We start from the raw sequence: 71,886 nt of genomic DNA on the forward strand, positions 1-71,886 counted from the left end.
TAAACAAAAGATGTTCCTGACTTTGATCTCACTACTAAATAGATACACATCTTTGTTTCTCAAGTTTGTTTACACTTCTCTAATTATACTCAGTCTGGAAGAAAGAGATACTTCAGGAAGTAAATCTTTTACATATGATAAGTTCAAACACCAGTTTTAACTGTTACTTAGGCCATGGAATAGCTACAAATTCAGATCAAGATGGCAAGGTCTCTTGTGCTTATATATAGCTCATTATATTAATTTTGTAATAAATTATCTTGAAAATTAATCCTGATATTAAGAGGAAGAAAATCAGTTGGACAGCTCTAAAATGATATATGTCTCCTCCTTAAAGAAAAAATAAACCTTTAAACATTAGGATTCATTCACAGATTCCCAAGTGCCAAAAGGTGTTTACCTTGGGAAGGAAATTCAGTTGTGGATTTGTTTTCTCCTAAGGTAAGAACATACCCAATTAAACTGGCCTTACCATAATAACAAAGTTTACCAGGGCTTTAAAAACTTACTCCATAGGAATTCCACTACACAGAAACTTTTACATAGGGTTGATAAGAATTTATAAGCAGATGGTTCCAAAAATCCTTGTTTTAGTTAACAACCTCAATTCTTAATTAAGTACAATTCTTAATCTAACAACATCTAGATTATAAGAGGAATTGTTTTTCTAACAACATAGGTAATACAACGTTAACCAAATTGCACAACAGAAGAAAATTTAGAACTATAACCACACCACAAGCAATTATTATGCATTAAAAACTTGAAACAGAACCAATTAATTACCAATCAGGTGAATGTAACTTAGTTGGATGAGCAAATCAAATCTGGATTCATAATCACTAGTGGTAACATTTTAATTTCTAAGGCCCAATACTCTTAAGATTATTTTCCACAAATTCACTTTTTTAAATAGTTTATAATTTATCCTGAATTGACAGAAATTACAAGAGGAGATCCCAAATAAGGCCTTTGTATGAATATTTGATTTATAGCCAAAACAATTTTAACTGAAACTTCCTTTTAAATAAAGACAAAACTTGGAAGTTTATAATTTCTTAAGTTACAACAATGGTCCAGCTTCTTAACCCATTCATCATTTTCCTCAGACAATACAATTCTAACAACATTTAGCCCATAAAAATGTAATAATGCCCTAAACGTTATTATGTATGTAAAATTTGAAAGTACCCATTATCAAATTAGTTGAATGCATTTTTAAATCTCCTTGCATAGAGCATCATTTATCTCATCATTAATATGTTGAAGCTATAACTTTAAACTACCATACATATTCTCATAATTTCAAAAGAAACTTACCATAGTAAATGTCAGCAGTATTATTACTACTTGTTTGTAACCAAAATCACATCCTTTTAAAAACCCAATTCATGTATATCAAACATCAGACTGAAATTGCTGTAATACTATTTCTATCACACAATGGTCTTCTCAAATTTCACAGTCTAAGAGACTTTTAGAAATATAATACAATTTTAGAATACAGAAACAATAAACTTCAGCTGACATCAATTGCATTTCCAGATCATCACATATAGAAATTATTCAACTTATTTCTTTTGGTATTTAAAAACCACTTCAAAGTTAACAATTACATTAAATTTGAGAGAGTTAATAATAATGTTGTGTCTAACATATACCAGTCATTATTTTAAGCATTTTATTATCATTCTATCATTTTGATCCCATAACAACAAGCATTATTATTTTCCCATTACAAATCAGGAAACGGATCAAACGAAGATAAAATACATTTTTGCAACTAGAACACAGAATGTGTGAAGTTTACCAGGAGCAGAAGCTGGCATCCCAGTGGTGATAATTCCTGGAGGCTGGGCTTGGGGAATGCTAGCCACAGGCCCAATCCATCTACCTCTTCCTTCTCCCACAACTGCAGAATTTACTGAGCCTGGGGTGGTTTGCAGGTGCTGGGACAGGGTGGGCAGAATGTATAGGACCTGGGTGACATTTCCAAACTTTGCCTAGAAGGATGGGTTACAAGGTGCCCAGGGGCACAGAGCTACTGCCAGTCTGTGAATTGCTGCCCCTCCCCTCCTTTTGCCCGGTGGGGAAGGGTGATTTAAGTTTTCCCTACAATTCTCCAGCACTCTCTTTTTTTAATTTGATCAGGGGATGAGAGGAGTTAACAAGAACCCTTATGGCTATTAAAAATCCCCATACTGAGATACTCTCTTAACTCTGGGGAGGGAATGGGGAATGTTAAGTGATCAGGATTGGGGGGAGGTGTTTAAGCAAGAATGAGTTCCTGGAGTTACCTACAGTCTCAGGAGTTTTCTCTAGTAATTCCACCTAATCGGTTTCCAAACCTTTTAATGATTAATCTCAGAATCTGCTAAAATATTTTTAGCTTATCTGTTTCCACTGTAATTCCAGGTTGGCCAAACCAAAATTACAAGGAAAAGAGTCTGACAGTCTTGTTTGTTTCCCTAGCTGCAGTACTTGGAAATCTCTGGCCGCCTGCATTTTAAGTTTTATTCACTCACAAGATGGACGCAGAGGCATACATACTGACAGACAAAATTTGACAGAACAAATACAAACTGACCTCAGAATTAATCAACAGAGAGAGGGAATTAGAGGCTTGCTAGAAATGCCCATCATGAATTGGTTATTATTATTCTGAGGAAAGGGGGTTGGGGAATGTGCAAGGGTCTAAGATCTGACAGCGTAGGGGACTGGATCCTGCAGCCTTTGCTTGGAGCACCTCTGTGGTCATTGGAGGAAGCCTTGGTGTCCCTGATGTTTCTGACTTTCCATAACCTGCATCCAGAGTGTAGCTGTCTATCTCAAAAACAGAGCCCTTAAGGGAAGAGGGGAACGGGAGGGGAGGAGGCAACAGCAGCAGAATAAAGTTATCCTCCTTAGGGCTGGGGCAGGTAAGGGAAGGCAAAGAGGGAGGGAATAATGACAAAGTGCTGTTATCCTCCCCAGAATCACAGCCTTTAAGGGAAGGGAGAGAGGCAGGAGGCAAGACATAGGGCAGAAAGGGTAGAGGAACAGCTATGGCTGGGGTTATTGGACAATAGGGGAGAGTGAGGTGGAGGGAATTAACCAATACTGGGGGTGATGCTGAAGCAGCTTTGCAAGCCTTAAGGGAGGAGGCTTCTGCCTTTTGTTCTCACTCAGCCATCTCAGCAAACCCATGGTGAAAACATTCCCACCCCAGCTAGTTGTGTTTTGTTGGCCTTTTAAACTTAATTTGGTTTTAAAATAAAGTAACTTTGACTGGTCCAAAAGAGCCCTATTGTGGCCAACATAATTTAGGCTATCTTTAGTTAAATGACACTAGCACTGACAATTCTTGTACAAATTTCCAAAGATCGATCTGCAAAGGGGACCTAATTAGTCCAAAACGATTTACCTCTAATTGGTCCCTGCCCCCAGAGCTAGCCCGAAGGGAATTTTGGACTTCAACCAAACTAATGGGGGTCCTTTGGAAGCTGGGAATAGAGAGAACTTACCTGACCTCATCAAGGTTAAGACTCCAGGAAAAAATGAATCCCGAGGTGCCTGAGTCTAGCATTGGCGAGGTTGGGGTACTGTTCTGCCACTCCATCAGTTCCGTCCAAGTCATGGCACCATAACTGTTGACCTTAAAGTTTGGTTAAAGGAGGCAAACAGGCTAGGTGATATATAAATTCATATAGTTTATTCCCTTAAAGCTAGCAAATATGGAATCAGAAGCAAACTTCGGATTGACTGAAAGAAGAAAGACAAGGTTGAAGTAACAATCCCAACTCCAGTTTATGGTTTCCATATCATAAGGAAGGAATTTCTTAGTTGAATGAGTCAATTGACAAGGTAGTGTCACTTAGAGATGATCCCAAGATGCAAATATTCCTGGAATATCAAGATAAGAGAAATCCCATTGTTCTGGTTGCAGACATCCTGTCACCACAGAAAAGGTACCATTTGTCAATCTTTGAAGTTGCTGAGACAGGAAAGGGCATTTTTAGAGTAGAGCAAAGCAGTTTGGATGATTGATTAATTGAAGCTTTGAATATTACTGGGGTTCAAACAATCTGAAAGGATTTTCAGGGGTTATAACAGACGTAGAAAATTAGTGGTTTTTATAGAGTTGTCAAATACACAGAATTTGAGTTAGAAGGACCTCGGCAGCCATCTCATAGAACAAAGAGAGGAGTCTGCCTTTTAGATATGCTAATTTTCAAGCTGCCAAACTCCTCAACTTCCTCAAAAAGCAGTTTGGGATTTCCTATAATTAACCACCAATATGGCTTCAAATCATATTTTCATATAATCTCTGTGGAAACAAAATTCAATCATACCTTACAATTTCTCCCCTTTTTGTATCAAAAATGTTTTGTTTCCACACTTTTCTCAAATTCCTTCCTCACCTTTTTTCCCATATGAATTCTTTCCCTATCTCCCCTTTTGTAGGCATAATAAACATAGGAAAGGGAAGGAGGAGAGGTTGATCCACGCATTGACAAATTAAAAGGGGGCAGTCCCCATTATAAATACAGACACAGAGGCCCAAAAGAAAATACTAATGCACAATTAATTGTCCCTTTAAGATTCAGAAGTCTTATCTCATACAGTTGTCTGGTAGGGATCATCTGATGAAGTCCTCTGGTCTGGGCACCTGTTCTGCCATCTACAACACAACATCTCAGCATCTTCTTCTTGTCTTCCTGTAGAATCTTGATTTTTTTTTCCGACTCTCCTACAAAAGTGACCTTAGCACAATTTTAAATTACCACTCTTACAAAACCAAAATTGGAACCTTGGTCAATTGTCATGTTTAAGAAAATCACATCAGAACCTACTTTCTTATACTTTATATTAATCCATTACTAATTCCCCCACCAGGAAGATGAGATTTCACTAAGGAAGTAATGACAGGATCCAGTACCTGCATAAATACATCAAGTAATTAAGTAAATTAAGTAAAAACACATTAAGTACTAAGTAATCAATTTTAACACAGTACATATAAAGTTATGAAACAATTCTGACTCCTAGTCATGCCATGTTTCTTTTAAGGCATTTACAAGATAAACTACAAGCCATTCTTCTTTTAACATTAATTAATTGTAACAAAACTTGAGACAAGCATGATATTAACTAAGTAACAAAATAATATCCTCACAAGCCCTTGATGTAATTGTCCCCATACTATTACAAAGAATTAAAGGACCCTAACTTATACAGGAATACATATACTAGGAACAGATATGAAGTCTAACTAGCTAGTTGTCGTTTGGGCTAAAATCCTAAGCCTGATAGCTCAATCTTATAATAACCTAAGATGTTGCAGAATCAATTAATAGATTTGTTATTGTGCTTAAAAAACTTTTTGATTATAGAAATTTGCCAGTTAGAGATTAGGGACATAACCTGTAGTAAGGGAACAATATTTCCCTAACTTCATGTCAACTCCAGGCAGAAGATGTGTCCAACTGCAAACTGCATTGAACCAGGCTTAAAGTCTGCCAGGTTTTAGTTAAACGATCAAGTCAAGAGAGTCCCACCTCAGCACATGTGGAGCAGTTGCCCTCTCAACTTTCCCATGAGATCACACCTGCAGTTCATACTTGCCCCTTGGGGTTGCAGGAATCATGGATCAGTGGCTCAGACGGCCTTTCTTGATAGATATCCACACCTGGAATTAGACACAGAAAAACAGTCAGTTAGCAGTCCCATTAGGTCTTTGAGTAGCAAGTACCAATAATCAGTTGACTATATGACTACAATCTCCAACTGGTTAAGGAACATCTTCAAAGTGAGCCTGAAGTAGCTTGCATGTACTCTCTTAGTTCATAAAATCAAATTTTCCCAGTAAGATCATAAGTTATTGCTCTAACAAATTTGCATCTGTTTCCCAATCTTCTCTATTCTCTTCTTTCTATGCCCAATCAGAAAGAATGAAATGTACTTCAAGAATTGAACCCTATAAATATGATAGGTTCAAACACTAACTTTATCTTATTTTTAGGTATGTGATGAATTCAAATCAAAACAGAAACATTTAACTTTCTCATCAATGTAAAAGTATGCCACAAGTTATCTCCCTCTAAGAAACTTACACTGAAATTCTTTTCCCCAAACTGAAGATGTCTCTAATTTAGTTCCAGTAATTAATTATATCATTTGTATTAAGACCCCAATTGCTCTTAAATAATTTTGAAACATGTAAGGACCTTATTCCATATAGATACACAGTAACTTTAAATCCCAACCTTAGTCTATGGGATAATGATTCACCATTGCATTTGTATCTTTATTTTCTTTTTCCCTTTATCTAATTGTCTTCATATCACTTAGAAAGAACGTTATCTTTCACGTGACTATACAAGAGTACCAATTTACCCGATTATTTCAATGAAAACAGCAAGATTTCACATCTTTGCATTAATCGAATTTTCCATTTTCCCCCATAAAACCTTGTAGGCCTTTGGGTACCACCACTTCACAATAGTAACAGAGTCTGACAAATACTTTTCTTTTCATCACTGCTTGTTTTGATTATCAGAGACCTGCCACCAAAAGGAAAAGAAAGCATCTCAGCCTTCCACACGCAGCATCACATCCACTTGTTCTCTCTTGCGCACGAATAATTAATGGCATCTCCCCCAGAGGCTGGGTTCTTTTACATCAGATGGCAAGTCTCATTAATCAAAACTTTAGCAGGACCCACATCTCAAATTCTAATTTTAAAACCTGTCCTAAGTCAGTTACTAGAGCTCATTTGCAAATTCTCAGCTGATCCAGTTCCTTTGTTGTTTTTTTAAAAAAGTTTACAATTTATCTTGAATTGACAGAAATTACAAGAGGAGATCCCAAACAAGGCCTTTGCATAATTACCAAGTTTCCTTTCAGAAACATACTTTTGCAAATGCTTGATTTATAGCAGAACACTTTTAACTAAAACTTCCTTTAAAATAAAGACAAAACTTGGAAGTTTATAATTTCTTAAGCTATAGCAGTGGTCCAGCTTCTCAACCCATTCATCATTTTTCTCTGACAGCATTTAGACCACAGATCACCATAAACCACTGCACCCATTTTCATAAGTAGCCAAGATTTCAAATGGAAAATCTGCTATATAATATTATTATTATTACTTGTTTATAACCAAATATAAGTTTCAAATTATCATCCTCTTAAAAAAACCCAAATCATGTATAACAAAATCCATTAAAATTGCTTTAACACCATTCCTACCTAAAAATGGTCTCTCAAATTTTACAACCTAAGAGAACTTTAAAAAATACAATTTAGAAATAAGATGACATCAATTATATTTCCAGATTATTATATGGATAGAAATTAGTGATCCAATTACTTGTGGTATTTTAAAAACCACATTCCAAGTTATCAGGTATGGCCAGTCATTGCCAAATAGCAATAAGCAAACACTTCAATTATATACAAGTGTGTATAAATATATATATATGTATGTATGTATTATATATATATATGTACAATATATATAGACATACTTTAAGTTCAATACTTCTGGCCTCTTAAAAGGAAATATTATCCACAAATTTATATATTCCCTTAAATATGTTTTTATTTAGCTGTATATTCCCAGCATGGAATAACTCTTCTTCTGAGCTAACTATTGCCTCTGGCCCAGGCAAAGCTTAATAATTCATTGTACAAATCAATATCTTTACCATAGTCAGTACCCAGATTCAACAAAACCTTTCATAACTTTTGTCTATTGATTTTCCAATCAGGCTACAAGTTTTTAGTTTCATCCCCTGATACTTCAGACAACGTCAAAATTTCCTTGTACTCTTTAACATACCCAGCCGCCTGAATGAAGAAGAATGGGGAAGGGAGCAAGTTTGCTGCTCCCGCATCCCATCTAAACTATTATATTTCAAATAAATAAAAAAAATTATACTCACCAATTCATCCAGTTTTCTGTACCTTAAAAACTAGAAGCTAAAAGTCTAACAATTTAATCACATTTTAAACAGGCCACTGAATCCCTAAAGTGATCATCCCATTATCATACACAAGACACCTATTTCTGCAGCTTTAAAACACTTGGCTTGATGTCAGATACATTAAGTAAATGCAAACATACAGATTTTTAACCTTTAGGATCTAATTAAACCTTAATTCAGAACCCTCAGCTTCTTCTGCCTATCAGTCCTTGCTTCCTCTGGGCTGTCTTGGCTCTGATTCCTTATCGGTTCTAAAAGCTACTGGCTTTTTATAATTTAATTTTTAGTCTAGTATTCCAACTTGGCCAGTGTTGGAACCAAAAAGAATCTTAATTTCCCACTGACAGCCTAAAAATGGGAGTTCTCTCCCAATGTTCTCTTTCCCTAATTAGAAATTTCTCACCCCAAACCATGAAACATTTCTCAAGCACACAGACATTAGACAAGACATGTGACAAGACAGTGTGCAAAAAAAAGCAATTTAGAAACCAATTTAGAATTTTAATTCAGGCCGATCAAAGGAAAACTCAACATTGTAATTTACTCTGACTTTTTAGCCAATTTCAAAAGGATATTCTTCCCAGAGACCCCTTCCAGATCTCGTTCCAGTCCCAGCACCTCTAACATGCTGGGATATTTCAAATCTCCTTCCTGGGTCCTGAGTGGGGGATAATTCTTGTGAAGCCTTCACAGAGAGAGAAAATATAAAAATTACCTTTTTTAATTTCTGGAATAAGCAGGAGTAGGAGAGGCTTGGAATTTAACCTTGTAGTGACTTACCTAACTTCGAGAAAGTCAGGGCCTGAAGCTGTAGGTGCCCCTCCCTTCTCCCTCTCTCAGTGCTAGCACAAGAATTTTACCAAATAAGGAGATAATGGACTACCTGTGAGCTGTTTATTCTCTGCTCCAGGAAGGTCCCCCACTCCTTCTTCATTCCTTCTCTTTTACCTTAGCCATATCATCGCCACATCAGTAGCTAAGTAAGGAGATATGTCTGGATTGGCTGTGCTTGATTTCCTGGTCCTTTATCTAGTTTTTCCATGCCAAGATTATAAATCCGCCTCTCAGCCAATGGAGAGGAGGGATAGTTGTGGGCGGGATTCTTTCACATTAGGGTGTATATCCCTTGGTGCCTTGCCTTCTGTAGTCTGTCTCCCTCCACTAGTTCATCCTACTGGAGGTGACACCCAAATCTCGGGAAATTTGTAAAATAAAAGTAATTCCTTTTCTGTCCCTACCTGAGAAGCCTCTGTGAATTATTGGGGTACTTGGGTGGTCTCGCCACCCCACACAGCCCCACACCCTAATGTTCACTTGAGGTTCCAAGAGGGGCCTAATATAAGCCTCAAAATTCATCAGAGAAATAGCCCTTTCCTTTCCTCTTCAGCTCGGGACACTCTTTTTTGAAATGCCCTGGCTCTCTACGATGCAAACATCCAGGCTGCAGGACAGGGCAAAAAGCCCTTCATCTGCCCCTTCCTTTTCCAAAACTCCCTTGTTTCTCAGGCTCCCCATTTCTACCTTTACATTTATATCCTCCTGTTCAGGCTTTTCCCCCATTACCTCATTAATAGTTTTTACTATAATCCTTGTCTTTCATCTCCTTCTTCCTCTCTGTTCACAAGAACTCTTTGTGCTTCTCTCACCAGCTCCTCCAAAGACTTAGAACTCCAGTTTTCTGTCTTTAGCACTTTCTTTCTTATATCAGGCCATGCCTTAGTCACAGAGTCACAAACCCTAACCCTAAATGTGCACTTTTAAGAATTTTTCTGCCACTGGGGACTCAATGTCCATCCCCAAGTGTTTAGTCATCTGATCCCTCAGTCTCTGCAAAAAGGCTGAAGGCATTTCCTCCTTAGTCTCCTCTGTCTCAAAGGCCTTAGAGCTAACTTCCTGTGTTTTGGTCTCTGGGGTGGTATTCCAGTATTTTAACATTTTTCCTAAGGGATTATCTGGAGTTATGCTCACCAGAAAATCACTTCTTTTTTCCTTAGGGAAAATCTAACCTGTTTTCTTTTCTAGGGGAATCTGCCCCTTCCGGTGACTTACTTACTTTATTCCCCATCCTGCTAATCTGTCCAAGACTCCTCTTGGTCTTGTCTCTCAGCAGGATTCCCCAGTCACTAATCCTGGCACCTTTGCCCTGTTCCTACCTTAGTCTGTTCAATTTGCCTGACTGCCCCAGTTACCGACTTACTTACTTTTTTCTTTTCCTTCCTGTCCCAAGTAGCTGCTTCCTCCTCCCCTCACTTTTTTTCTTTCCTTCATGGCAACCTCTTTAATTCTTATGGTCCTGGGATTCTGCAGTCTGCCAGTGAGACTACAGAAGCACGAGAACCATTAAAATTAATTGGATCCCTCTTTGTCATCCTTCAGAACTTTTCGCTCCAGATGTCCTTTTTTTTTTAAGATCCTGGACCAAGCCCCCAATTTGTTAGAAAAACCAAGAATTTTACCTGGCTATGGGTGAATTTAGGAAAAAAAAAAGATTTTATTTTACGTCATTATTTGACAGAGTGACTTGGCCTCTTGACTGCCCCAAGCAAACTTAAGCTGGATACAAAGAACTCTTTATAATTCATCCAGATTCAAATTTTGCACCTTGAACCTCATTGGTCAGCTAGTGTGTCAAGTGTCTGAGGCCACATTTGAACTCACATCCTCCTGACTCCAGGGCCGGTGCCCTACTCATTGTGCCACATAGCCGCCCCCCCCCCCAGACTGATACTTTTGTGATGGTAAACCAGACCATCTTGTGTCTCAGTTCTAACCTAGCCCTTAGTCATTTAATGGATGTTGCCTCAAACAGACTGAGACATAGGAAGGACCTTAATTTAAAAAGGCCAAGACCACCCACTGTATCCTGGGCCATCACCTTGACTCTTTTCAGCTAGTTCCACTTTTGGACAGCCCTAATTGTGAAATTTTTTCCTGACATTAAGCTTACATTTACCTCTTTGAAATTTCTGTTGTAAATTTTTGTTGATTTACAAAAATTTTTTTAACATTACCAATCATCTTCCCAGTATCCTTCCCCCTTTTTCTCCTGAGAGCCATCTCATATAATAAAGAGTAATTGCTAAAACCAAAAAGGGAAAATGCCCAAACCGGTCAAGACAGACATTTCTCACTTTATGTAAATTTGCATTACTTATATTCAACTTTACATAAAGAATTCTGAAATTTCAGCCAACCATCAAAAATAAAAGCTAGGTGCAGCAGGTGGAGAAGGGGCAACAGGATGCACATTTGTTAGTTTTACAGTACTGTGTATTACCTTTCATTTGATAATTGTTTATTATCATGGTACCATATTTAAAGCCTGCATTTTAGTACATTTTATAACATCTGTAAAGGTATTGTTTTGTGTATGCCTTTGATATATAGGCTAAGTGAAGTGAGTAGGTAGGGGCAAACTCTAACCTAACCTTACATCCACCTCCAACTCTAACCCTAGATTCACTTTACTTGTGTTACATAAAAATTGCTTTATGGACAGGTCTAAAGAATGGCTCACCGAGGTAAAGTGAGAAAGGTCTATATGTCACAAAAGTCTGAGAATATGCACTCTGCTTCGCATTCTCGGACCTCTCACAGAAGCATCTTCCACCTCTTCTTTGGAGCCATGCTTGTTCTTGTCATTTTGATTCATTCATTTTTTGGGGGGTGGGGGGTGGGAAGGGAGGTTATTCTTTCTCGTTTCAATATTGGTAGTCATTATATATAGTGTTCTTGGCTCTGCTGAATTTGACTATGAATCACTTCATTTACATCATTCCGGGCTCTTCTGTATTCATTACAGTCATCATTTCTTACAGCACAGTAATATTCCATTACATTTGAGTACTACAGTCTGTTTAGCCATTCCCTAATTGATACACAGGCAGCTGGGTGGTGCAGTGGATAGAGCACTAAGCTTGGAACCAGGAAGATCTGAATTCAAATCCAGCCTCAGACACTAGCTGCGTGAGTCATTTAACCCTGTTTGCCTTGGTTTCCTCATCTATAAAATGATCTGGAGAAGGAAATGGCAAACCACTCCAGTATATCAGCCAAGCAAACTCCAGATGGGTCACAGAGTCAAACATGACTGAAATGACTGAACAACAAACAACAATTGATAAACATCTACTTTTGTTTCCGGTTCTTTACTAATTCAAAGTGTTGCTATACTTCAGTGTACATGGAGACTTTCTTCTAATCAATGGCCTCCTTTCAGTATAACCCCAGTAGTGGAGTCTCTGAGTCAAACGGTAAAGACATTTTAGCCAATTTATTTGCATAATTCTAGTGTTCCCCAAAAGGATTGTATGCTACAACAATGTGCTATAGTGCCTAACTTCCCATAACTATTCCAACATTGACTATTAACATCTTTTGGCATTTCTGCCAATTTGCAAGGTGTTAGGTGAAACTTCAGGTTATTTTGATTTGCATTTTTCTTAGTGATTTGGAGCACTCTTTCATATGGCCTTTGACATATCCTTTGGCTTTGGGTTGTACACACACATATATGAATATGTATGTGTATTTTTGTTCGTACATCTTGGATACCAAACTCTTACCAGAAAAATCTGATACAAAGATTTATTCCCATTTAACTGTTTCCCTTATTATCCTGGATGCATTTTGTTTGTGCTGAAACTTTTCAATTCCATATAATCAAAGTTATGTATTTTAGCTTTTCTAATTGCTTCTGTCCCTTATTTGGACAATGCATATCCTACCCATAGCTAGGAGAGGCATATGATCTATTTCCCTTCTAATGATTTCATGGTATTTATTTTTAATATTAAGATCAAATATCCATTTAGAAGGTACTGTGGAATGTGCTGTAAGATGCTGGTCTAAACCTAATTTCTGCCAGATTGCTTTCCAGTTTTCCTCATTTTAATCAAATAAGGGGTCTTTCTTAAGCACATAATTAGTTTTAAAGTTTATCAAACATGGGGTTACTGAGTTCAATTGTTTCTTACTCTCTCTTGTTTAATTGATTTCAATGATCTATTTGAAAATTTTTAAACTTATTTTTCCAATTACATGTAAAAACAACTTTTAACATTCATTTTTTTAAATCTTGAGTTCCAAATTCTATCCCTCCCCCCCCTTCCTTGAGAAGGCAAGCAATTTGATATAGATTATACATGTGCAGTCATGCAAAATATATTTCCATAATAGCCATGTTGCAAAAGAAAACACAGATTACCCCCCCCCAAAACAAGAAAGATAATTGTTTTTTTTTAAGAAGTATTCAAACTCCACCAGTTCTTTTTCTGGAAGTGGATAGCATTTTTCATCATAAGTCCTTCAGAATTGTCTTAGATTACTGTGTTGCTGAAACTATAACTAAGTCATTCACAAGTCTTCATTCCACAATGCTGCTGTTACTGTGTACAATGTTCTCCTGGTTCTGCTCAATTCACTTTGCATTAGTTCATGTAAGTCTTTCTCTCTCCTGTTCATTTCTTATAGTATGAATTTTCCATCACAATTATATACAACAACTTGTCCAGTCATTCCCCAATTGATGAGCATCCCCTCAATTTCCAATTTTTTTGCCACCACAAAAAGAGTTGCTATAAATACTTTTGTACACATAGGTCCTTTTCCTTTTATCTCTTTGGGACACAAACCTAGTAGTGGTAGTACTAGGTCAAAGGGCATGCAGTTTTATAGCCCATTGGGCAGAGTTCCAAATTGCTCTTCAGAATGATTGGATCAGTTCACAACTCCAACAATGCATTAGTGTACCCATTTTTACCACATTCCCTTCAGCACATCATTTTCATGTCATATTAACCATTTGATATATGTGAGGTGGCACTTCAGAGTTGTTTTAATTTGCATTTTTCTAATCAACAGTGATTTAGAGCATTTTTTGTTCATGTGACTATAGATAGCTTTGATTTCTTCTGGTAACTGCCTGTTCATATTTTTTGACCATTTCTCAATCAGAGCAGACAAACTGAGACCTGGGAAAGACTTTAATTTTAAAAAGCCAGTCACCCACTGCATCTTGGGCCCTCACCAGTCATCTCAACTCTTGTCTTTTCACTGGATAAGAGTGAGGCTGATGACTTTGTGCAGCTCTGCTACACTTAAATCCAATTCATGAGCAAGTCAGGACATCACCCTCATGATGTCATTGGTCCTCTTCAAGAATGAAAGACAAACAACAACAAGAAATTGGGCAATAACTTGTAGTCTTATAGATTTGACTCTGCTCTCCATATACTTAAGAAATACAGCCTTTATCAGAGAAACTTAGTATAAAAATTATTTTCCCAGTATGGCTGCATTAGATTTGCTTATGCAAAACCTTTTTAATGTAATCAAAATTATCCATTTTACTTCCTATAATGCTCTTTTTTCATCACAAATTCTTCCCTTATCCATGGATCTTTTCTCTTTTTTTAGCCACTACAAGATAGTTTTGATGACTGGTACATTTATAATATAGTTTGAGGTGTGAGGTGCTCTGTTCTTCCTTGTCCCTATCTCTTTTCATGAAATCTTTTGATATTCTAGATCTTGCCTGTTTGCAGTTTTCACTGGTTTTTCCCAGTTCTGCACCTTTGGAGATAAGCAGAGCAAATGTAATCCCTTTTCCACATAGCTAACATGCCACAAGTCTTCTCTTCTCCATGCTAACCATTCTCAGACCCTTCTACTGAGCCTCATTCAAGTACTAGCTGCTGTATTTCAAATGTTTTCCACCTTCTCAATGTCCTTCTTAAACTCTAATGCCCCAAGCAGAGCCCAATACTCCAGATACGGTCCAACAAAGGCACAATGTAAAGGCATTGTTACCTTCTCATTCTTGGAAGCTGAAAGATTACATGATTGTTCAAATCCTAAAGTTGTATTGTGGCTGAAAGACTTTTTCATATTCATTATTCATGTGATTTTTCTCATAAGTATGAAGAGACTGATAAGATGGATGCTCTGAAAGCTATTTTTCCCTCAATTATTGCCAATCTCTACACCATTACTTTGATGATTAAATTGTGTGTTCCAAAGGAAGGTATAATCCCACATTCATCACAATTACAAGGTTTATCTCCAGGACAAATAATCTGATGTCCAGTAAACATCATGCTTCAAAAAAAGGTGTATGTATGATTATTACTCTTCTAAGCTTCTGATGAAATATGGTTCTCTGATGATCAGTAAGTCAACTTTTTAGATGGAAAGGCTTCCTACATTTATTACATTTCTACATATCATCTGATGCTGTCAAGTTTGTGCTGATAAAAGCCTTTCATTTAATTTTTAGTTTGTTCATTATAAATTCTTTGATGTATAATAAGATGGGATCCCCAGTGGAAGGACTTTTCACATTCATTACAATCTTAAGGTTTCTCTCTAGTATGAATTATTTGATGATCACAAGGCCCAGAGCTCATACAAATGCTCTTCCACATTATATTCATAAGTTTTCTCTCCAATATGGATTCTCTGATCAGCTATAGTCCTAGACTACATCAAAAGGCCTTTCCCATCCATCACATTCATAAAGTTTCTCTCTACTATGGTATCTCTTATGTCCAATAAGATGGGATCTCCTGCAAAAGGTCTTCCCACATTCATTACATTCATAAGGATTCTTTCCAGTATGAACTTTCTGGTGTGAAGTAAGCTGTCCACTGAGGCGGAAGGCTTTCCCACATTCGTTACATTTAAAAGGTTTCTCTCCTGTATGAATTCTCTGATGGACTGCAAGCAAAGACCTCCACTGAAAGTCCTTCCCACATTCATTACATTCATATGGTTTCTCTCCAGTATGGATTCTCTGGTGTGATGTAAGCTGTGACTGCAAGCGGAAGGCTTTCCCACATTCATTACATTCAAAAGGTTTCTCTCCAGTATGAATTCTCTGATGTACTATAATTAGAGACCTCCACTGAAAGGACTTCCCACATTCATTACATTCAAAAGGTTTCTCCCCAGTATGGATTCTCTGGTGTACAGTAAGCTGTGATTGCAGGCGGAAGGCCTTCCCACATTCTTTACATTCACAAGGTTTCTCTCCAGTATGAATTCTCTGGTGTAAAGTAAGCTGTCCACTCTGGTAAAAGGCCTTTCCACATTCATTACACTCATAACGTTTCTCTCCAGTATGAATTCTCTGGTGCACAGTTAGTTTTGTCCTGTGGCCAAAGGCTTTCCCACATTCATCACATTTATAAGGTTTTTCTCCAGTATGAAGTATCTGGTGTAAGGTAAGCTCTAAGTTCCGGCGGAATGCCCTCCCACATACATTACATTCATAAGGTTTCTCCCCAGTATGGATTCTCTGGTGTACAGTAAGCTGTGACTGTAGGCGGAAGGCCTTCCCACATTCTTTACATTCACACGGTTTCTCTCCAGTATGAATTCTCTGGTGTACTGTAAGTTGTCCACTCAGGCGGAAGACCTTCCCACATTCATTACATTCATAAGGTTTCTCTCCAGTGTGAATTCTCTGGTGTGCAATAAGCTGTGACCTCATAAGGAAGGCCTTCCCGCATTCATTACATCCATAAGGTTTCTCTCCAGTATGAATTCTCTGGTGTACAGTAAGCCGTCCACTTAGGTGAAAAGCCTTCCCACATTCTTTACATTTAAAAGGCTTTTCTCCAGTATGAATTCTCTGGTGTAGAGTAAGTTGTGAGCTCAGCCTGTATGCTTTCCCACATTTGTTGCATACAAAAGGTTTCTCTCCAGTATGGATTCGCTGGTGTAAAGTAAGCTGTGACCTCAGGCGAAAGGCTTTTCCACACTCTTCACATTCAAAAGGTTTCTCTCCACTGTGGATTCCCTCATGTAGAATAAGCTGTGAATTCCAGCGGAAGGCCTTCCCACAGCCCTTACATTCAAAAGGTTTCTCTTCTGTATGAATTCTCTGGTGGTGGGTAAGTTCTGTTGACCAAAGGAAAGTTTTTCCACATTCATTACATTCATAAGGTTTCTCATCAGTGTTTAGTCTATGATTTTTAATAAGGTCTGAATGATTACCAAATGGTTTCCCATTCTCGTTATCCTTAGGAATGATCAATTCTGAAGGGACTGGTTCTACACCAAAGCTTCTGCCATTCTTATTATATTCGTGGTTTTTTACTTTACTGCGCCGTTTCCTCCGGGTGATTTTTATTTTGCTAGATTGTTTCTCTTCACGATTCTGTAGACTCTTTAAGTTGGTATCACATTCCCAGGCTTCTCTCAGCTTTAAAACCCGAGGACTGCCCATTCTGAGTTTTTCCCTGGAAGATTCTTCTATAAATATGCTCAGTGTTGGACTTAACTCTTTGTTTTCAAGTCTAGTTTCCCAATCTGAAAGAAATAAAACAAGTAAGTATTCCATGATACTCCTGACACATATGGCCTGTCTTCTGTGTCTTCTATTGAGAAATAAGACTGTAATACTGTAAAAAGTAGGACAAATTACACTATAATCTTAAGTTTGGAGCCTTGAGAGAAATGTCCTTTGGAAACTATGAACCTGGATGGGAAAAAATACATCTTTATTTCAATATAATCGGTCTCCCTTGTAATTCTATGTAGCTTTATTTCATTCATTTAAAAAAAGGAGTATGTCAACGATCATTATAATTATTGTCAGGTACACTATATGAAACCTTTCCCATGGATAAAAGAACCTGGTGAGGTAGGCAGAGCAGTTACAACATGCTACAAAATAGGAGACTAAGACTCATATAGACTGCTGTGACTCCCCTGGAGCATGATGCTAAGATGTCAAAGAATCACAGAATGAAAGAGAGAGAAGAAGGACCTGAGCAGCCATCTAGTCTGAACTACACACAAGAGGAATCTCATCAGAATAAGTTGTGCAACAATTGTCCATGGCATTTTGCAGAAGTAGGAGACACTGGGGGCGGAGCCAAGATGGCAGCTGAAAAGCAGGGACTAGCGTGAGCTCCCCACCGAGTCCCTCCAAAAACCTATAACAAATGGCTCTGAACCAATTCTAGAACTGCAGAACCCACAAAAGAGCAGAGGGAAGCAGGGCTCCAGCCCAGGACAGCCTGGATGGTCTCTGGGTGAGGTCTATCCTGCATGGAGCTGGGAACAGAGCAGAGTGGACCAGAGCCCAGCGTGAGCGGCGCGGACCAACCAGACCAGGAGCCGGGCGGAGCGTGCCCTAGCACCCTGAATCAGTGAGCTGCAGCAGTTACCAGACTTCTCAACCCACAAACACCAAAGACAACAGAGAAGGTTAGTGGGAAAAGCTGCGGGAGTGGAAGGAGTTTGCAGTTTGGCTACCGCCCCAGGGGCAGCAGAGGTGGGGCAGCTACAGAAGTACAGCTGCAGTTGCTTCTGGCCCCAGGCCCACCTGGTGGGAGGAATTAAGTGGCGGATCAGAGCAGGAGTGCACAGCCTGCTAAAGAGCTAAGTCCAGTCCGGGTTGGGGGTTCTTGGGGAAGGAGGAGTGCTGGTGTGGCAGAGCTGGCGCATCCCCCCAAGCGTGAAACATAGAACTCTTTAGTCTACAAGCAGTCATATCCCGCTGAAAAACTCAAGGGTCAAGTTAGTTCTTTGGGAACATGGCCAAGCAGCAAAAACACACCCATATTCAGTCTCAGACTTTGGAATCCTTCTTTGGTGACAAAGAAGACCAAAACATTGTATTGGCAACCAAAAATGGGCTCCTTAGCACTTAGTCAACAAGTGCCCTTGACTAGTTTGGCTTTTTCCCCTGAACTGAATGCTGTTTGTATGTTGGACTGGAGTAAGCTTGTCGGCCCCTTCACCTTGCTTCCCTTGCTTAAGCTGATGGAAAGAACCTGTGCTTTCCCAGTCAACCCCTTCACCTTGCTTAAGCAGATTGAAAGAACCTGTGTTTTCCCCGGCGTACCTTACACCCCCGCAGAAGCTGGATGGTTAAAAGCAGCTCCCGTTGGAGCCAGAGGCTGCTACAGCCACAGCCACAGCTGAAGCAGGAGCTGCCAGTAGCAGAGCTGACCTACGGGAGGAAGCTGAACAAAGACTTCAGGCCAGTGGGTAATCTTTTTACCATAGAGGGGGAAGCATGATTTTGCTTTATGCAATCATGCTTCTCTGTAGCCTCCTGGTTACTCTTTCAAGGCGTACTTATTGGGCCTGGAAGCTTTTGATCAATATATCAAAATGGGGTTGCTGGTTCATGGGTTGGTTACTGTGGAGCCTAAATATATGTTTTGATTCTTCTGCCTTCTACTTTGAGAGTTTCTTATATCCGGCGGTTCCGAACCTTTCAGACATGTTTATGATCCTCTTTGAGATTATAAACTCTGCCCTCCTAATACAAACATACAGCCAGAAGAAGTCAACAAAGTCAAAGAGCCTACAACAAAAGCCTCCAAGAAAAACATGAACTGGTCTCAGGCCATGGAAGAGCTCAAAAAGGATTTGGAAAAGCAAGTTAGAGAAGTAGAGGAAAAATTGGGAAGAGAAATGAGAAGGATGGGAGAAAACCATGATAAACAAGTCAATGACTTGCTAAAGGAGACCCAAAAAAACGCTGAAAAATATACTGAAGAAAACAACACCTTAAAAAATAGACTAACTCAAATGGCAAAAGAGCTCCAAAACGCCAATGAGGAGAAGAATGCCTTGAAAGGCAGAATTACCCAAATGGAAAAGGAGGTCCAAAAGACCACTGAAGAAAATACTACCTTAAAAATTAGATTGGAGCAAGTGGAAGCTAGTGACTTGATGAGAAATCAAGATATTATAAAACAGAACCAAAGGAATGAAAAAAATGGAAGACAACGTAAAATATCTCATTGGAAAAACCACTGACCTGGAAAAGAGATCCAGGAGAGATAATTTAAAAATTATTGGGCTGCCTGAAAGCCATGATCAAAAAAGAGCCTAGATATCATCTTTCAAGAAATTATCAAGGAGAATTGCCCTGATATTCTAGAGCCACAGGGCAAAATAGAAATTGAAAGAATCCATCGATTGCCTCCTCAAACAGATCCCAAAAAGAAATCTCCTAGGAATATTGTCGCCAAATTCCAGAGCTCCCAGATCAAGGAGAAAATACTGCAAGCAGCCAGAAAGAAACCATTTGAGTATTGTGGAAACCCAAGATCTGGCAGCTTCTACATTAAGAGATCGAAGGGCTTGGAATACCATATTCCGGAGGTCAATGGAGCTAGGATTAAAACCAAAAATCACCTACCCAGCAAAACTGAGTATCATGCTCCAAGGCAAAATATGGACTTTCAATAAAATAGACGACTTTCAAGCTTTCTCAGTGAAAAGAGCAGAGCTGAATAGAAAATTTGACTTTCAAACACAAGAACCAAGAGAAGCATGAAAAGGTGACTGGGTTTTATTCTACCAGAGCTGCTGTGGGTCACAAAGGCCTCAAGGCCTCACGTGGAAAAACAGGACACACGATCCGCTAGTGTTTGAGATCTACGGCATGAGAAATGATGCTAATGAGGCGCCCACCTCCCCCAACGGGGCAAAGCCTGGAACAACTGCCAGGTGCATGAAGACATTCACTGCACATCTTTGAAGAGGAATTCCCCATTATAACAAAGATTTAAAATAAAGAAAGGGGGGAAGACAGTTACACAAGATTAACCGATATAAAGTCCATGCCAAAGAGTTTCTATAGTGCAGCACACCCGTAGCCTCCCACTTCTATAGTGGAGGGAAAGAGGTGCATTTTCTCAACCTTTCTCTAGGGCTAAACTTGCTATTATAATTACAATCAAAGATGCGCCGGAGCCATTTTAAACAGGTTAGTGAGAAGCGATTGTTAAACTTTCAGTATAAGGATTTATACCTCATAAATCAGCAAACACTACAATCAGGGCTTGATTTATTGTTTTGTTGATTGTCCTTGCATAAGAAAGTGATGAAAAAAATGTTAATAATGCTGATTAAACTACAAAGTGTGTTGTGGGTACAGTTTTTTTCAAAGAGTCACTTGTTAAACATCTACCAACACATCCCTTGCATAGTGATCAGTGTCATTTTTTGAGTTCTTTCTATTTATATTATTTATATTTATATTATTATCTATTTCTATTATATTATTTCTATCATAATATCACATGTGTTGTTTTCCTGGTTTTATTTAGCTCTGTAACTTTCCTGAATTCTTCATATTAATTGTTTCTTACATTGCAATAATATTCTTTTTTGTGTCACAAAAAAAAAAAAGAGTAAGTTGTGGTTGTTTATCCTTCATTTTGGAAAAAGACCAATGACATCATGATGGTGATGTTCTGACTGCTCCTGAATTGGATTGAAGTGAGGCAGTCATCGGATGCCTCACTCTCTCCTCCAGAGTCATGAGAGTCGAGCAGCGAAACAAGAGTCAAGGTGACTGGTGTTGGTCAGCGGGTGACCTTGGCCTTTTTAATTAAGGTCTTTCCCAGGTCTCAGTCTGTTTGAGGCAACATCAATTTAATGACTCCCTAGTCATTAAGGAGGTTAAAACTGAGACAAAAGATGGCCTAGTTTACCACCACAAAAGTATCTATCTGGGAAGGGGAGACTCTCAAGAGTTACTGGCCAGAACAGAAAAGTTACTATTTAAACTCACTCTAAGCCATCAAAACCCAAAGAATGAGTGACAGAGGCTTAGACTGGGGCCTATTATAAGCCATTCAATGAAAGCCAGAGTGATTTGCATTAAAAGCATAGTCAAGTAGCTCCATTTGAATCACAATGGGCTTTTAAAAAGCCTGTTTTTCTACAGTTATATTTCAATAACTCAAACGAAATCTTGTAGGACAAAAAGTAAATTGTCCCAGCTTTGGGGAGAAAAAAAGTAAATAACTAAATTGAAAAAAAATTAGCCCTCAAACCACAAGATATTGTACAAGATATAAGCAACCGAAAGTTATATTCCTTTGGACAAAAGGACCACATGTAATGAGGGAAGAAGGAAGGAGAAAGAAGGAGGAAAGGGAGAGGGGGGAAGGGAAATGGGGAATAAGGGAAGGAGGAGGGGAGAGGAGAGAGAAGGGGAAAAGAGGAGCAGCATTCTCCAACTCAAACTGGCAGGGTGGGTCCTTAAGTTAGGCAGAGATGAGCAAAGCCACCAGCCTCACTGTCTCATCCACAGTTATGAGAGTCCAGTGGCAAGACAAGAGTCAATATGATTGGCAGTAGCCCCCATCATAATGTATTCAACAAATGGTCACCCAGCCTTTAAGTGAAGACTCCAGCAAGAAGGAAACCTACCATCTCCTGAAACAGAACATTCCACTTTGGGACAACTCTAATCGTTAAGAGATTTTTCCTGAGAATTATCTTCAATTTATCTCATTGTAACTTTTCCCCACTGCTCATGGTTCTGGTCTCTCAGGCCAAACCAGAACATTTCTGATCCTTGTTCCATATGACAGCTCTTCAAATACTTGAAGATGGCTAGCCCATCCCCCACCAGTTTTCCCTTCTCCAGGCTAATCCCAGTTCCAGTAACTGCTCCTACCACCTTTGTACCTACACATCCTCTTCTCTTCTCCCTTTGTACCATTTTGGTTGGTGATCTCACCAGCTGCCATGGATCCAGTTATCATCTCTAGGCACACAAAATTTAAGCTATTTATCTAGCCCTAATATCTCTCCTGATCTGCAGTCTTTGATCTCCAAGTACCAAATTGTGAGAGATGGGTAAAAGTTAGGGAAAGCTAGGTTTCCACAGAAGAGTTAATTGAGTTCCACAGAACAACTAAGTTTTAGCTTGAACAAAGGAGTAAAAATTCACCAGGAGGAGAGCCCTCAGCCAATGGGAATAGAGTTTGTGCTTTTGCAGAAACCACAGTTTCAGGATGTTAGGAAAACTGGTCTAAACTGGTCAGATAATGGTCAGGGTTGAAGAGAAAACTGAGTCAAATGGCTACCAGGCATGCTTAATTGGCTAATTGAATATTACCTCACACACCCACAGGGAGGAGTTTTCTACCATTTTTGAACATGGGAAGTATGTTCAGGAGGGTAGCCAAGGAGTTGCATATTAGGGGGGTGTATAGGGAAGGTTCCCTTCCCCCAGAAGGGAGAGGACCAATCTGTTCTCTGAAGAGAGGTACTGATCTGACAGTGCATCAATCTATGTCAGTCTAATAGAATAAAATTGGTCTCGGTCCTTTATTCCCCACTTTCCCTTCCTAAAAAAGGGTGGAGTCCACGCCTGGCCAGGAATATTTACCAATTCCTTTGAATTCCTCAATAATAATAAATCGCCCTTGATACCTGAATTTCAGTGTCAAGTATATTTCTAACAAAATGAACATGTCAAGGTGAATTTACCATAGATATGATAAACTCAATGTGTTCAAAACTGGACTGATAATCTTTCCTCTTAAACCCTCTCCCAATCTCATTTTCCCTACTATTGGAGAAGGCAACACCACCTTCCCAGCCCTCCGGGCTCACCACCTAGATATCACACTCAACTCCTCATATTTCTCACTGTCCATGCCCAATCTGCTGCTAAAGCCTGTCATCTGGTAACATCTTACAGATACCCCCTTCTTTTCTGAGACACGGCCACTACCCTGGTGCAGGCACTCATGGCCTCATGTCTGCACTAATGCAATAGTGGTTTGATGTGAGGTTTGCCCATTCCAAGTCTCTCCTCATGCCAGCGCCAAAACCATTTTCCTGAAGTGCAGATCTAACTGTGCTGCCCTTCTACTCAACAAATTCCAGTGGCCCTATGCCCTCTACAATCCAACATAAGGTGTTCTATTTGGCTATAATGGAGCTCTCCTGCACAGTGGATAGGGCACTGGGCTTGGGGTCAGGAAGATTCATCTTCTGGAGTTTGAATCTGGCCTCAGACACTTAATAGCTGTGTCACTTCACCCTGTTTCCCTTATCCGCAAAATAAATTGAAGAAGGAAATAGCAAACCACTCCAGCATCTTTGCCAAGAAAACCCCAAGTGGGAGAGTCAGACATGACTTAAATGACTGAACCACTACCATGTTTGGCTCTGGAGCCTTCGTATCATAGCCTCCTCTCCCTCTTTTTCAGTCTTCTTACACCTTACTCCTTTCTACACACTCTCCATTCAGTAACCCTGGCCCCTGCATGCTCTTTGCACAAGACACTCCACCACCCAACTCTGCCTTTTTACCACCACCGCCCATGCCTGAAACTCTTCTTCATCTCCCCTTTCTAACATCCCAGGCTTCCTTCAAGTCTCAGCTAAAGCTGCTCCTTCACCAACAAGCCCTTTCTCCATCTCCTTGACGTTAGTGCCTTTCCTCTGAGATTACAGTTAACATATCCTGCACACATTGTTTGCGTACTGTTCCCCCGTTGGGCCATAAGCTCCTTGAGAACAAGGACTATTTTTTGCCTTTCTTTGTAACCGTGGTGCTAAACACAGTGCCTGGCACATAGCAGATGCTTAATAAATGCTTACTAACTAAACACAACTTTTTTTAAAAAATGAGAACAGGGGATGTGGAGCCAAAATGGCAAAGTAAAGGCAGGGACTTGCCTAAGCTCTCCTCAAACCCCTCCAAATACCTGTTAAGAATGACTCTAAACAGCTAGAGCAACACAACACAAAAAGACAGAGTAAAACACATTTCCCACTTAAGACAACTTAGGTCAGTAGAAAAGGTCTGTGAGACCTGAGTGAGAGCGGAGCTCAGTCCAGTGCAGGCTGCCCCAGCAAAGACGGAGACCCCACAAACCAGGGGCAGGCCTGGGGAGTGACTGAATCCAGAGTTCTCAGCCCACAGATGGTAAGGGGGTTGAACTACTGCTCAGAAGGAGATTACAGGGGTCTCTTCGCTGGCCCTGAAGAAAGATTCTGTTGCCTTGCCCATACTCAGATCTAGGTGGCAGTCCCAGGGCAAGGAGGAGCACTAGCACACCAGAGCTTGCTGCCACAGTGGAGGGGGGACCCTCCTCACAGTTCCAGGGCAGAAAAGAGGGCTTGTGTTCACTCACAGATCAGAGCATAGGCCAGGAGAGGAATAAACACCTCTCCTTAAATCATACCACCTTGGAAGTACTGAAAACTTACAGGTCCCTAGAAGTATCTCTGAAAACAGCTGCACAAGCTGGGGCTTGGGACAGTAAGCCCTCCACTCTGGATGCCAAGCCCTACTTTAATAAAGAAATAACAGTCAAAAAATAAGATGGGAAAATGAGCAAAGGAAAAAAAATCAGACTATAGAAAGTTACTATGGTGACAAGGAAGATCAAAACATACATTCAAAAGAAGACGAAAAGTCAAAGCTCCCATATCCAGAGACTCTAAGAAAAATATGAATTGGTCTCAGGTCATGGAAGAGCTCAAAAAGGATTCTGAAAGTCAAGTAAAGAGAGGTAGAGGAAAAATTGGGAAGAGAAATGAGAGTGATGCAAGAAAATCATGAAAAACAAGTGGTAAAGGAGACACAAAAAATACTGAAGAAAATAATGCCTTAAAAAGCAGACTAGGCCAAATGGTAAAAGAAGTACAAAAAGTCAATGAAGAGAAGAATGACTTAAAAAGCAGACTAGGCCAAATGGTAAAAGAGGTCCAAAAAAGTCAATGAAGAGAAGAATGACTTAAAAAGCAGAACTGGCCAAATGGAAAAGGAGGCCCAAAAGACCACTGAAGAAAATAATTCCTTTAAACTGAGAATGAAGCAAATAGAAGCTAATGACTATGAGAAATCAAGAAACAGTCAAACAAAACCAAAAGAATAAAAAACAGAAGACAACACAAAATATCTCATTGGAAAAACAACTGGCTTAGAAAATAGTTTCAGGAGAGATAATTTAAAAATTATTGGGCTACCTGAAAGCCATATCAAAAAAAGAACCTAGACATCATCTTTTAAGAAATTATCAAGGAAAACTGCCCCAATATTTTAGAACCAGAAGATAAAATAGAAATTGAAAGAATCTACCAATCACCTCCTGAGATCCCAAAATGAAAACTTCCAGGAATACTACAGCCAAATGCTAGAGTTCCCAGCTGAATAGAAAATCTGACTTTCAAATACAGACTCAAGAGAAGTATAAAAAGGTAAACAGGAAAGGGAAATCACAAGGGACTGAATAAGGTTAAACAATTTACATTCCTACATGGAAAGATGATATTTGTAACTCATAAGACCTTTCTCATTATTAGGGTTGTTAGAATGAGTATGTATAAACAGAAGGCACAGCCTGGTAAAGGAGAGATGATATCTAAAAAATAAAATTAAGGGGTGAGAGAGGAATGTATTGGGAGAGAGAAAAGGAGACAATGGGGTAAATTATCTCACATAAAAGAGGCAAGAAAAAGCTTTTACAATGGAGGGGAAGTGAGTAAACCTTACTTGCAGCAGAATTGGCTCAAAGAAGGAATAACATACACACTCAATTTGGTATAGAAATCTATCTTACTATATAGGAAAGAAGGTGAGGAAGGGCGTGAGAGAAAGGGGGATGATAGAAGGGAGGGCATATGGGAGGGTAGTCAGAGGCAAAACACTTTTGAGGAGGGACAGGTGAAAGGAGAGAGAGAATAGAATAAATGGGGGTGGGGTATGGCAGGGAAACAACAACAGTAACTGAAAAAATTTCTGAAGCAAGTTTTTCTGATAAAGGTCTCAAAAATATAGAGAACTGAGTCAAATTTATAAAAATAAGAGTCATTCCCCAATTGATAAATGATCAAAAGATATGATCAGTTTTCAGATGAAATAACCAAAATTATCTATAGCCACATGAAAAAATACTCTAACTCATTACTGATTAAAGAAATGCAAATTAAAACAATTCTGAAGTACCATCTCCTACCTATCAGATTGGCTAATAGGACAGAAAAGGTAAATGACAAATACTGGAGGGGATGTGGGGAAAATGAGACATTAATGCAGTGTTGGTGGAGTTGTGAACTGATTCAACTATTCTGTAAAACAATCTGGAACTATGCCCAAAGGGCTCTAAAACCAAGCATACCCTTTTACCTAGCAATAGCACTACTAGGTCTATATCCCAAAAGAAATAAAAAACAAAAAGGAAAAGGACCCATATGTACAAAAATATTTACAGCAGCTCTTTTCTGGGGGCAAAGAATTAGAAACTGGAACGATGCCCATCAACTGGGGAATGGCTGAACAAGTTGTGGTATGTGGTTATGACGGAATACTATTGTACCGTAAGAAATGATGAGCAGGATGTTCTCAGAAAAATCTGGAAAGACTTGCATGGACTGATGCAAAGTGAAATGTACTGGATACAAAGCAACAACAATATTGTAAGATGATCAGCTGTGAAGGACAACGATCCACAACAACTCTGAAGGACTTGGGATGAGAAATGCTCTCCATCTCCAGAGAAAGAGCTGAGGGTGTCTGAATACAGACTGAAGGAGGCTTTTTACTTTCTCTTTCTTGAGGTTTTGTCTGTGTTTTATTTCATGACATGACTATTATGGAAGTGTTTTGCATGACTATACATATATATAAACTATGTTGAATTCCTTTCCTTCCCAATGAGGGGCGGGGAAGGAAGGGGGAGAATTTGGGACTAGGAATTTTTAAAATGAATGTTAAATATGGTTTTTACATATTAACTGGGAGAAATACTAAAAAAAAAAAAACATGAGAACAGGAATACAGCATTACAAATTACACAGAAGACAAAGGTTCCAAGGAGATAAGAAAGCTTTCTTTTGTTGCAACTGATATACACCCTTAAGAGAGTGAGTGAATCCATGGCCAAGAGAGGTGATCAAGAAAATGACTGCTGAGACAAGGCAATCTCAGAGAAAGATGGAAGGAAAAGACCCATGCCTTCCTCAGGCCCCTCTTCAACCAGATTGCAGGGGTTTATGAATACAACAGGACAGGAAGGATATTTGTGGTGTAGAACTGAGGCTCTCATGCCTGGTGGCCTCAACTGTTCTCCAGGGGTCTGGAGTCTTTGAGGACAGCTCCCTGGTCCAGCCTGATCCAAAGGCTTGGGCCTGAATGCTTCACCTGCCTGGGGTCGCTCACTCACCTGGACGGCTGCTTCTGGAGAAGCCTTCCCCTGGCCTCCAGGGCGCTTCCCCTTGTTCCAGCCGATGGATCACATCTGGTTTGGATCTTGCAAGTCCTGCTCGGGTGAAATGGGAAAGAGCTGAAGGGATGCTCCTGGCATCTCAAGCCTATCTCTACAGGGTCAAGGCCAGCAAATGGTACAAAGAGCCTGAAGGGAGGGATGGGGCAGAGAGTAGAGCATGGACCTCAGAGGGGCCTCCTTCATTCTACTTGGAACTTCCTATGTGCAGGTCGCTGCCCAGGAGGGCAAGGGAAAGCTGGGGCGGGGTGGGAGGGATACAAGGGTGGGGGGGAGGCCGGGCCAGCCCTGGCCGAGGACAGGAAAGGAGACCCTCCCCCCCCCACCCCTGGATCCCAGGGGCAGCTGAGGTCCTCACCCAGGCACACCAGGTTCCCGTAGTTCTCCAGCATCACCTCCCGGTACAGCTCCTTCTGGGCGGGGCCCAGATGCCCCCACTCATCCCAGGAGAAGTCCACGGCCACATCCTGGAACGTCACTGACCCCTGAAAGATCAAGCCACATGTGCTGGCCCTAAACTGGCCTAGGGAGGACAGGAGCCTAGGGCTCTGGGACCCCGGGGGCACACGCCCCCTTCCTCCACTCTCACCCCGCCCAGGCCAGGGGATGGCAAGGGCAGCTCAGGGTGCCCCGGGGTCAAATCTGGCCTCAGACACTACCCTGGACAGGTCCTTCCCTAAAATGGGGATGAGAACTAGAGCACCAAGCACACCATAGGCGCTACATAAATGCAGGCGGAGCTTGCAGGGATGGATCAAGGGGGCAGTCAGCGACTAAGCATCTAGTGTGGGCAGGGCCTCAGCGGGGAGAGAAGGAATGGGCAAAGGGGGAGGGCCCAGACCCCCTCCCCCAAACCCGGGCTCCGGCAGATGGGCAGGGCCCCTCACCTGGCGGGGCTTGGCTCTCAGGTGGGAGGTGGGAGCCATGCCCTCCTTCTCCTCCACCGCTGATTGGCTCCTGCGTCTGGCCCTGTTAGGGTGACCAATGGGAGGGTGGGCCCGCGGAGGGGGCGTGGCGCGGCTAGGCCCAGCGCTTGGGAGCTACTGCGCAGGCGCGGCCCGTTCCGCGGTGGCGGCCTTCGCATCCACCTGCCCGTGGGTTCCCAATGTCCCCTTCCCTTTCGGCGCCCCTTCGGCAGGTCGCGTCCCCGCCCCCACTCACAGCAGCCCTGGACACAGGGACCCCGAGCTGAGTACCGCCGACGGAGGGAGGAGCCGCGGCAGCGGAAGTGACGAAGGAAGGCAGCGGCTCCGCCCTCCCCGGCCCTGAAGGGGCCTCTCGGCCTCGGTTTGGACATGCAAAGCTTTCTGGGAGCTGTAGGCTGGCGTCCTAGAGTGTGAGAGGAAGAGAGCATTCTGCGCCTGCGCCTTCGCCTTAGCCTTCTCCTCCTGGCCACCGCCCCTCCCGTCCCTTAGGTAAAAAGTGCGCAAGTCCTTCTGGGAATCGTATTCTCCAGCCTGCTCTTATGGGGGAAGGCAAGGAGATCTAGGCCAGCTGCAGCTTCTTCCTTTCTCCCCACCCCCTCCCTCCTCCTTCGTCATCCTGCTTTCTGTCCCTCATCCTTCTCTTTACTTTACCCTCCTCTCTCCTCTTTTTCCTCCAACCTCCTTCCCCATCCCCTCCCTCCTCCCCCCTTTCTCCCCGTCCCCCCACTTCTCCCCCCCTTCTTCCCATCCCCCCTTCCTCTCCCTCACCTTCCCCCACCCCTGGACCTCCTGCCTCTTTCCGCCTCCTCCCTCCTCTCCCTTTCCTAACTTTCTCCTTTAGTCCTCTCCTGTGCCAGAAGACCTTGGTGCAGTCCCGCCCGCCTGGGGCCACGTGGGCCGGGCCATGGAAGGGGGGGAGGGCACGGTTGGCGCCAGCCTTGCAGCCCCTCTCTCCTCTCTCTGCCCCACTTCCCTTCTCTTCCCCCTCCTGTTGCTTTTCTGATTCTTCCTCCTCCCCTTTCTTTTTTCCCCCTCCTATTTCCTCCTCTTTAGGCTTTCCCCTCCTCTCCCTCCTCCTTCCCCCACTTTTTCTCCCCCTACTTTTCCTCCCCCTTTTCCCCCCTCCTTCCGTCTTCCTCCCCTTCTCTCTGGTCTTCCTCCTCCTTCGTGCTTCCTTCCTATTTCCTCTTCCCCTCCTCAGCCCACTTCCTCCTTCCCTGAGCAGGAGCCTCTAGGCCACCCGGCACTTTTGATCTTCTGTGAATAGAGAGCCTAAGTCGCCAAGACTCGAGTTCAAATCTAGCCTCAGACAATTACTGGCTAAGTGACCCTGGGCAAGTCATTTAATCCTGTTTGCCTCAGTTTCCTCATCTGAAAATTGGGCATATAATAACACCCCCTACTTGCCAGGGTTCTTGTGATGACCAAATGAAATAACATTTATAAAGTGCTTAGCATTATGCCTGGCACACAGTATGACCTATAAAAATGTTAACTACATTATTATTGACATTTGTTTCATTCTAGGTTCAATTCATTGCTCTTTTCTCTCCTTGTTCCTTTTTCCAAATTTATGATTTATTTTTTAACATTCTTTTTAATCGGTGGAATCCGAGATTCTCTCCCTTCTACCCCTCCCCCACCCACTGAAAAGACAAACGGTAGGATGTCAATTAATACATGTGTTTCACCAGTTCTTAACCTAAAGTCATTGAATTTTTAAATTTTTAAAATATTTTATTTTTGTCCAAACATGCAAAAATAATTTTAACGTTGATTTTTAAAAATTTTTGAGTTCCATATGCTCCCAAACCCTCACTCCCCTCCTCTTTTATTAAGAAGGCAAGCAATTTGATATCAGTTATACATGCAGTCGTGCAAAACATTTCCATATTAGTCATGTTGAAAAAGAACATAAAATAATAGTTTTTTTAAAAGCATGCTTTAATCTGCATTCAGACTCGATCAATTCTTTCTCTGGAGGTGGATAGCATTTTTCATGGTAAGTTCTTCAGGTTTTACTTGGATCATTGTATTGTTGAGAATAGCTAAGTCATTCACCCTCGATCATCCTACAGTATTGTGACTGTACAATGTTCTCCGGTTCTGTTTACTTCTCTTTACATCAGCTCATGGTCTTTCCAGTTTTTTCTGAAAGCATCCTGCTTATCATTTCTTATAGCACAAATAGTATTCCATCATAACCATATACCACAACTTGTTCAGCCATTCCCTAATTGATGGGCATCCCTGAAATTTCCAATTCTTTGCTGCCACAAAAAGAGCTGCTATAAATATTTTTGTACAAATAGGTCCTCTCTCTCTCTCTCTCTCTCTCTCTCTCTCTCTCTCTCTCTGTCTCTCTCTCTCTGGGATACAGACCTAGTAGTGGTATTGCTGGGTCAAAAGTTATGCAACGTTTTATAGTCATTTGAACATAGTTCCAAATTGCTCCCCAGAATAGTTGGATCAGTTCACAACACCAACAATGCATTAGTATCCCTATTTTTCTATATCCTCTCCAGTATTTGTGTTATGGTAATTAAGTGGGACTTTTTTTTACTGTTCTCTCTTTTGGAATGCTGAGGTACCTTTGTTGATGAAGTACCTTTGATAAGTCTTGCCTTTCAAATGTAATGGGAAGCAAAGTGAACTTTTTGCTGTCTTTGTTTTGGAAGTGCTTCTCAGCACTAAGGAATCTTTGATTGAATCTGAAGTCTTTGATGCCCTGCTTACATCAAGGGAAGGCCTAGTTCACATGAGTTTGCATCACATGGTTGTCATGCCCTTTGACTCTGAAGAAGCCTTTAGGTCACATGAGTTTCAGTCCCATGATTATGATGCCCTTGAACCCTGAGATTTGTATATAAAATCAAAGGTTAGTGTTTTGCCTTTGGGGGCCATACTCATTGAAAAAGTGTTGGTGACGAGACTCTGGGTAGCTGTTGAAGCAGCGCCCCACCCCTCCAGTTTGAAAACCCAGATGTTGGTGCTTCTCTGGTAACTATTGTCATTTGGTCAGACAGAAATGTTGATCTGTTTATATTATCTCTGTTTGTAATTTCTGTTTGCATTTGCTCTGAAGTTCAAGAGTGCTGGCTTTTCCTCCTGAACTAAGTGAATGGTATATGTATGTTTAAAGTGCGATTGTTAACCCCTTAAAGTTGCTTTCCTTAGAAAAGCAGATCAAAGAACTTGTGCTAGCAACCCTCCTTTGTGCTGGTGTTGTTGGTCTTTCACCCCTACAGCAACTGCTAGCAACATTGGTGTTACAATTTATCATTTTCCTTTTCTGTCGTGTTAGTCAAACTGTGAAGTGGTACTTCAGAGTTGTTTTAATTTACATTTCTTCAATCACTAGTAATTTAGAGCATTTTTTCACATGACTATAGATAGCTTTAATTTATTCTGAAAACTCTCTGTTCATATCCTTTGACCATTTATTAATTAGGGAATGACTTATGTTCTTATAAATTTAACTCAGTTCTGTATACATTTGAGAAATGAGGCCTTTATTGGAGAAATTTTTAAATTTTTCAGTTATGATTATGATTTCCCTCCACTCTATAGTTCCCTGTATTTATCCTTCTCTCTCCTTTTATCCTATCCCTTCTCAAAAATGTTTTGCTTCTGACCACCAGCTATCCCCAATTCCCCCTCCCTTCTATCACCTTCCCTCCCCACCCCCACACTTCTCTTTATCCCTTCCCCTCCTATTTTCCTGCAGGGTAAGATAGATTTCTATACCATGCTGAGTGTGTGTATTATTCTCTCTGAGCCAATTCCAATGAGAGTAAGGTTCACTGGCTCTTCCTCCCCAATCTTTCCCTCCATTGTAAGAGTTCTTTTTTGCTTCTTTTATGTGAGATCATTTACCCCATTCTACCTCTCCCTTTCCCCTTCTCCCAGTGTATTACTATTTATCACCTCTTAATTTTATTTTTTTTAGATAATCATCACATCATATTCAACTCACACCCATCCCCTCTATCTATACTCCTAAGTACCCTAAAAATTAGAATGTTCTTAGCATTTACAAGTATCATCTTCACATGGAGGAATGTAAACAGTTTAACCTTATTGAATCCCTTGTAATTTATCTTTCCTGTTTACCTTTTTATGCTTTTCTTGAGTCTTGTATTTGAAAGTCACATTTTCTATTCAGCTCTGGCCTTTTCATCAGGAATGCTTGAAAGTCCTCTATTTCGTTAAATATCCATTTTCCCCTAGAAGAATTATACTCAGTTTTGTTGGGTAGGTGATTCTTGGTTGTAATCCTAGCTCATTTGTCTTCCTGAATATCACATTTCAAGGCCTCTGATCCTTTAATGTAGAAGCTGCTAAATCCTGTATTATCCTGACTGTGACTCCACAATATTTGAACTGATATTTTCTGGTTGCTTGCAATATTTTCTCCTTGACTTGGGAGTTCTGAAATTTGGCCACAATATTCATTTTGGGATCTCTTTCAGCAGGTGATTGGTAGATTATTTATATTTTATCCTCTGGTTCTAGGATATCAGGGCAGTTTTCCTTAATAATTTCTTTTTTGTGGTTCGTTTGTTTTTTGTTTTTTTGGGGGGGGGCAGGGCAGTTGGGGTTAAGTGACTTGCCCAAGGTCACACAGCTAGTACATGTGTCAAGCATCTAAGGCCAAATTTGAACTCAGGTCCTCCTGACTCCATGGCTGGTGCTCTACTCACTGCACCATCTAGCTGCCCCTTAATAATTTCTTGAAAGTTGATGTCTAGGCTCTTTTTTTATCATGACTTTCAGGTAGTCCAATAATTCTTAAATTCCTTCTTCTTGTCTATTTTCCAGGCCAGTTGTTTTTCCAGTGAGATATTTCACATTTTTCCTATTTTTTCATTCTTTTGATTTTGTTTTATTGTTTCTGGATGCCTGCAAACAAAATTAAAAAACCATGCACCAACTCTCCCTCCACTTTAGTCTTAGCTTGTAGCCTTTTCCAGTTAAATAATCTGCCATACTAAGAATTAGAAATTGAGAGGGTGCCCATCAATTGAGGAATGGATAAACAAGCTGTAGTATAGGATCATGATGGAATACTATTGTGCTATAAGAAATGACAAGCAGGATACTTTCAGAAAAACCTGGAAAGACTTCTACGAACTGATGCAAAGTGAAGTGAGAAGAACGTTGTACACAGTAACAGCAATATTGTATGAGGAAGAACTGAGAATGACTTAGCTATTCTCAACAAAACAATGATCTAAGACAATCCTAAAGGACTCATAATGAAGCATGCTATCTGCCTCCAGAGAAAGAAGTGATACTGCCTGAATACAGGCTGAAGCAGGCTTTTTTGCACTTTCTTTTATTCTAGTCTTCTTTTATGAAATGACTAATATGGAAAACAGAGATGTTCCACCACCACACCATCCATACATGGGACCATCAGTTATAGCAAATGGAGAAGTTTTGAATGCTGTGGATAAGTTCACTTACCTTGGTAGTGTACTTTCCAGGGACGTACACATTGATAATGAGGTTGACACACACGTTGCCAGAGCTAGCTCAGTGTTTGGGAGGCCCAGAAGGAAAGTATGGGAGTGAAGAGGTATTAGACTGACTACCAAACTGAAGGTCTACAGGGTCATGGTGCTGACCTCATTGTTGTGTGCCTATGAAACCTGGGCGGTTTACCAGCACCATGCCAGGAAACTGAATCACTTCCATTTGAATTGTCTTAGGAAGTTTCTGAAGATCACCTGGCAGAATAAGGTACCAGACACTGAAGTCCTTACTCAAACTAAAATGCCGAGCATTCAAACTCTGCTTCAGAGAGCACAACTCAAATGGGCTGGCCACAATGTTCGAATGCCAAAAGCATGTTTGCCAAAAAGCACTTTACAAATATGATCTCAGCTGATCCTCAAACAAATCCTAGAGTGTATGCCATAATGGAGAAATATTAGAAGATTTTCAGATGTGACAGTAGTAAGAAGGCAAGGTTGTTCACTCCAACTATTACTATTCAACATGGTTTCAGAAATGTTGAACTACATTTCCAGAGCAAGAAGAGAAAAACAAAGGAAATGAGGGCAGGTGAGGAAGAATTTGTAAATGTGCAGCTGTCACAGGTCAGAAACCCCAAGAGATCCAGCAGAAGCCTAATGGGGTGCAGGAAGGGATCTATGATAAGGCCACCAATATTACAAGCCTTTCCACTGGCCAACAGCAGACATGGACAGGAAGAAAAAGACCTGCTTCGGTCATCACAAAACACATCAAGCACTTGAGCATTAACCTGTGATGAAGAGACAGAGGAAACCACTGTAGTGTTCTATAAAACTATTTAAACAGAAATAAAGGCAGGACTTGATTGCAGAAACACCTACTGTCTGGGGCTAGGTGGGCCCAATAGAGGACTGGTATCAATATTGCCCCAAATTAATTCCCCCAAAAAACTTCATCACAGAGCAGCACACAGTGATAACTAAATGTCGGGATGGATGCACGGGCAGAAATAGTGAGGAGAAGCATGGTAGGTTTGGGGTAGGAGATGGAAGACAGCCATAGGAATGACAAAAAACAAACTACCTCCATTTGAGTCCACAGTGTTGGATGGCAGTCAGGGAAGGGCACAGGGCTTCAGGCAGCACCAGGAGAGAGGGGAGTGAGCATCTCACTGTCCTCTGTCCTGGGCCACATTGGGAGGACCTAATAATGGACAAATACGGAAAACACAGGTTTTCCACCAGTACCACACCGTCCATTGATTGTTAGGCCAAAATGAGCACAAGCAGCAGAGAACTGATCCATACTTTGTTGCAGCTCAGCTTCAGAGGCTGTACTGAGTGCACAATCATCTGCAAACAGAAAATCATGCACCAACACTCCCACCACTTTGGTTTTGGCTTGTAGCCTTTTCAAGTTGAAGAATTTACCATTAGTGTGGTAGCTGACCTTGATGGCAGGTTCATCCTCATTGAAAGCATTTGACAACGTGGTTGAAAACATCATGCTCAAAAGAATGGGAGCGAGTCCATTGGTGACTGGGAAGGTGTATTGGGAATCAAGATGGGCTCTTAGCACTTATTCAACCAAGTGCCCTTGAAGAGTTTGGCCTTTGTTTCCTTGATTACATTAGGAGTCCTTGATGAACTCCTTGCCTTAAGGAAAAGCCTAGTTTACATGGGTTTGAGTGACATGTTTGTGACATCAGAGGCTTTTGGACCACATGGGTTTAAGTCGCATTTTTGTGATGATTTTAGGTCATGTGGGCGAGTCACATGTGTGACTCACCTTTGGCCCTGAACAGGATATATAAGCACAGAGGGTGGCTTTCTCTTTCAGAGCTCTGAGCCACAGCAGGAGTGGCACGTGACTCTGAGCCAGCCTTGTTGAGCTCCTGGCTGAACTCAGATGTTGATGGTTCCTTGGTAACTATGAATTGTATTTGGTCTGTTCATAAATGTATGTTTGTAATTTGTTTGTATTTGCTCTGAAGTTCAGGGTGCTGGCTTTTCCCCCTGAGCTGAGTGAGTAATATTTGTATGTTGGATTAAAGTAAGATTGTTAACCCCTTAACGTTGCTTTCCTTAGTAAAGCAGATCAAAAGAACTTGGGCTTGCAGTGTTCTGTGTGCTGGTTGTTGTTGGTTTTACACAGCCACAGTAGCTGCTAGCAAGAGTGTTGAAACAGAAGGCACAAGAACATGGTCCATTTTCCAGTACCCAGGGAAGCGTGCCATCATGAAATTGATGTACAATGCTGATGAACTTCTCCAGGGAACCAAATTTTGACATAATTTTCCATGACATTGTTCAAATGCAAAACATATACTTGCCAAAAAGACTTTTATGGGGAACTCACACAGGGCAAGTGTTCACATGGTGGTCAGAAGAAGCGATACAAGGACACTCTCAAGGTCTCTCTCAAGAGCTTTGAAGTTGGTTGTGTGACATGGGAGATATTGGCATAGGACTGCCCAGCATGGCATGCCCACACCAGAGAAGGTGTTGTGTTCTATGAGCAAAGCAGAATTGAAACAACTCAGAGGAAACACAGAATGCGCAAGTGTGGAGTATCCACCCCAGATGTTCACAAGGACTGTTTGTGCCCAACCTGTGGTAAACCATTCGGAGCTCGTGTTGGCCTGATCAGCCACAGTCGGACACATTGAATCTTGAGTCAAGCACAGGGATGCCATTTTGGTGCTCTTCGAGAACGAAGGACAACCACCCAATACCATCCATCCATCAAACCACTGGTTACAGCAAATGGAGAAGTTTTGAATGCTGTGGATAAGTTCACTTACTAATAATAAAAATTAAAAAAAAAAACAAAAAAAGGGAAAGAAACAGACGTGGCCTCAACAATTTGTGCTATAAACACTCTGCTGAAAATCTGACATCCTGACTAATCCAAATGTATAAGAATAAAAGCCATTCCCCAAAGAATGTGTGGTAAAAAAAACAAACCATGCCCAAACTAAACCTATAAAGAAATACTTCCTGAAAAATGAGCCAAAAAGCCATGTTACCGAGAGCCCTGGGGAAAAGCAGCGGGAGCTTCTCTCTCTCCACCACAGGCAGCCAGCTGCTCTTCAGCCTTGGCTGGAGACTCCTGGATGAGGGCACCCCCACCACCTCCCAAGGCAGCCTGTGCCCCCTCTGGGAGAGCTCTTCTCGATGGAAAGTTTCCCTTGACACGGAGCTTCGACTGGCCTCTCTAGTCCCCACAGGGGAGAAGTCCTATTACTGCTCCTGGCCCTTTCTTCTGGGGCAGAAGACTCCTCCTCCCGGCGACACTTCAGAGATGGGAAGGTAGTTCTCAGCCTTGCTGGCATCTTGTCAGGCTGAACACTGCTACGTCCTCTGCTCCACGATTCTGTCTCACTTATCCTGACTATACCTGGTTTGTCCCTAATTGTTTGAACGTTGATTATGACTGTGACTATGAGCTCATCGAGGGCAGGGACTGGTTTTTCCTTCCTGGGTGTCCTCAGAGGTTAGCCCACTTGTTGCCCTCTGAATTACAGCTACGGAGAGGAGCTTGTGAACCCAAACACCAAACATTCGACATGTACCAAGCTTAAGTTTTATATTGTTATGTAGTGAAGAGATCCTTGGAGGCCCAAGGATCTGGATTCAAATCCTGCCTCTGACATTTCTGGAATGTTGGGGGACCACAGGCAAGTCACTTCACAGCTGCCTGCCTCAGTTTCTCATCTGTCACAATGGGATGGGATGCCTAGAACAGCAACCTCATCGGCCCGTGGGAGGCTCCATTGAGATCATATACCATTTGAAAACATTAAAGCATTGAATTAATATTATAAGGATTGAGAAAAAGGGAGGAAAGGAATAACCATTTATTAAGCACCCATTGTGCGCCCAGCCTGTGCTAAGTGCTGGACAAATACTGTCGCATCATTACTACCCCCATTTTACAGATGGAGACTGAGGCAGGCAGTGATGCAGGGTGGCTGAGCTGATCAGGGTCCGAAGTTGGATTTGAACTTGGTTCTTCCTTACTCAAGCCCAGCGCTCTGTACACCTTGGTAGGGCCCAACAGCCTCCTCTCCAGCATTAGCTATCACTCCACTGGTGCTTTTAGGGTAGTCACTGATAAAGATGTTCAGTGGCACAGGCTAGGCGCTAGCCCGTGGACCTGGCACCGTGCCCCGCTCTGGACCCGCCAACCTGTGGGCCTGGCCCTATGTCCTGCTCTGGACCCTCCAGACTATGGGCCTGGCCTCGTGTCCTGCTCTGGACCTGCCAGACTGTCCTCTGCTCTAGCCCCTCGGGCTCCTCCTCCTCCACTTGCAGCCCCACCCTCCTCAATGGGGGACACCTTCCCAGAGGGTCACTCACTAGGCTCCCAAGTCCTTAGGGAGTCACCACCCAGCAAGTCTGGTTGAGGAACTGGGGCCTGGGCAGGGGGCATAGACGCCTGAGGCTGGGAGTCTACAGTGCCTGACACATAGTAGGTGCTTCCTAAGCATGGAAATGAATGGTGGGGCAGAAGGTGGCAGGGGGAATCTTCCTCATTCTCTCTACTCTCTATGGTCTCTGACTGGGTTTAGGTCCAGGGGCACATCTCTCCCTCCCCATCCTTGGACCAGCCACCCTAGGAGGGACAGCGGTGCCCCGGCTCCAGCTTGTCAGGAACCACCAAGGAATGGAAAGCATTGAGCCCAACCCTCAGAAGAGTGAGCACAGGTGGGGGGGGGGGGGTGGAGGAAGCCAGCTTTGGGGGCCATCCTGATAGAGACCTCCAAGAGGCGAGGCCAAGGAAAGCAGGAAGAAAGGACCCAAAGTGGGGGAGGGGGCATCCCTCAAGAGGCCCCTGGGAATCATGAAGTAGGGAGGGCCATCTAGAAGACTCCAAGGGGCTGACCAGGCCCAGAGAGCAAGGGCTCATCATCCTGCCAAGAGGCCAGAACGGAAGACCAGATCAAGGCCTAGCCTTCACCCGCCTCTACAAGTCAGAACCACTACCCAGCAGAAGAGAGGCAGGGTCCAGCCTCTCACAGGGAGAGCGCCCACTCCCGACAGAAAACCAGGTGCTTGGCTCTGTCTGTTCCTCCTGAATTTCTTCCGTTTTTTATTTACTTCCAGTTGGAAACTACATGAATCTGAGAGCTGTCAGACAGGTGGGCCATTGAGCCCCTGCCAGCCCAGCCCCTCCCCACAGAGGCCCTGGCCACTGAAGTCCAGCCCAGCCCCTGCCTGCCAAGCCCCAGCCCCCCAACCCCCCAGCCCCTGACACCAGGGCCACAGTGGACACAGAGTCAAGCTGGAGGCCTAGCCCAGGCCTTCTTCCCCAATGTCTCCATTTCTTCCTCCTTCCAACCAAGTGACCTCTCCAGCCCTTCCTGCTCTGGACACAAGACTCCATGGCTGTTCCCAGGAGCCTGGTGAGGCCACGGGAGAGGCCTGGGGGGCATTGGCTGCCAGGAAAGCAGGGGTTATCTCTTCCTCCTCAAGGCCCCTTCCGCTTGGGACATCCAGGTGTGGAGGAAATGGAAATGGGAGCGGGTCAGGCTGGGGGAGGGGAGCACACCCTCTGAAGGCCAGGCTTGGCCCCTGGAGGGCACGTGATTCTGGCCGAAGCCCAGAAACCCCAGACCCGTTGGGGTCAGCTGAGAACCTCAGGCAGCTTAGACTCTTGCGGGGAACAACACGGGAGTGGAGGTTCGGAAGAGCCCGTTGTCCTCTGCGAAGGTGCAGGGGTCTGGGCAGGGGCCCATGATGAAGGGGCGCCCCCCTCCAGGAACGAGGGGCATCAGCCCGTATTTGATGCTGAGGAAACTCGGGCCCGGGGTGCAGTGCAGAGGCCGCCAGCACGCACGCGCACCAGGTAAGGGCGGGGGAAGAGGCAGGGGTGTTGCGAGGGAGGGGAGGAGGGGGGGGGGCCTCCAGGGCAGACAGGAGTGGGCAGGGCTCTGCTCATGCGCAAAGGACCCCGCGAACTACATTTCCCAGAAAGCAGTACAGGCCGTGTATGGGGCGTGGGCGCCGAGGTGACATCACTTCCGTCCCTGCCGCCTGGGCTCCGGCTAGCTGTGGCCGCCTCGGCTCTTTCGCCCCGCCCTTATCCGCTGCCGGGTTCGAGCCCTGGTATTCAGGCCCTGGTGAGTGGGACCCGGGGGCCCGGAGCTGGATAGTCGGGAGTGGGGCAGGGATGGTGCTCGCCGCCAAGTTTCATTGCTCCAGATCGGGTGAGGGGGTGGCTTACCTGCGCGGGGACACTGAGCATGCGCAGTGCGAGTCAATTTCCTTCACTCTCACCCCCCCCCACCTCCCGCGCATGCGCCCTGAGCTCCTGAGGCACCTGGGTACTCCTGCCCTGGAACGTGCTATGGATCCCCAGTCCCATCCAGGTCCACTCTACATTCTTCTGAGGCCGTGGGGCACATTGCTGCTCCCCTCTGCACTCTTCCATGGCTCCCTGTGACCTCTGGGAAGTCCTTGCTGCCCAGTCTGAAACACGCCCCTGCCCCCTGGCCCTGGCAGACCTTCCACTTACCCCTCACCGACCCCTTCTCCAGGACACCCGGACTCCAAGGCGGCTTCGGTTTCCTCGCCTGTAAACTGGGAGTATGACGTGCTCGCTGGAAGGAGGACTGAGGACCCTCCGCCGCCTCCTAGACCAGCCAGGGCCCTTCCTCATGGGCCCCTTTCCCTGCCTGGACAGTTAGGTGCTGACTTCACAGTCTGGCTGAGGCTGCTCAGGTGGGCCTGACCCTCTCTGGGCTCTGGTCCCTCTGCAGCTGGACATCCCGCTGACCAGCCAGCCTGACCCTCTCCTTTCTATTTTCTCCACAGCTAGACATCCTGCTGACTGGCCCTGCCCATCCCCCCTGGAGGAGGAGGAGGAGATGGCCCCCATGTTCCTGGTGGCCAGCGCCCACCAGGTGAGGGGGGGTGTCACGGGGGCTATGTGGCTCTCCCGTGGCCTCACTAGGCTCCTGGGGACAGCCATGGAGTCTTGTGTCCAGAGCAGGAAGGGCGGGAGAGGTCACTTGGAAGGAAGAAAGAACGAATGGAGACCTTGGGGAGTAAGATCTGGGCTGGGCCTCCAGCCTGGGCTCTCTGTCCACTGTGGCCCTGCTCCCCCCGCCATGACTCACACTCCATGCCCCTTCTTCGCTGGTTGCCCCCCCCTTCAGGGCTGGGGTACAATCTGTGAGCCCCACAAAGGGAGCTTGGTGAGCTTGGGAGACCTTTTGGGGGGGGTGTGGTGCTTAGGGGGCTTCAGGAACCCTTGACCCCATGTGCCAGGCAGTGCCCCAATGGAGGACACAAAGACCTCCCCACACTGATCCTTGGGAAGGACGGTCCTTCTCAAGCTTCTCACGGGCCCTCTGGGGTCAGGGCGTTGTCCCATTTTTAAAGAGGAGGACGCTGAGGCATGGGTCATAAAGGGTGGGGGGAAGGGGAACACACGCCGGGGCAGCACCAAGAACCAACCCATAGGAGGCACCTGCTTGGGAACCCCAAGATTCCCGAGCCTCTGCAGGTGCTCTCCCTCTAGTTCTGGCCATCTGCCCTTGTCCTCTTCGCCTTATGAGAGTGGAGGATCCCAGAGGGTCAGAGGCATGCCTGGAACCCGGGTCCAAGAATCAGACCGCTCTGCCGTCCCCCACAGCTGAGTGGGGGTCCTTGGGAAGGGTCATCCACCCGGCCAGCTCCCTTCCTGAGCAACCAGGTGTCCTGGGTCTTGTAGGGCCCTGTGACATTCGGGGACGTGGCTGTGGACTTCTCCCAGGATGAGTGGGGGCACCTGGACCCTAATCAGAAGGAGCTGTACCGGGAGGTGATGCTGGAGAACTATGGGAACCTGGTGTGCCTGGGTAAGGAGGCTCCCTTGGGACTCAGCCTCTGCCCTCCACAGGGCTGGGGTCCACTCTGAGTCCAGTCACGGTGGGGCAGGAGGAGAGGGCAGAGGAGCCCAGAGGTCCTTCACTCCCCGGGTGGCCTCAGGGCCTTGGACACCTGGATATCCTGGGCTCAGGTCCCCCTTCCCTGCTCAGTCCCCACAGACCCAAGATTCTTCCCCCAGTTCCAGGGCAGTTGAACCACCTGAAGCTGTGAATGACTCCCAGGTTTTGAATGGGGCCCAGGCCCAGAGAATGAGATTTCTCTCTGAGCCCTGGGCCAGCCCAAGAACCTGGTACAGACCCCCTGGGCCGGACCTGTCCTCCTAGGTGCCCCCCTGCCAAGACCAGCTGTGCTGAAGCATTGAAGCCGTCAGTGTCCACCTGGCCTGGAGGGGGGCCTACGGATGGGAGGCTGAGGTCTTCTCTGGCCCCAGCCATCTTCCATTTCCCCTGAACAGGACTCGCAGTTTCCAAACCTCATGTGATCCAGCAGTTGGAGCGAAGGGAAGCACCTTGGATGCCACAGGAAGGTGTCCCAAGGAGCTGTGGTCCAGGTGAGTGAGTGCCCCCAGGCAGTGGCTTAGTGGCTGACCTCATTGGGTCTCCCATCCACCCTGTGAGGTCAGTGCTATGGGTGATATTAGCTCCATTTCACAGATGAGGAAACTGAGGCTGAGAAGTTCAGAGACATTGCCAGATTGATGGCTAGAAAGTGTGTGAGGTGGGCTTTGAATCCAGGACCTCTTGATTGTCCTGTAGCAGAGCATGATGGAGAGGGCACAGGACAGTACTTGTCTTTGGGGAAATACTCTCAGTTTGTGGAAAGGGGCTCTCCTGTGCCAGACCCCCAGGAGTATAGCGATGAATGGGATGAGCTCCTTCATAGACTCTTATTTAATTCTGAGAAAGCCCAAATATTGATGAACGTGTCCTCGTGTGCCCTGCTGGGCTTGAAGAGAGGCCTTTAGAGGGGATTGATCTTTTTGGCCACCTTGACTTGGGGTTCCTGTATCCTTGACACTGCTTCTCTTGTTCATTTGACCCCTCTCTAATATGTTCCCTTGAATAGAGGGGTCCTGTGTACTTGTGGGGAACGAAGCCGTTCTGTCACTGTTTACCTGGAGTCTCCCAGAGAGCACTTAAGTCATTTGGTGGCCAAGGGCTTGGCTGGCAGGGGCTCAGTGGGCAGGGGCTTGGCTGGCAGAATTTCTCCTGCCAGTCTGAGAGCTTTTGGACTCAAGCTGTTTCCAGCTGGCAGGAAACAAAAAAGTGAAGAAATTCCACAGGAACAGATGGAGCAAAGTATCCAGTTTTCTGTTAGGAGTAGGCCCCCTCCCTGGGGGAGGCTGGACCCTGCCACTCTTCTGCTGAGCCTCTGGTTCTGACTTGCAGGGGCTGGTGAGTGCTCAACCTTGATCTGGTCAGCAATTCAAGGGAGACCCAGGACTCTTCTACAAATACTGGCTTCTTACTTTGCTGAGTCATTATATTAAACCCTTTCTCTTTGCCCTTCCTTTCTCTCCTCTTTTATATTCCAAATCTTTTAGCATCACATTCTTTTCTCTCTTCCTTTAATCCTTTCTCTAATGAAGCATCTGTGATCTTTTTCCCTTTTTCCCTCTGTAGCATCCCTGGTCCAATCCACCTCTGCTATGTCTCTGCTGTGTTTCACATCTGCACCATCTCTGGTCCGTTTCACCTCAGCAGCATCTCTGGTCCAGTTCACCTCTGCTACATCTCTTGGCTATTTCACCTCTGCACCATCTCTGGTCCATTTCACCTCGGCTGCATCCCTGGTCCATTTCACCTCTGCTACATCTCTGGTCCATTTCACCTCTGCTGCATCTCTGGTCCATTTCACCTCAGCAGCATCTCTGGTCCAGTTCACCTCTGCTACATCTCTTGGCTATTTCACCTCTGCACCATCTCTGGTCCATTTCACCTCGGCTGCATCCCTGGTCCATTTCACCTCAGGAGCATCCCTGGTCCATTTCACCTCTCCACCATTTCTAGTCTTTTCCACCTCTGCAGCATCTTTACAACATTCCCTTTCCTTTTCTCAGATATTGTCCCCACCCTGGTGCAGGCCCTCATCATTTCACACTGGGGCTATTATAATAGCTGCTGGTGGGTCTGCCTCAAATCTCCTCCCATTCTAGCCCATCTTCCTTTCAGCTGTTAATAGTGATTTTCCCAAAGCCCGGGTCTGTTCATGTCAAACCCCTCCTCCCCCCAGTTCCCACCTCTCTAACTGCCATTGCCCCCTATCACCTCCAGGATCAAATAAGGAATTCTCTGCTTGGCGTTCAAAGTCCTTCATAACCTCGTCCCCTCTTACTTTTCCTATACCTTATACCCCAGCTTCCTGGGTGTTCCATGAACAAGACCCTCCTCCCAATTCCAGGCATTTGCTCTGTCTGCTTCCCATACCTGGAATACTCTGTCTCCTCAACTTCTCTTACTGACTTCTCTGGCTTCCTACAAGGCACAGCTAAAATCCACCTTCTACAAGGAACCTTTCCCAGTCTCTCATCGTTCTAGTACCTTTTCTCTTTTGATTACCTCTGATTTATTCTCTCTGTAGCTTGTTTGCATGTAGTATATTTGTTGTCTCCTCCGGTAGACTGTGAGCTTCTTGAGAGCTGGGGATGGTTTTTGCCTCTCCTTGGATCCAGTGGTTAGCAACAGTGCCTGGCACATGGTAAGCCTTAATTCTTCTTGACTTTACTTGGGCTAGGAGACTTGGATTTATCAAAGGTGGTTTAATGATCTCTTACTCTCCTTTCGTTTATATTGAGCATTAACTCTGTGTTAGACGTATTTTTTTCTGTCCATCCCAGTTCATAAACACAGTAGCCACTGAGTTTCTCAGTTGTCAGGGTCTTTGTCCTATATCCCTGAAACAATGAGCTTGCCCTCCTTAGAGCCTTCTCTCTCATGTAATTAAAACCTCACACAAGCCAAGCGTTCCTTGTCTTTGCCTTTCCTCCCCTAACGTCCCTCATGCTCAGTGTCCCACTTTGGCATACTTGGTGGTGTGCCCAAAGCTCTACGTTCTTCCTCTGTCAGTTACTCTGTTTTGTCTTCTTGGAACCTGGACAGTACCTGGAAACTGCCCTTTATTTGTCGCCTGATAGGGATGGCCCTTTTTCCATTCTCTTACTGTTTGGCCTTTCAGCTGTATTTGACCCTGGGGACCACCCTGTCTCCTCTCTGTTTTTTGTGACATTACTCTCCCTTGGTTCCCCAGACATGCGTACTTGGCCCTTTGCCAGTGACCTACACAGAGGCATCTATGGGGGACTCATCAGGTTTGTAGGTGACATCAAGGAGCTGGAAGGGAGGGCTAATACAATGGATGACAGAGTCAGGATCCCAAAGGGTCTTGATGGGCTAGAGCAAGGTAGGGAACCTGTGTCCTCAGGGCTACATGTAGTCTTCTAGGTCCTTGAGTGCAGCCTTTTGACTGAGTCTGAGTTTTATAGAACAAATTCTTTTATAAAGGGGATTTGTTCTGGGAAACTTAGATTCAGTCAGAGGGCTGTACTTGAGGATCTAGAGGGCAACATGCAGCCTCAAGGCTGCAGTTTCCCCAACCTTGGACTAGAGCATTGGACAGAATCTAATAAGATGGGATTGAATAGAAATGTTATAGCGTCTTGCACTTGGACAGAATATCTACATCAGAAGTATACGTCGGGGAGGCCTCTGTGGACAGCAGCAGCTGTTCTGAAAGAGATATGGGCATTAGAATGGGCTTCAGGTCTAAGAATGTCATGGGGCAACTGAAAAGCTAAGTTACCAGTGGGATGCATTTAAGAGGGGTGTCACTTCCAGGAACAGGGAGGTGATAATTAAGCCAAGTCAACAGGCATTTATTATGGGCCTACTAATATGCCAGGCACTGTGCCAAGTGCCATAGGTTCACTGTATTCCTCCCTACTCAGAATTCATCCCAGGTTTGTGGTCAGTTTTGAGTGGTGTGGTTCAAGAATTATATTGATGAGCTGAAGTGTCCAGAGGATAGCCAGTAGCACGGTGAGAGGCCTTAAATCTTTGACAGGAAAATCTGCCAAAGGAACTGGAGATATTTAGTCTGAGTAAAAGAAGAATAGCTGCCTTTGAACTAGTTATTAGGCTTATTTTGTTTGGCTCAAGAGGGCAGAACCAGGAGCAGTGGGTAGAAGATGTAAGGGTGCAAATTTAGACTTGATGTCAGGAAAAAACCTCACCATTAGAGCTATCCAGAAGTAGAATGAGCCCCTCTGAATGGTGTTAGGTTCCTCTGGGAGGTCTTCAAGCAGAGACTGGATGACTTCTTTTCAGCTCGGTTGTGGGAGGGGCCCTTTCATGTATGGACTGGACTGGAAGCCGCCTGGGTCCCTTCCTACCTCCAAGCTCCACAAATCCTGCTTCCCATCTCTTGGCTGAGACATGATACATGAAACGTGTTTTCAGTCATGACCAGTGTTGGATTTGTTTTTCATTACTGCAGATATTCGTTACAAAGGAGGGTTTTGTCTTTTAAACTGGAGTTGAAAACTGTATTAAGAGTAGAGGGATAATGATAGTGATGGTAAAAACTAGAAGAAGAGAACATCAGTGAAAAATGTAAACGTATAGGTGAGCAAAGGGAAGTGCAGAAGCAGACACAGACAAGCTAGGCATCATTGGTCCTCATGTGGTAGGGTAGTGGCTAGAGGGCCACAGTCAAGAAGATGGCACATCTCCTGGCCCTGACCAATGTTGGCCATGTGACCCTGGGTCAGTTGCTTTACCTCTTAGTGCTTCAGGAAGCTCCCTAAGGTCATAGGTAGTAAAGATGGTGCCAGCCTGAATTAGGAGGGGTTTCCTCACATGGGGCTTCCTTCTGTCACTGAAAGAATGGGTACGATCCCTAGCCCTGGTTTGTACTTGAAGATACCATGAGGTGCACATAATGGACATTCACAATTTCTTTTTGCTTTCTTGGTTCTTCTGTACATGTGGAAATATTCATGTTTATTAATGGTTGTCAAGGTGTTACTCATTTTTTTTGAAGAAAAGGCATAAAGAACAGGAAATTTTATATATGTATATTTATATATATCTATATATATATACACATACATATGTATATATATATAGAGAGAGAGATTGTTGGGTTTTTTTTGTTTGTTTTTCAGACTGGGAGGCTAGACTTGAAACCATGGCTTCATCTCTAAAGCTGGAGTTCTCCAGAGAAAATTCCTTCCAGGAAAGACTCAGGAGAGATGATGTTACTGCCTTCAGATTGAGAAAGGCCTTCAATTTTGATGCGATGTCAGAAAGGCATCAGAGAAATGAGGAGAAATCTCTTCAGCAAACAAAATTCATCCAAAACATACTTCCTCAAAGGCATGAACACAGTAAATATGGCAAAAACTTCAGTCTAGGACCAGTCATTTTACCACAACAGAGTGTAAGTATAGGAAGCAGTCTACGTCAATGTGATAAAGATCAGAAGAGCTTTAGCCTGTATTCAGACATCAGGAATTATAACCAAATCTGTGTTAAACAAGTATTTTCTAAGTATAATGAATTTCAGGATTCCTTCAGTTACAATTCAGACCTTCCTGGGAATTGTGTGATACGTTCTGCAGGGAAACCTCATGAACTTAATGAATGTAGCACGTTATTCCTGAGCTCTCAGCTTACACAGCTCCAAAGAATTCATGCAGGATGGGAACCTTATGAACCTAATGAGTGTAGGAAGGCCTTCAGTAAGAGCTCAGAGCTTATTGAGCATCAGTCAGTTCAAACTGGAGAGCAGACTTTGGAAGTTAATGAATATGCAGAGGTTCTCTTGCCAAGCACAAATCATACTGAACATCAGTTAGTTCATGCTGGAGAGATACCTTGCAAATGTAAACAATGTAGTAAAGCATTTTTCCTGAGCTCACAACTTAGTGTACATCAGAGAATGCATACTGGAGAAAAACGTTATAAATGTAATGAATGTGGGAAAGTCTTCCGCCAGAAAGCAAAACTTAATATACATATAAGAATTCATACTGGAGAAAAACCTTTTGAATGTAATGAATGTGGAAAGGCTTTCCGTGAGAGCTCAGACCTTACTCTACATCAGAGAATTCACACTGGAGAGAAGCCTTATAAATGTAGTGAATGTGGGAGGGCCTTCAGGCGGAGCAAAAACCTTACCCTCCATTGGAGAATTCACACCGGAGAGAGACCTTTTGAATGTAATGAATGTGGGAAAGCTTTCCGCCAGAGCTCAGACCTCTCTCAACATCAGAGGATTCATACTGGAGAAAAACCTTACGAATGTAAGGAGTGTGGAAATGTCTTCCGCCAGAGCTCACACCTTATTCTACATCAGAGAATTCATACTGGAGAGAAACCATATGAATGTAATGAGTGTGGGAAGGCATTTCGCCTGGGCTCACAACGTAATGTGCATCAGAGAATTCATACTGGAGAGAAACCATATGAATGTAATGAATGTGGGAAGGCCTTTCGCAAGAGCTCATACCTTACTCAACATCAGAGAATTCATACTGGAGAAAAACCATATAAATGTAATGAATGTGGGAAGTCCTTCAATCGGCGCAGAAATCTTACTTTCCACCAGAGAATTCACACTGGTGAGAAACCATATGAATGTAATGAATGTGGCAAGACCTTTAGCTCGAACAGAAACCTCACTCTTCATCAGAAAATTCATACTGGCAAGACAACATAAAAATGTAATGATTGTGAGAAATACCTCCATCACAGATAAGACTTTACTGAAGATCAGAGAACTCGTAGTGGGTAACAACCTTATCAGTGAAAAGAAGCTTGAACATCTACCAGAGCACAAAGCTTACTAAGCCTCAGTCAGTTCATGGGAATGAAACCATAGAAATCTCATAGATATGACAGTCCCTAGCTCACAAGTTAGTGTGCACCAGAGAATTCATAATGGAATTCCTTATGAATGGAATGACTGGGAGGTTCTGCCAGAACTATCCCCTCCCTGATCTGTATCAGAATTCATGTCCTAGAGGATCCTTATGAATGTTAGAAGACTTTCAGCTGAAACAGAACCCTCAGTCCTCTCAGGAATTCACACTGGAAAGGAACTATATGAATGTACTCAATTAGCAAGCATTTATTAAGAATTTGCAATATCCCAGATACTGTGCTAGTACTAGAGATAAAAAAAAAAGCATAAAGTTCCTTCCTTCAAGGATAGTACACTTTATTCGGGGAGACAAGAAGTAGATAAATAGCTGTTTATCTGATAGAAAATAGATGTAGTGAGAAAGGTATGAGCAGCTGGAGTGGGGGGGGGGGTGGAGATGAAAGGGAAAGAAAAAGGGGTGAATGGGGAATGGTGAGGGCCTCTTGAACAAGTCTTCCTGAAGGAAGACACAGATTCTGAGATAAGGGGGAGGTATGGATGATGGATATACTTCGCATATGGGAAGACTACTGCATGACCTGCAAATGAGGACTGGCAATTGGGCCAGTATGCCTGGAGTATAAAAGGTAGTAATGGGTAGGAAGGCTGGAAAGATCAGGAGAAGCTAGGTTGTAAGGAGCTTTATATTCCGGAGGAGTTGATATCCTAGATATGATAAGGATCCATCAGAGTATAATGACCAGGGTCAGGACAGATGGGCATGCCATGGTCAAAATTATGTTTTAAGGAAATCATTTTGGTAGTTTAGAGCAGGGCTGTCCAACCTTAGGTTTTTATTGAAACAATAGACAATGTAGTGAGACCTCTGCAGTAGCTCTGCTTCATTTACTAAAGTGTTTATGTAGATTTTTATGCTCATAGGCGGGGCTGCATGCGGCCCTCGCATTGTGGACAACCCTAGTTTAGAGGATGGATTGGACCAGGAAGAGATTTGAGGCAGCAACACCAGTCATGAGGCAACTGCAATAGTCTAGGTGAGAGAAGTGCCTGAACTTGGTGTGTATTTCTCATGAGTGGAGAAAAGGACGTATGAGATGATGTGGAAACAGGAAGGACAGGGTTTAGCAACTCATTGAATATATGGAAGGAGAATGAGAAGGAAAAAATGACACCTAGGTTTGAATCTTAATGCTTGAAAAAAATGATGCCCTCAGCAGTAATAGGGAGGTTTGAAAGATGGAGAGGTTTGGGATGTCTAGAGTAAGTCTAATTTGAAGTGTCAGCCAACGCATGTGATCCTGGAATTTAAGACAGATGAGGTTTGATGATACAAATCTGAGATTGGTTTGCATAGATAACTGAACCCAGAGGAACTGATGAGATCATCAAGTAAGAGAGTACATGTAGAGGAAGGCCTCAGCCTCCTTACCTAGGGTTAAACCCACAGCTACCAGGCTTAAAATGTGTGATGATGCAGCAGAGGAAACTGAGAAGGACCAGTCAGGAAGAGCAACGGAGGTGGTGTCATGAAAACCCAGAGAGAAGCAAATTTCAAGGAGGTATTTAAAGGTGCCAAATGTTACACAGGACTTGGAAATGGCCTAAGATTGGAAAAGATCACTGGTAACCCTGGAGAAAGCAGTTTCATTTACATGATGAAGAAACATTGCAGGAGGTTTAAAGGGGAGTAAAAATAGACACTAGGGTAGACAGCTTTGTCAGTGAGGAAGGATAGAGGAGTTAGATACACAAAGTAGAGAGCTTTATTAAGGACTTTAGACTCAAAGGGAAGGAGCTAATCTAGGATGATAGGGATGTAGGATCTGGTGAGGGTTTTTTAAGGCTGAGAACAACTTTGGTGTGTGCATAAGCAGCAGGGAAAGAGCCAATAGATAGGGAAAAATTGGAGTGATAGGTCAAATAAAGAAAAAATGGGAGGGGAAGGACTCAATGGTGCACACAGAAGTTGGCCTTGGCAAGGAGAATGGCCACCTCTTCAAGACTAAAATAAAGGAGGTGATGGAGAGGATAGCAGAGAAATGTGATGACTCATTTAGTGAATGACTTTTTTTTTTAAAAGGTTGAGAGAAGGTCCTCAGCTGAGGGGGTGGGACTTGGGGTGCCATGGGAGTGGAGAAAGTTTGGAATAGCTACTGTCATGAATAGGATAGAGAATAGAGAGGACTAGAAAGATTACCTTGCTGCAGTGAGAGCCCAGTTAAGGTTAGATAATCATTTAGTAGTGGACTTAGTCAACATGGTTTCATGATGTCCTTAAGCTCTGTTGTACTTAAGCTCAGCTGTATGTGTATATGACCAGAGGAAGTGGATGTTTGGAGTAATCTGTGGTTGTTATTGATAGATACTTTTAGCAGTGGGGCACAGACACTAGGGGTTCAAGAGTAGTAGATCATATAACCTAAACTGATTCGCCAAGAGGTTGAGATTTGGAAGGAACAGGGGTTATGGCCCGGGAAACTACTGAGGGGTAGGAAGGATAAGTCACAGTAAGGACAAAGAACAAGGATTTGATAGTAAAGTATATAGAGAGATGGAGCAATAAAAGATGATATTATAAAGGAAAATTAGTTCTTTAACACCGAAGTACAACACATAAGTATGATAGGAACATCTAAGCCATGACTGTGCCTATGTTTAGCTGAGATGGAGTGGAGGAGTGGGTCCTTGTGTTTGAGAAGACCAAGGGACTGGGCAATTGGTTATTTGAAGGGACATCAACATGTTTTTTGAAGTCCCCCAATATGAAGGCAGGTGTTGGGGGTCAAGAGGTAACTGATCCAAGCACTGACCTCCTTCAGAAAATGTTCTAAGGTCAGTAGGCAAAAAATCCTCCAGAATATGGATTGAATGAATGCCGAGAGAGAGGTCGAGTGATGGTGGTAAAAGGAAAGTCTAAAAGTGTCAGTGGAGAGTATGGCATAGTGCATGCAACCTGGGACCAATGAGGCTGGGTGGGGACAGGGTGGCTATAAAAGAAAATGCCCCAGGTACTGGCGAGGATGGGCAGGGATGAATCATCAATTGCGGAAGCCAGAAGAAGCAAGAGGAAGAGAACTGAAATAAAAATAAACTTGCTAATCCTGGGGCAGGGTCTAAGATGGCATAGTAGAAGAGGCTGGGCACGTTGAGTGGGGAGGACACTATATAGAACACAGAGTTTGGAGTCAGGAAGACCTGACACTGGGAGTATAATCAGGTCATGTAACCCCTTGGGACCTCAGTTCCTTCATCTGTAAGATGGGAATAATAGGACTCCCAGGCTGTGGTGAGGTTCAAATAAGATGTTCTGCGTTTTGCACACCTTAAAGCCCTAAGGAAACACTTGCTGTTACTAGGTTCAGGTGGATGGACTTCAGAGAAAGGACAATTTGGGACTGATGGGGAGATAGTTCTTTGGCAGTCAGATGTTCACTATCGCTGCTGAGATTAAAATGAAGTCCAATATACTAGCTATTGGGGAATCAGTCTAGACAGAATGGATGCCAGGAGGGCTGCTATGGTTAAGTAGAAAGTCCAGTCTCCCCACAACCTGGAATTTTGACCGCTTGCTAAGACTTCTAAGCATTTCCTATGTGCCAGGTACTGTGCTAAATGCTGGGCGTACAAAGAAAGGCAAAAGACAGTCCCTGTTCTCAAGGCAAACAATTGTATGGAGCAGATACCAGGGGATCCCAAAAGTCTTACTGCAGGTCTGAAAAACGTAAGGTTTTTGATATATTGTATATAGAGAAAATTGGAAATGATCGTGGAGATCACTGGCATTAAAGACAACTAGGAAAAGCTTCCTGCCAAAGGTAGCACAGGAAGCAGAAGTGAAGAGGAAGGGCATTCCAAGAATGGACAACAGTGCAAAGGCAGAGTGGGGAGAAAGAAAGCGGGCAGGTGCTGAATCATAGAAGGAGTGAGCCAAGTTGGCGAGTACAATGTTCGGAGCTCTATGCTAAGCTCCGGAGATACAGAGAAGCCAAGATGGGAAAGTCCTGGCTTTCAGGGGGTTCACCTGATAGAGGAGAGCACATGCATATAACTGGGTACATAAAAGATCTAGACAGGGCAAATGGAAGGGACTCACAAAGGCCCCCCAAGAGGAGATTGGAACTGAAAATTCACAGACACTAAGAGGAGAGAGAGCGTTCCACGTGTGGGGTGAAGTTACAGAGAGGAATGGAATGCCAGGAGTGAGGCTGATGTAGCTACTGCTGAATAGGGAGTGATGCATAGGAAGGCTGGAGAGAGGAAGGGTCCAAGTTGTGAAGGACTTTTAAAATTGAAGCAGGGTTTTCTATCTGGGCTAGGAGCCAGTAGAACTTACTGAGTGGAGCTCACTGGTGACTTTGGAGAGTAGTTTGGGTGGAACGATGAGGGTGGAAACCCAACGGTAAGGGGTTAAGAAGAGAGTAAGAGGAGCGAAGGTACAAATTACAGACCTTGAGCATATCAACAACAAAGAAAGCTACTGAGAACAGAGAGATCAATGATGGGGACGGAAGAGTCACGTAGGGGTGTTTTGGGGGACCGAGGAGACATAGGCGGTAGAGAAAGGGCTGGTGGACAGGTAGAAATTGAAGATAAGTGAGGGAATGGGAATGCCAGAGGCAGAGATCTATTGGAGGAGAAAGGAAGGAATGCGATCAAGGAGTTCACGGAGTTAATAAACATTTATTAAGTGACTGTTGTGTGCCAGGCACTGTACTAAGAACAGGGGATATAAAGAAAGGCAAAAGACAGAGCCTGCCCTCAACTTGTGTTCCAATGGGGGAAGATACAAAAAGAAGCTGAAAAGGGGGAGGGGAGGCACCCAGTGGGGGATAGAGGGAATATGATGAATTCTAAAGAGTGCAGCTGGTAGGAAATGAAGCAATGGCTAGCCTGAGTGGCCCTCCTTCAATGAAGGTTCTGGGAGGAACACTTAAAGCAAGGGGCCCCAGGGCAGATACTACTGCTTGATGTGACTTCCAGGCCTGAAGCAATCTTCCAGGATGAGGTTTCCTGGGACATGATGGAAAAGACCAGAGGGGTACAACCAGGTGAAAAGTGAAGATCGAGCCAGCCTAAGTGCTCTCCTAGAAAATGTGAGGCCTTGAAATGTGCCCTTCATCTTAAAAGGCATTCCCCACCTTTCACTGAATTGGGGTTCTTTATCAATCAGCTCACCAGCGTCCCTCACGGTCACTAAAAACTTTGATCAGGAATGAAAATGAAGTTGACCTTCAGAGTTTACACATAAGCATTCCAGATCTAGTAACTGGCATTCTGGGCATTCGTATCCCAAGTTCCTTAATACACATATATACAAATATAGGCTTCCACTGTCCAACAGAATAGAATAGCAGTTCCTTACAGATGTCCAAGGCTAGTCTTGACTATAGCAACAATAACTGGAACAGAAGACACTTTCATTTTATTGACATGGATAATTAGGAAGAATACCAGGTGAGACTACTTTGGGATTTCCAACCTTGATCTGTTCTGCTCTGCCACTACCGCTCTTCTGCCCTCTAAACCAGACATCCATAAGAATAATAGCTCATAGTGATAGAGTGCTTTAAGGTTTTTTACACTTTTTAATACATTTTGAAAATAAATTCAAAAAAAGGAAAAAACATTTCCATGCACACAGCTCAGTAGAAAAAGAGGATTCAACATAAAACCACAAATTTCCATTTCACGTTGCTTACTTTCAAAAATAAATACCACACACTTTCATTTTCCAAGCTACCTTGCTTTTCTGTGCTTCCTTCTAAGTTTTCTTTTGTTCTCTGCTGTGCACTGTTTTTCTCTCTCTCCCACCCCACCCTAGAGAAGGCCACCATTAGACACAAATATTTGTGTGTGTATATATATATAACCATACCATGCATACTTCTATTTATCAGTTCTTTTTCTAGTTGTGAATAGCATCTTCCTTCAAAGGTCTTTTGTGGTTGATTTGAGTATAATACTCAAAATGACTTAGCTGTCCAAAGTTGTTCTTGGAACAATATTGCTTCTACTGCATACAGCATTCTCTTCATTCTGCTCGCTTCACTCTTCATTTCATGCAAATCCTTCCATGTTTTTCTAAAATCATTGAGCTTATCATCTCTTATAACACAATAATACTCCATCGCAATCATTATACCACAACTTGCTTAACCATCCCCCACTTGATGGGCATCCCCTCAATGTGCAGTTCTTTGCCACCACAAAGAGAGCTGCTATAAACATTTTAGAACATGTAAGTTCTTTTCCTTTTTCTCTGATCAACTGGAAAAGTCCAATAATAGAAATCTAATTGGGAAACAGCCCTAATAATAGCTGGACCAACGGGTATATTCACATTTTAATAACTCTTTGGCCATAATCCCAGCTTGCTCTCAAAAATGGTTGAAATCAGTTCACAGTTCTACCACATCCCCTCCAACATTTGTCACTTTCTCCTTCTATCATTTTAGCCAATCTGATGGGTATAAGATGACATCTCCAAGTTTTTAAATTTACGTTTCTCCAATCAATAATGATTCAGAGCATTTCAAAATGACTGTATATAGTTTTGATGACTTCACTGAAAAACTGCCATTTCAGGGGCAGAGCCAAGATGGTGGTTGGAAAGCAGGGACTTGCCTAAAGCGCTCCCCCAGGACCCTCCAAACACCTATAAAAATGGCTGTGAAGAAATTCTAGAACTGCAGAACCCATGAAATAGCAGAGGGAAGCAGGGCTCCAGCCCAGGACAGCCTGGATGGTTGCTGGGAAGGGTCTATTGCACAGAACTGGGAGCGGAGAGGAGCAGAGCCCAGTGTGGGCCACGCCCAGACCAACCAGACTGGGAACCAGGTGGAACAGGCCGTAGCGCCCCGAATCAGTGAGCTGTGGCAGTTACCAGACTTCTCAACCCACAAACACCAAAGATGACAGAGAAGGTTAGTGGGAAAAGCTGCTGGTACAGAGTGAAAGGAGTTCACAGTTTGGCCACCACCCCGGCGCAGCAGCGGAGGTGGTGCAGCTTGGAGGCTGCTTACAGAGCTACAGCTGCAGTTGCTACCAGCCCCAGGCCCACCTGCTGGGAGGAATTAAGTGGCGGATCAGAGCAGGAATGCAGAGTCTGCTTAGATCTGAGTCCTGGTCCAGGTTGGTGGTTCTTGCGGGAAGAGGAGTGCTGGTGTGGTAGAGCTTGTATATCATGAAGGCAGAATTCATGATTTCAAAGAAAATCATAAATATGCCTGAATGGTTCAGAATTGCAGGATATAAGGAATTCTCTAAGTAGAAGGCAGAGGAACTAAAGCATTTATTCAAGCTCCAAAGGAGCAGACCCACGGACCAGTGTCCCCAACTCGATATCCCAGCCAAAAGCTTCCAGGCTCAATATGTCCGCCTCACAAAAGTAACCAGGAGGTTAGAGAAAAACATTATGATGGTAAGCCAAATCATGTTCTCGCTTCCCCCCAATGCTAGGGCCCTCTGGTAAGATTATCCACTGGCCTCAAGCCCTTGCTCAGCACTCTCTGGTTGGCACGCAGGTCAGTCCTGCACTCAGCAGCACGCTGCTTCAGCTTCTCCTGCTTCGGCTTCTGCTTCGGTTTGGCTTCTGCTCCTGCACCTGCTGCTGCCGCTGTTGCTGTTGCTGCCACTGCTGCTGCTGTTGCCACCGTTGCTGCTTCTCCTGCCTTTACCATGTCTCCATCTCGAAGCTGTGTTCTCTCTTTTTATACAGTCATTAGATGTCATCCAATTGACTAGAATGTCATCATCTGAGTGACCAGAACTTAGGTGGCTACTATTGGCTTTAGAGTTAGTCCTTCCCCCTAGGACCTTGAGGGCTTCACGCCCACATCAACTTAGCAGCTAATAGCTAGGAGTTTTGGACCTACTTGGGAGTGAAGATATAATCAGACCTCCCTTCATGGGTCCCACCTGGAGCCCCACCTTAAGCCTATTCAAATGAGTGGGAAAGATCATCTCATTTACTGATTGCCTTAACAGCTTGTTGTGTAGAAATAGATCTGAAAACAACAGCGCAGCCCCTCAAGCTTGGGACAAAGTACTCTCCACAAGCAGTTATACCCCAAGGAAAAGCTCAAGGGTTAAGTAGTTGGCTGGGAACATGAACAGGAAGCGAAAATGAACTCAGATTCAGACTCAGACTTTGGAATCTTTCTTTGGTGACAAAGAAGACTAAAACATACAGCCAGAAGAAGTCAACAAAGTCAAGGAGCCTACATCAAAAGACTCCAAGAAAAAACATGAACTGGTCTCAGGCCATGGAAGAGCTCAAAAAGGATTTGGAAAAGCAAGTTAGAGATGTAGAGGAAAAATTGGGAAGAGAAATGAGAGTGATGTGAGAAAACCATGATAAACAAGTCAATGACTTGCTAAAGGAGACCCCCAAAATACTGAAGAAAATAACACCTTAAAAAATAGACTAAGTCAAACAGCAAAAGAGCTCCAAAAAGCCAATGAGGAGAAGAATGCCTTGAAAGGCAGAATTAGCCAAAAGGAAAAGGAGGTCCAAAAGACCACTGAAGAAAATACTACCTTAAAAATGAGACTGGAGCAAGTAGAAGCTAGTGACTTGATGAGAAATCAAGATATTATAAAACAGAACCAAAGGAATGAAAAAATGGAAGACAATGTGAAATATCCCACTGGAAAGACCACTGACCTGGAAAATAGATCCAGGAGAGATAATTTAAAAATTATTGGGCTACCTGAAAGCCATGATCAAAAAAAAGAGACTTGACATCATCTTTCAAGAAATTATCCAGGAAAACTGCCCTGATATTCTAGAGCCAGAGGGTAAAATAGAAATTGAAAGAATCCAGCGATTGCCTCCTGAAAAAGACCCCCAAAAGAAAACTCCTAGGAATATTGTTGCCAAATTCCAGAGCTCCCAGATCAAGGAGAAAATACTGCAAGCAGCCAGAAAGAAACAATTTGAGTATTGTGGAAACACAGTCAGGATAATACAAGATCTAGCAGCTTCTACATTAAGGGATCAAAGGGCTTGGAATACGATATTCCAGAAGTCAATGGAGCTAGGATTAAAACCAAGAATCAGGTGATTCTTGCAAAACCCAGCAAAATTGAATATCATGCTCCAAGGCAAAATATGGAATTTCAATAAAATAGAGGACTTTCAAGCTTTCTCAGTGAAAAGACCAGAGCTGAATAGAAAATTTGACTTTCAAATACAATCAAAAGAAGAATACAAATAGAATCAAGAGAAGTATGAAAAGGTAAGCAAGAAAGAGAAATCATAAGGGACTTACTAAAGTTGAACTGTTTTGTTTACATTCCTACATGGAAAGATGATGTGTATAGTTCATGAGACCTCAGTATTAGGGTAGCTGAAGGAAATATACATGTATATATATAGCCAAAGGGTACAGGGTGAGTTGAATATGAAGGGATGATATCTAAAAAAAAAAATAAAATAAAATTAAGGGATGAGAGAGGAATATGTTGAGAGAGGGAGAAAGGGAGAGACAGAATGGGGCAAATTATCTTACATAAAAGTGGCAAGAAAAAGCAGTTCTGTTGGAAGGGAAGAGGGAGCAGGTGAGGTGGAATGAGTGAATTGCTGTCATCAGATTTGACCTGAGGAGGGAATACCATACACACTCAATTGGGTATCTTACCCCACAGGAAAGAAGGAGGAAGAAGATAAAAAGGGGGGATGATAGAAGGTAGGGCAGATAGGGGGAGGAGGTAATGAAAAGTAAACACTTTCAAAAAGGGACAGGGTCAAGGGAGAAAATTGAATAAAGGAAGACAGGATAGGAAGGAGCAAAATATAGTTAGTCTTTCACAACATGAGTATTGTGGAATGGTTTTGCATAATGATACATATGTGGCCTGTGTTGAATTGCTTGCCTTCTTAGGGAGGGTGGGTGGGGAGGGAAGAGAGGAGAGAATTTGGAACTCAGTTTTAAAAGCAGATGTTCAAAAAAAAAGGTTTTGCATGCAACTAGGAAATAAGATATACAGGTGATGGGGCTAGAAATCTATCTTGCCCTTCAAGAAAGTAAGGGAAAGGGGATGGGAGAGAGTGGGGTGACAGAAGGGAGGGCTGACTGGGGAATGGAGCAATCAGAATATATGCCATCTTGGAGTTGGGGAGAGGGTAGAAATAGGGAGAAAATTTGTAATTCAAACTCTTGTGAAAATCAATGCTGAAAACTAAAAATATTAAATAAACAAAGATTAAAAAGAAAAACTGCCATTTCATATCCTTTGACCATTCATCAATTGGGGAATGACTCATAATCTTATAAATTTGACAAAGTTTTTTACATATTTGATATATGAGACCTTTATCTGAGAAACGGTCTATAAAACAATTTTCTGTTTTCTTTCTAATCTTGACTACATTCATTTTATTTGTCCAAAATCTTTTTTAATTTAATGTAATCAAAATTATCCATTTTATAACCCACAATTCTCTGTCTATTGCATATTCATAAATTGTTCTGTCTAGCAGTCTGCTAGGTAATATGTTCTATGTTCTTCTAATTTTCTTCTGATATTTCCCATTATATCTAGGTCATGTATGCATTTTGACTTTATCTGGGTAAATGGTATAAGATACTGGCTTATGCCCAATTTCTGGCAAGCTTCTTTTTGAAAAATTATTAGTTAATTTATTTTTAGTTTTCAAAATTCAGTAATTCATTTCAGTAAGATTTTGAGTCCTAAATTTCTTTCCCTCTTTCCCCTCCCCCTCCCCAAGATGGCATGCAGTCTGATATAGACTCTCTATATACATTCATATTAAACATATTTTCATATTAATCTTGATGTAAAGAAGAATTAAACCACAAGAGAGAAGAAATAAACAAACAAAAAGAGGGCAAATAGTATGCTTCCATCTGCTTTCCAACTCCATAGTTCTTTTTCTGGATGTGGATAGCATTTCCCATCATGAGTCTTTTGGAGTTGTCTTAGATCCTTGCATTGCTGAGAAGAGCTAAGTTTGTCAAAGTTAGTCATTGCATATTGTGGCTATTACTGTGTACAATGTTCTCCTGGTTCTGCTCACTTCACTCAGCATCAGTTCATGTAAGTCTTTCCAGGTTTTTCTGAATTCCATCTGGCAGACTTTTTTACAGCTTTCCTAAACCAAATAATGAATTCTTATCCCAAAATCTTAAGTCTTTACACTTGTCAAACACATGGTTACTATAATAATTTGCTACCATGGGAGAGCTAGGTGGTGCAGTGAGTAGAGTACCAGCCCTGGAGTCGGGAGGACCCGAGTTCACAATCCGGCCTCAGACAATTGACACACTTACTAGCTTTGTGACCTTGGGTAAATCACTTAACCGCAATTGCCTTGTCTTCCCCGCTCCAAAAAAAATTAATTGGCTATTGTATATTGTATGTATACTCCGTTCCACTGATCTACCTTTCTATTTCTTAGCCAGCACCAGATAGTTTTGATAATTACTGCCTTATAATGTAATTTAAGATCTGGTATTGCTAAACCTCCTGCATTTACATTTTCTCCCCTTAATTCCTTTGATATTCTTGACCTTTTGTTCTACCTTATGGATTTTGTTATTATTTTTTTCTAGGTCAGTAAAATGATTTTTTGATAATTTAATTGGGATGTGATTGAATAAATAGATACTCTAGTAAAATTGTCACTTTTATTATATCAATTCTGCCTACCCATGAAAAATTAATATTTCTCATTTTTAAAATTTAACTTTATTTGTATAAAAATTGTTTTAGAATTATGTTCATGTAGTTTTGGGGTTTGTTTTGGTAGGTATACTGCCAGCTATTTTATGCTATCTACAATTATTTTAAATGGGGTATCTTTTACTATCTTTTCTTGCAAGATTTTGTGGGTGATATATAGAAACACTGATGATTTCTGTGGGTTAATTTTATATCCTGCTACTTTGCTAAAATTATTGTTTCCACTAACTTTTCAGTTGAATCTTTAGGATTTTCCAAGTATATCATCACTTCTTCTGCAAAAAGAGATGTTCTGTTATCTCAACGTTTGTCCTGATTCCTTCAGTTTCTTTCTTCTCTCATTGCTAGTATTTCTAATGCAATAATGAACGATATTCGTGCCAATGGGCATCCTTGTTTCATTCCTGATCTTATTGGGAAGGCTCCTAGCTTATCCCCATTACACATAATGCTTGCTAAAGGTTTTAGATAGATGCCTCTCCTGATTTTAAAGAAAAATTCATTTATACCCACCCTTTCAAGTGTTTTTACTAGGAATGAGTGTTGTATTTTTTTAAAACTTTTTCTGCATCTATTGATCTAATAATTTTTGTTACTTTTTATGATATAATCAATTATGTTAGTAGTTTTCCTTATGTTAAACTATCCCTGCATTTCTAGTATAAATCTCACTCGGTCACAATGTGTAATCTTTGTAATATATTCTTGTAGTCTCCTAGCTAGTATTTTATTTAGGATTTTTGCATCAATTTCATTAATGAAATTGGCCTATAATTTTCTTTCTGTGTTTTTACTCTTCCTAGTTTAGGTATCAGGAACATATTTGTTTTGCCTACTATTCGAAGTAATTTATTTAATATTGGAATTAGTTGATCTTTAAATGTTTGGTTGAATTCACTTGTAAATCCATCTAGTTTTGATGGTTTTTTTTTCCCCTTAGGAAGCACATTTGTGGCTTGTTTAAATTCTTTTTCTGAAATAGATTTATTTAGATATTCTATTTCCTCTTCTGTTCATCTAGGCAGTTTATATTTTTGTAAATAATCTTCCATTTGATTTAAATTGTTAAATTTAGTGGCATATTATGAAATTCAGTTATATGCTGATGGTAATGATCCAGAGCACTTTTACAATGCCCTAAAGGCTATTTATGGGCCAAAGACCTATGGTGAATCTCAATTACTCAGTGCTGACGGAGCCACATTGATTAGTGATGAGGACATGATCCTGAAGAGATGGGATGAACACTTTCATAGTGTTGTCAACAGACCATTATCAATTAATGCTGAAGCTATTGCCTATACCTGAAGTTGAAGTCAATCCCTCTCTAGTCAAACTTCCAACTGAAGAAGAGGTTTCGAATGCCTCTCGTGTGTAAAGAACTTGGTGCTGATTCTATTCCACCTGAGATTTACAAGGCAGGGGGTCCACCACTCATCCAAAAGTTGACAGAACATTCCTGAATTATATGGCAAGAGGAGGTATTCCCCAGGAGTCCAAGGATGCCACCATTGTCCATCTCTATAAAGGAAAGGGAAATAGGTTGTCCTATGACAACCACAGGGTGAGTGTATGGGGTCTCTCTCTTAGTCATTGTCAGCAAGATTCTTGCCAGAGTCCTCCTTAATAAGCTGATCCTTCACCTGGAAGATGGTCATCTACCTGAGAGCCAGTGTGGCTTCAGAAAAGGTTGAGGAAATGTTGATATGGTGTTTGCTGCTTGACAACTCCAGGAAAAAATGCCAGGAGCAGAACAGGGGTCTGTATGCAACATTCACTGATCTAATGAAGGCCTCTGACATGAGTTCTCATGGGAAGTTATGGCAAAATTTGGTTGCATGGAGAAGTTCATGAGTATTGCATGTCAATTTCATGAGGGCAAGCTTGTCCAGGTTGATGGACTGATCTTATGCTTTTCCAGTCACCAGTGGAGTAAATCAAGGCTGTGTGCTTGCTCCTATGCTTTATATTTTCTTTTTAATAGTGTTTTATTTTTCCAATTACATGTAAAAACAATTTTAACATTAATTTTTTAGAAAATGTTGAGTTCCAAATTTTCTCCACCCCTCACTCCCCCTCCCTAAAAAAAGTAAAAATGTCAAATAGGTTATTGTAACAACAATACTCAAGCAGCTGCTGTGGAGGTGTAAGACCAACAACACCAGCACACAGGAGGGCTGCCAGCACAGGTTCTTTGTTCTGCTTTTCTAAGGAAAGCAAGTTTAAGGGATTTACGATCTCACTTTAATTAAACATACATATATCATTCACTTAGTTCAAAGGAAAAAGTCAGCACCCTGAACTTCAGAGGAAACAGAAACAGCAATTATATGCAGAAATTAGATAAACAGAGCAAATAAAACAAATCAGCAGATAGGGCTATTGTCTGTTTATAGCAATACAGAGAATACCAGAGAAAGAAGCACCAACATCTGGGTTTTCAAAGCCGGGGTGGGGGGACTCCTTAATGGCTACCCAGAGTCTCATCTGGCCAAATCACATGAACACTCCTTCAATGAGTGAGCCCCCAAGCAAAATGCTAACCTTCGAGTATATATACACACTTCTTCAGGGTCAGCGGGCTTCATAACCACGTCACTCAAACTCATGTGACAGGCTTTCTTGTGACTTAAGCAGGTCATCAAAGACTCTTGATTTAATCAAAGACTCAATCAAAGGCACTTGATTACCTTAGTGCTAAGAAGAACTAGAACTCCAAAAGAAAAAAGAGCAAAACAAAAAGTCCCACTTTGCTTGCCATTAGTTATCTATGTGCAATCATGTAAAACATATTTCCATATGAGTCATGTTGTGAAGGAAGAAACAGACCAAAAGGGAAAAAAAACACAAAAAAGATAAAGAAAATGAAAATAGTATGCTTTGATCTGCATTCAGACTCTCTCAGTGCTTTTTCTGGACGTGAACAGCATTTTCCATCATGAGTCTTGGGAACTGTCTTGGATCATTGCATTGCTGAGAAAAGCTAAGTTATTCATAATTGACCATCACATGAAGTTGCTGCTACTGTGTACAATGTTCTCCTGGTTCTGCTCACTCACTTCACTCAGCATCAGTTCATTTAAGTCTTGCAAGGTTTTTCTGAAATCTGCCTGCTCATAATTTCTCATACTACGATAGTAGTCCATTACATTCATATACAACTTTTTCAGCCATTCACCAATTGATGTACAGCTCAATTTCCAATTCTTTGCTGCTACAAAAAGAGCTGTTATAAACATTTTTGTACATGTGGGTCCTTTTACCCTTTTATGATCTCTTTGGGATATAGACCCAGTAGTGGTGTTGTTGGATCAAAGGGTATGCACAGTTTGATTGCCTTTGGACACAGTTCCAAATTGCTCTCCAGAATGGTTGGATCATTTCACAACTCCTAGAACAGCGCATTAATGTCCCAATTTTCCAACATTCTCTCCAACATTTATCATTTTCCTTTTCTGTCATATTAACAGATCTAATAGGTGTGTATTGGTACTTCAGAGTTGTTTTAATTTGCATTTCTCTCATCAATAGTGACTTTGGGCATTTTTTCCCATATGACTATAGATAGCTTTGATTTCTTCAACTGAAAACTTCCTGTTCATGTTTTTGGCCATTTATCAATTGGGGAATGACTGACTTGTATTCTTATAAATTGACTCAGTTCTCTGTATGTTTAAGAAATGAGGCTTTTTATCAGAGACACTTGCCATAAAGTTATTTCCCAGATTTCTTCTTTCTTTCTAATCTTGGTTGCATTGGTTTTATTTGTGCAAAAACAAATTTAATATACGCAAAATTATCTATTTTACATCCCTTAATGCTCTCTATCTCTTGTTCAAAAATTCTTCCCTTCTCCATAGGTCTGACAGGAAAACTATTCCTTGCTCTCCTAATTTGCTTATGGTATCACCATTAGTGTCTAAATAATGTACCCATTTTGACCTTATTTTGAAATTTGGTGTAAGATATTGGTGTATACCTACTTTCTGCCATACTGTTTTCAAGTTTTTCCAGCAGTTTTTGTCAACTAGTGAGTTCTTATCCCAGAAGATGGGGTGTATGGGTTTATCAAACACTGTGTATCTAATCTATTTCACTAATCCACCACTTTATTTCTTAGCCAGCACCAAATAGTTCTGATGATCCCTGCTTTATAATAGAGTCTGAGATCTTGTACAGCTAGGCAACCCTCTTTTGCATTTGTTCCATTAATTCCTTTGACATTCTTGACCTTTTGTTCTTCCAGGTGAATTTTGTTATTATTTTTTCTAGTTCTATAAAATAGTTTTTGGTAGTTTAATTGACTTGGCACTCAATAAGTAAATTAATTTAGGGAGAATTTTACTTTTTATTATATTACCTTGGACAACCCAAGAGCAACTGACATTTTTCCAATTGTTTAGATCTGACTTTGTGTTAAGTGTTTTGTAATTGTGTTCACATAGTTCCTGGGTTTGTCTTGGCAAGGAAACTCCCAAGTATTTTATATTGTTTATAGTTACTTTAAGTGGAATTTCTCTATCTCTTGCTGTTGAATTTTCATCAGCAAAGAGTTTTTTTTCTTCATAGCCTCTTCTAATTCCTTCAATTTATTTTTCTCCTCTTATTGCTATAGTTAACATTTCTAGTACAATATTGAGTGGCAGTGGTGATAATGGCATCCTTGCTCCACCCTTGATGTTACTGGGAAGGCTCCTAGCCTATCCCCATTAGAGATAATGCTTGCTGATGGTTTAAGATAGATACTACCTATTATTTTAAGGAAAACTCCATTTATTCCTAAGCTCTCTAGTGTTTTTAATAGGAATGGGTGCTTTATTTTGTCAAAAGCTTTTCCTACATCTATTGCGATAATCAAATGATTTCTGTTGGTTTTGTTATGCCCCCAAAACTACTAAACTGTGCACAGCAATACCATTAATAAGGTCTTTACCTCAAGGAAATCAAAGATGAAAAAGGCTTATGTGTACAGAAATATTTATAATACTTCTTTCTGTGATAGCCAAAATGTGGGCCACCCTATAATAAGGGGATGTCCTCCTGTTAGGAGGACTAAGGACTAAGAAAATTATGGTATGTGAATATAATGGAACATTATTGTGCCGTAAGAATGACAAAATGGACAGTTTTAGGGAAAAATGGAGAAAACACTCTAAGAGCTGATGCAGAACAAAAATAACTTATACAATTACAAAGACATTATGGAGAAAAACAACTCTGAAGGACTTCAGTCTTTCAGTACAATGCCAATGAGTCCACAAGACTGCCAATGAGTTTCACTCAGCTCCTCCAAGAGAAGCAAAGGACTGAACATGCAGAGAGAGACCCGAGCAGTGAGGGCACTTATTCTGCTGGACTCTGTGTGTTCATGATGAAGGTTTTCTTTTTCATGTTTTTTGTTATTGTTGTTCAACCAGGAGAAGCAATAGAAGGGGAGCAAAGAAACACTCAGGAAACTATGTTTTAAAGAACTGACAAAAATTGCTCTGGTTCTGCTCAATTCACTCTGCATCAAGTCACCCAAGTCTTCCCATGTTTCCCTGAATCCATCCTTTTCCTCATTTCTTATGGTTGGTACAATCATATTCTACGATTGTTTGAGCAAATCACAACCTCCTTCAGCCTCAGTTACCTCGTCTGTAAAATGGGGACAATAATAACACCTATCTCCCAGGGTTGTTGTGAGGATAAAATGAGATATCTGTAAGGCATACATGAATGCGCGCTGCTATTATTATTTTATTCCTTTCATGTGCCATAATTTGTTCAGCTATTCTCCACTGATGCCCCCCATTAGTTTCCTTTTTTTTTCCTACAACACAATGTGCCACTTTCAATCACTCAATCAATAGGCACTCATTAAATACCTAAAACATGCCAAATATTTTTGCACATATGGATCACTTCCTTTTGTCTTTGATCTCTGCAGGGTATGCACCTAATGGAAAGGTATGCGTTTCTTCGTGACCTTTGGGGCACAGTTCCAAATTCATTTCTAGAATGGAAGAACTATTCCTGCTCCACCAATAGCATGTCAGAGTGCCTGTCCTCCCATAAGCACTCCAACAATTGTTACTAGTGTTCTTTGTTCATCTTTAACAATCTCAGGGGTCTGAAATAGAACCTCCGAGTTGTTTTATTTTTCTCTTGGACACTGATGATCTATCATTGTAGTGATTTCCTCCTGCTCCAATACCTTTCTTTTCTTCTCCTTGCTCAGACTCCAATCACAGGTTTTTATCCTTTCTTTTTAATCCCTTTTTACAATCCACCCTCCACAGTTTATCTTATTTATAACTAATCTCTCCATGGTTCTGCCCTTTCTCTGAAACATCACTGTTCAATCTTGTGGGTTTCCCTGTTGTGTCTGGCTTCTCCTCCAGAATCTTTGGATGTGTGTTCCACCATTTGTCTGGTTCAGATGAAAATAAGATTTATGTGACACCTGATTCCCTTACTGCTTCCTCCATATTTATGTAGTATTACACATCCCACTGATGTGGAATAATTCTATTCACTTGCTTCCCCTTTTTTGACTAATGTATTCTTTTTTCTTTTCTTTACTTTTGTGTCAATCATGAGGCTCCTCTGTTTTAATTCCCACTTAGATCTCCAAAGACCCTTGAAACCTTCTTATTTCTTCTTCCCATGATTAGAATACAAACACTTCATCGTCACGTAGTCCATTCTAATTGGTCAAATGTATTTATCTTTCTACATTCCTCCTGACTCTTATGTTTGCATAATGCATGTCTGCATTTCAAAGTTCAGCTCTGGTCTTTTCATCAACACTGTGTGAAAGTTTTCCATTTCATTAGAGGTCCATTTTTTCCAATTAAAAAAAAATTTCCTGCTGTTTTGGCACGTAAATTCTTCTTGAGTATAAGCCTTTATCTTTTGCCTTTTGATATATTATATTCCAAGTTCTCCTATCCTTTATGGTAGAAGCTTCCATGTGCTGTATAATCCTGACTGTGGTTTCTTGGTAACAGCAATCTTTTTTTTTTTTTTTTTGGCCGCTCAGTGATTTTTTTCTCAGATTTGGGAGTTCAGAATTTTAGCCATTTTGGTTTTTCAGGAGGTGAATGAATGATTCTATTTTCTCTTTGCCCTCTGCCTCAAATAGGTCTGACTGGCTTTCATTATTTCTAGAAATATGACATCTAGAAATATGACTATTTTCTTTTTTGGTGGGGAACTATAGGGGAAGAAGGTAATCTCTCCTTGACCTGTTTTGAAGGCTGGTATTTTCTGATAGGAAAAGCATTCCATTTTCTTCTTTTTTTCCCATCTTAATTTTGTTTGAGACTCTTATTCTCCTATGGAAACACTGATTTCTAGTTGGTCCATCCTCATTTTTAGGGAGTCAGTTGTCTGGAAAAGGTTTTATACCTCCCTAATAAGCTGTTTATTCTCCTTCCAGGTCTTTCCTCTTTAAACAAGACCTTTTGTTTAATTTATAGTATTGTTTTTATCTCTTGCTTCATCTCTTCCAGGGATTCCAGTTTTCTTTGTGGCCAACCTATACCTTTAGCTGAAGCAGTGACTGCTATGGAGTTGTTCTGTCTAGGCTAGTGTCCTGGATGTCCCTGATTTCATGAATTTCTTTATTATTAATTCATATTTCTAGCCTTACTTCTGGTATCGGAACCCTTTTTGGTCAAAGTCAGGCTCTTATATTCTTAGATAGGATGGTGGGCCTATTTAGTTCTGATGTGTATTATTTAGGGTCCTGCCAATGGCCCTCACTTTGACTGGTGTACAAAGTGCAAAGTGGCAGGCTCACCTGTATGCTCCTCAAGTACAGAGCACTAGACTGCATTCCCATCAGGGTTAACTCACATCTGTCCCAAACATCTAAACTCAGCAGGTCCAAAACCAACCTCATTATCTTTCTCTCAAAACCCTTCCCTCCTCCTAAATTCTCTGTTACTGTTTTGGGAACGATCATATTCAAGAGTCACCGGGGCTACCAGCCTTGGTGTCATCCTTGGCTCCTATTCTCTCAAGCTACTTATCCAATCAGTGAGTTGCCAAGTCTTGCCAACTCTACCTTCTGGCCATCTCTTAAATGTGCCCTCCTGTCCTATGATACTGCTACTACTCTAGTGAAGGCTCTCATTCATCTCATACATGGACCACTGTAACAGTCTTCCACTTGGTCTCCCTCCCTCAAGTCTCTCCTCACTCCAGTACATCCTCCACTCAGCTATCAAAGTGATCTTCCTAGTGTAGGTCTCACCATGTCAGTCCCAACTCAATAAACTATGGTGGCTATTATATCCAGGATCAAACAGAAAACCTGTTTGTCTTTTAAAGCTCTTCAATTAGTGTAGAGGCCCACCAATCTAGGTTTCCTCTATCAAGCACTCTAAACTTCCTGTTCCCTAGTACACAGCATTGTTGCAGGCTCCCAGTGTCCACAGAATAACTCTGGGCTGGGTTCCACCTACAAGCACAACACTCACCTCAACTTCTCTGCTTCCCCAAGGAATAAGATGCCTCCATTAGGATAAGTTCATCACTTCTAATCTCATCATGCTGCTAACTCAAGCCTTGATCGACATCACCTCCTTCAGCTTCCTCTTCCTTAAAGGGCAGAGTACCAAATTCCTCCTGGTACTTTTCTTTATGGAGGACAGAAACTGGATTCGATCCAATCCACTTTGCATCTGTGGCCTAGCCTGGCAGTGGATTAATTTCCTTGGAACAGGATGTCTCCATACTGGGTGCCTCTTAGTGTCCCCCCAGCACTTTCCTGCTTCTTTTTGTGTTGTTTTCTCCTTATTAGATTGTAAACCCCTTGAGGACAGAAACTGCCATTTTTATCAATTGTATCACCAATGCTTAGCACAATGTGTGGCATATTTGTTGTTATTGTTCAGTCATGTCTGACTCTTCATGACCCCAATTGGGGTTTTCTTGGTAAAGATACTGGAGTGATTTGCCATTTCCTTCTCCAGTTCATTTTACAGATGAGGAAATTGAGACAAACAGGGTCGTGACTTGCCCAAGGTCCCACAGTTAGTGTCTGAGGCCAGATCTGACTCCAAGCATGTGTCCCACCTGGCACAGAGTAGGTGCTTAATACATGTTTATTGGGTTGGATTGGGTTTGCTAGAACACCTCCTTGGTGCCACCAGGTTTCTGGATGTCTCTTTGTGCCAATTTGGGCTCAAGGTATTTACTGTAGTATCTTTGTATCTGCTGCTCTTTAAAAACATCTTTGCTGAAATATATGGGTGAGAATTGGTGTATCCTGCTTCAGTGCACTCCACCATCTTAACTGGAAGGATCAAGTGACAACGTCTTGAACTAAAAAGGAAGCAAACCATGAAAGTGACTCGGATGGGTTGGGGAAAGTGAAGTACATTAGAGGGTGAACTCGGGGAGAAATTGGTAAAATTTGAGAGAATTTGTAGAAGCCTTGACAGAGAAAAATTTCTAGGCCCGGATACTGTTCCACACTGTACTTCCGGGTTGGAAAACAAAACAAAATAAGATCAAGAAAAATAAAGGGTGATAGAAAAGGATTAAGGAGGCTAAAGGAAGTAGAATCTGCAGGGTAAGGAAAGGTAAGGACAAGGAAGCTGGTGAGACAAAGCAGGGCACATAAAGTAATGGGGGAAAATGAGGTGATAGAATATATTGGTTGGTGGGATAAACCAGTGAAGCAGGTAGGCCATGCGGTGGAGTGTAAGGGCAAGCAAAGTGGGATTTTTTGTTGTGTTTTGTTTTGGAGTGCTTCTTAGCACTGGGGCAATCAAGTGCCTTTGATCGAGCCTTGTCTTTGTTTGTAGGAAGGCCCACACCCTTTGGCTAGTTAGGTAATGCGAGGTGTGAAACCCTCAAGAGGTGTGAAGTGCTCTGACCCTAAGAAGGGTATATATACTCAGAGGATAGCATTTTGCTTTGGGGCTCTTACTTACTGGAAGAGTGTGACCAGGCAAGACTCTGGAACCCCCAGCTTTGAAAACCCAGATGTTGGTGCCTCTCTCTGGTAACTATGTAATTCTTTGGTCAGACAGCTAGAGGCCTGTCTGTTGATAACTGTATGTGTTTGCTCTGTTTATTTTGTCTCTATTTGTAATTTCTGTTTATATTTGCTCTGAAGTTCAGGATGTTGGCTTTTCCCCCTGAATTAAATGAATGGTACATGTATGTTGGATTAAAGTGAGATTGTTAACCCCTTAAAATTGCTTTCCTTAGAAAAGCAGATCAAAGAACCTGTGCTAGCAGCCTTCCTGTGTGCTGGTGTTGTTGGTCTTATATAGCCGTAGTAGCAACAAGCAGCATTGTTGTTGCATGGAGGTGGGGAGCTCTTGTTGGGACAAGGGAAAGGAAAGGCCGTTAGGTTGTAAAAAGGTTATAAATGTAGTGGATAGAGGCAGGATAATCTGATGTCGTGTCCTTGACCCGAGGTCAGCACAACCTTTGGGAACTCATTAACCCTTCTGGTAGGTGCCAACCTGCATCCTGAAGAAGCCATTTCCTCCATAGAGTGTTCTATAAATCAACAAAATCACAAGACTGATTCAAATTTGCCATAAAGCTATTCATTATGTCATTATTGTTGAGGAGGAAACCCCCGTAAGTAGTTTTAAAATGCTAAAGATCTCAACTCTTATGGACAGTAAAGGAAACTGCCCAATGACATACACCAAAGATGCAATGTTTATATTTCTGCACCAGCCAAGTGAGTGCTGTGTTTCAAGTTTGGGCAGTCTTTCTTTGTGGGGAGGTTAAAGGATTCAAGGAACACATCCCCTTGTTCTAGGTAATTACAAGAGAATACGTGGTCTGAAAGGAAATAAATGAGGCTTCCATCGGAAAAGGGAGGACCAGGGAATCTGAGGTGAAGGAGAAAGAAGCTTCATCAGGATGATGTAGTATGGAGAAGTGTTACACCAAACAGAAAGGAAAGGGAAAAGCCAAGTACATAGAGAAGGCTGAAGCTCTTCTAGAAATGTATGGGGCTGAAAGGGAAGAAGCTGCTTATCACAGATTCACAGCTGAAAGGGAAATCAGAGAGTCCAAC

General features: G+C 42.4%; 2 protein-coding genes across 2 annotated transcripts; one reads left to right on the forward strand and one right to left on the reverse strand.

Annotated features, from left to right (window-relative positions):
• Positions 1-11,971: 11,971 nt before the first annotated feature.
• On the reverse strand, positions 11,972-29,219 carry LOC118834709 (zinc finger protein 420-like). The gene is made up of 4 exons (XM_036742150.1): positions 28,864-29,219; positions 28,335-28,461; positions 27,917-28,012; positions 11,972-17,279 (listed from the first exon to the last, which is right to left on the reverse strand). The coding sequence occupies exons 1-4, from the start codon at positions 28,900-28,902 to the stop codon at positions 15,442-15,444; spliced, it is 2,100 nt and encodes a 699-aa protein (XP_036598045.1). The 5' UTR covers positions 28,903-29,219; the 3' UTR covers positions 11,972-15,441.
• An 8,185-nt stretch (positions 29,220-37,404) lies between these two features.
• LOC118833558 (zinc finger protein 879-like) lies at positions 37,405-53,792 on the forward strand. The gene is made up of 8 exons (XM_036740921.1): positions 37,405-37,694; positions 38,488-38,735; positions 39,966-40,233; positions 40,359-40,507; positions 41,202-41,290; positions 42,103-42,229; positions 42,715-42,810; positions 47,422-53,792. Exons 1-8 carry the CDS (start codon positions 37,405-37,407, stop codon positions 48,975-48,977), a joined length of 2,823 nt encoding a protein of 940 aa, XP_036596816.1. The 3' UTR covers positions 48,978-53,792.
• Positions 53,793-71,886: the final 18,094 nt, after the last annotated feature.

This window comes from Trichosurus vulpecula, chromosome 1 (assembly GCF_011100635.1).
Source record: "Trichosurus vulpecula isolate mTriVul1 chromosome 1, mTriVul1.pri, whole genome shotgun sequence".
NCBI lineage: Eukaryota > Metazoa > Chordata > Mammalia > Diprotodontia > Phalangeridae > Trichosurus > Trichosurus vulpecula.

What these genes read in the sequence shown, in the direction of transcription:
- LOC118833558 (XM_036740921.1), top strand. Translation starts at nt 37,405, where the DNA reads ATGTTACCGAGAGCCCTGGGGAAAAGCAGCGGGAGCTTCTCTCTCTCC. An exon ending in GACACTTCAGAGATGGGAAG is followed by an intron (nt 37,695 to 38,487) that starts GTAGTTCTCAGC and finishes TGGTGCTTTTAG; the next exon opens with GGTAGTCACTGATAAAGATG. An exon ending in GCCCTGGTATTCAGGCCCTG is followed by an intron (nt 40,508 to 41,201) that starts GTGAGTGGGACC and finishes TTTTCTCCACAG; the next exon opens with CTAGACATCCTGCTGACTGG.
- LOC118834709 (XM_036742150.1), bottom strand. Translation starts at nt 28,902, where the DNA reads ATGGCTCCCACCTCCCACCTGAGAGCCAAGCCCCGCCAG. An exon ending in TGAGAGCCAAGCCCCGCCAG is followed by an intron (nt 28,462 to 28,863) that starts GTGAGGGGCCCT and finishes TTGATCTTTCAG; the next exon opens with GGGTCAGTGACGTTCCAGGA. An exon ending in CTCCAGAAGCAGCCGTCCAG is followed by an intron (nt 17,280 to 27,916) that starts GTGAGTGAGCGA and finishes TATTTCTTTCAG; the next exon opens with ATTGGGAAACTAGACTTGAA.